Here is a 72,089-nt window from a genome sequence, read left to right as displayed (position 1 = left end):
ATTCAAACTATTACATTCAATACGACACAATTATAGGTTAACTTTGTGTGTGTCAGGTGATTTTTATGGTTCTTGTGAGTGGGGGGAGGAGGAAATTGTGGGCCTATAACAGGAGCAATATGATACTAGTGCCATAGAATTAATAATTGAAAAAGAATATGAGGAGGAAATGAACTGCAGTAGTTAGGGTGGGCCATGTTGCAGAGAATGTGCTGAAACTGAACCAGAAAAAAAACAGGAAGTGCTAGAGGAAAAAGAAATGTTTTTAATATACACTATTTGAGGAAAAGCCCATAAAAATTGAAAAGATCAAATCAAAATATGGCATGTATGAGTGTGACACAGTAAGCTATGACATTAAATAAACATTCTATACTGTGTTCTCATTGGCTAGTTCTGCCTGTGTTATAAAAGTGCATGGTTCTCATCTTTTTGGCAATAAATCAAATGATCTATTCCTTCATGAAGTAGTCATGGTAGCTTAGAGCACTAGTGCTTAATATTTTCAGAAATATTTAGGGGAGCCAGAGTTGAGTGATAAGCTGATGGGTCTCCTAGTGTATTTTCTTTGTACATGAGGCAAATCTGAAGGGCCTCTGAGGTCTTTCTTCCCCTCTCTTAATGCTTCCCAGGTAAAATAAGCTCAGTGAGCATTGCTCCAAGTTGGTCATGGCTTTCTTCCCTTCTGAACTAGAGAATATACTGACAGCATATTTCTGAAATTTGTGATCAACAGTTTGTAAGGAGACCAGATTTCTGTCTTCTGTCCAAGGTTCTCCTTAGGGGAATAATTATATCTAGTTCTCTTCCTCAGATGTCATCATGGATTTTATTTATTTTTAGCTGGAATCTGGACAAAGGAAGCAGCGAAGTTTAAAAAAAAAAAAAAAAAAGGCAAGCTCACATCCACAACTAAAACCCCTGCTGAAATGGAAAAGAAAGAATTTAAAAAATTCAAGAGGGCCATGAGGAAATGAAAAGAACAGGGTTTCAAAATTATCAAACTCTTCTTTGGAGGAAAGCAAGTTTTCAGTCTAAGGAGGGAGTCCCAAACCAGAAAAAGCAAGAGGGGAACTCTTTTCTCTGGACACGTTTGAAGTTCTGAGGGGAAAAACTGGCAGACAGTTCACATATAGCTAGCTGAAAGTTGTTTCAGATCTTTCAAGAAAGAGCTCCTGGAGATAACCTGCCCTCCAAAGTCAAATTAAAGTCACTTTTACCTCTTTCTTTTTCCTTTGACAGTGTACTAAATTCTGAATTGAACTTCCCAGAAAAAGCCAAATGGCTTAGCAGGCAAATTTATTTTATTGTGTACAAGATGAATTCTTATTTCCCAAAAATTAGAAATTGAAGTGTACACTATAAGCTAAGAAATATGGTAAAAGCAATTTCTGCTACCTGTGCCTCTGCCAGGGAAAAGCAAATGCAATACCGCACATGCTCTATAGGGAGGAGCATAATGATCACACTGGGCTCCCTAGCTGCTCCTACACAGATACGTATTGCTACTTACCAGTATTTTCAAGGAAACATCTTTTTTTTTTTCTTCATTGTGCCTTTCAAAAGCAAAGTGTGTATCTTATCTAGGGCCATGTTATATGCAAGATAATATGGTAATAGTTTGAGTAATCCTGAACCTCAAATATTCCACGTGCTACCCTCTCCTTCCTCCATACTCCACAAATTCCTGAAGTGAAAGCAGCCAGTTTGTGTAACTTTAATAAGATTATTTCTTCTAAGTGTTTTTATTCAAAGGATCCTGTCAGTGAAATCTTAAAAGATTTCTTTCGAAGAGACTGAATGACTAGTACCTGCAGTGAAAGTGGTTTTTTTCCATAGATGCTGCTAAAGCCACGACAGGTTGAAGGTATCACAAAGCAAGTACTTTAACATGAGAGAAATTTCTATTGTTGATGTTTGCTGGGACATCAGACCTGAGCCCTTCAGCACTAGACTGGCATTATGGCTGGCTTCTATGTTCTTCCAAATTCACTATTCCAAGGGCTACGCAAGAAACCTTTGGTTAAAAGTAATGGGACTAATACTAGCAAATCAGAACTTCTCCATGTCATTTGTAATGATGGCAGGGACTTTTAAGTGGGAACTAAAGTCACCAGATGTGTTGTATGGAGAGGGACAAAAGAAGGCAATGAAGTAGAGTAGAGATTCACTTGGTTTAGTACCTCAATTCGAGTGGTGCAGACCAAAACGTGGAAAGCTGCAAACTAGGCTTGTGCGAAGCAGCTAGTATTTGCTTTGGATTTGGATTTGGCTGATTCAGGGGACAGTGATTCAGTTTGGTGATTCAAATAGCTGTCCAGCATCAATTCGGAGATTTGGCCACTACCAAACTGGCCGAATCTCCGAATCGAACAGGTCCCATCCCCTGCCCACTCTCCCAGCCCCATCAATGGCTGCCCCTTGTCAATGGGCCCTCCCATGGTCCCCTCCCCTCTCTACCAGTGCCTCTCCCCCCCACTTACCAGCACACAGCCTGGGTCCAGCTCCCTGGGGCAGCGAGTGGGGACTGCCTGAATCTCCTTCAAATCTTTTCCAAATTGATTCAGAGGCTTCAAATTGATTCGGACCTTTTTATTGGTCTCCTGATTCAATTCGGATTCAGAGATTCAGCTGCCGAATCAGGCCAAATCTCCTCTGAATCCAATCAGCAACTGAAGCTTCACACAGCCCTACTGCAAACCATTATTTCTTCATATGGCAGGTGAAAGAGTGAAAGCAATATCTAACACGTTTCATTTTAAAAATCCCAACAGAGAAAAAAAATGCAAATCTTAATAAATTTGGGGCATACCAAGTAAAAAAAACATGAAGTATGAGACATAAATTTGTCACAAGAAGTCACACAGTAGGGGAAAATATAGACCAATATATGACTAAATTAAAACTGCCAGCACAAACTTGTGAATTTTGGAGGCTGTGTGAATCCCTCATTAGAAATCTTACCAGACCCACTGTATGCAAGGTTTTCAGGAGAGATTGACTTAACTCTTGGATGTGCTGTAGATATGGCAAGCAATGGAAATGATGGCAAAAAATTGAAAGGATTGGGTGAACCAGAAAAGTGTTCACTTTCCCAGATAAGCTCATATTTAATACTCAGTTGTAAAGTCAGGGACCAGTTGGTAACCTTTTGCCAATAGAAGCCTGAGACCAAAAGAAATGAAAATAGGTTAGAGGCACTAAAAGGTTGTTTTAAATGTGGCTATAGTCATGCTGGAAGAAACGGTCCTGAACATGGGCAAGGATGCCATAGATATGGCAAAAGTAATTGTTCTGTCAACATGTTCCCTACTAAAGGAAGCAGATTTTTATCCTTGAAGAGGCATAAGCAATCACATGAGCTGTATGTAGGTATGACAAGTGCTGAGCCTTCTGAAGAGTGGTAAGTAAATCTGTTTAACTGTTATAATATAGTGAGATTTAAAGTTGATAAGGGGGCTCAGACCAATGTGATGTCTCTAAAATTGTATAATGATTTAACAGCTGAGCTACCTTGCAGCTCAAGTATTTGGTTATTAATCAGCACAAGGGAAAAAATGCAAGTATGTGGTAAATTTAATTTATCCTCTGAGTATTGGAATAAAAGAGCATTCCTGGGAGTTTGGGTGGTAGTATTTGAAACAAGCCATACTGCACCTACTAGCTGTGGTAAGTTTGAATGTAATACAAAGAGTTGATGTAGTAAAGCAAGAAAAGATGATTGTATCATTCTTAGAAAATACAAAATATTTCAAGGTTTAGAGTGCTTGCCAGATAAACACACCATAAAGATAAACTCACAAGTGCCACTTGTAATACAGGCACCTTATAAAATTTCATAGCATTATTAGATACGGAAGAAAAAATACAAAAGAATTGTAATATATATAACTTTTTGTGAAAGTGCAAGCACCTATAGATATTGTGAGCAAACCAGGGAGACATGATATAAGCATGTTTGGATCCAAACAAAACAATAAGGAGAGAATGCTTTCAGTTGCTTAATGTAGAAGAAATCACAGGTAAGCAGAAGGTAGATTTTTCCCTGTCTTTGATGCTGGTAGTAGGTTTAGCAAGTACAGCTAGATGACAAAAGCTCTACACTTTGCACATTCAGTATGCCCTTCGACAGGTATAGGTTTACCTGGCTTCCTTTTGGTGTCTAGCTCTTGAAGCAGAGTCAGGAGTAATACAAGCGACATTTGACAGTCTGGTAAACATACCAGATGATATGCTTATGTAGGGACCATGAAGACAGAGTTTTGGTTAGATGTGAAAGGAATCGGGCTGAATAGGAACAAATACAAAGTGGCTCTGACTGAGAAAATATTTGAAGCATTACTTGTCAAAAGAATGTCCAACACCTGATTGTGCGGGCCGGGAGCAATCCGGGCCCTTTTTCGCACTGCGCGGGCTGTGGCCAGCAGCCCGGGCATGCTGGGTCGGAGAAAACAGGCGACACGCTAGAATTAGGCACGGACTCGCAATGGTTGATTTAAAGATTGTTTACTTACACCGAAGATGGTCACAGTGTAGGCTGGAAAACTTGCTTGAGTTACAGTTGCAGATAGAAAAGAAGAGAGGCGGACTAGAGTTCCTTCCCGTGAACATTCTTCTAGCCCATCCGGTTGGAGGCTCTAAACCGCGAGCCTGTCGTGCCAACCGAAGAAAGTACTCGAAGTAAAGAGCTCTGAATAGACTCACACAAAGTTTGCTAGGCTCGGTGGATCCTTTTTTGCGTGCAGGGAAGAGGGATATGTCGAGGATTGCGCTCGGTGACGGGGAGAGGCTAGAGGCTGATCAGACCCCTGTTGCCTGCTTGAAATACGCTGGGTCCAATAGGCTCCGCAGCTCTTAGAGATCTTCATGAGACGTGAAGTCTCCTCCTCCTGATGTTCGTGGAGTCCTCCAACTTGGGCGGAAACCACTCAAGCTTTTTATACGGCTAGCAAGCCAATCGCTAGCCGCCACGTGTGAATAATTTAGAACTAGCCAATGGTGGGGCACAAATCTGAATACGAATGGCAGGAACTCCTTGCAACGTGCATTTCTATGCTGCAACAAAGAAATGCACCCTGCAAAGAAAGCTACTGGTGGCGGGAATTCTTTTGCACCGGTGTTCTCCTCTGCAGCAGAAAACTCCACCATGCAAAGAAGCTGCAATTTAGCGGGAACAATTTAGCAGTGCCGAAGCACTCACAAAACAAAAATCACACCCTTGGGTTGTGACACTGATAACTCAAAAATTGCTGCAACAATGGTCACAGAACCTGCAAGACTGAATTGCAAAGACTGGTTACTTTTTTGGGTAAAGAATAGATAACTTAGCAGGGTAAATTTATTCCACATGCATCTACAGTAACAGCTAATTTAACACAATAGTAGGCAAGAACTGGTGAACTGGCCTGGATGCCAAAGCATGAGATGGCATACAGACTTCTTGAAGGAACTGCTTACGGCACCCCCAGTGATGAAGTGCTTTAATATGTTAAAAAATGAAAAAAGAGTTACTGTGTTGGTGGATGCCTATTGGTTTTGCAGAGAGGAATTAAGTTTACAAAATTAACTTGTCCTTAAAATTGAAAATCATAGTGCCAGAGAGCCTCAGAAGGGAGATCTTAGCTACTATTCATCAAAGCAATTTAGGAGCACAGCTATGTAAAAAAGAGATCCTGAGATGCCATTTACTGGCCAGGCAGGGACGGACAGTATGTATGCATTTATAAATGAAGATATGGTCCAGTCCAGTGAGGTGTGCTAAGCTACAGAAATAAAAATTAAGAAAGAACCACTACAACACTTTGAGGTCCTTAATAAACTTTGGCAGGAACTAGACATGGAAAACTAAAAAGGTGATTAAGTACCATACAACTACCAAATCTTATATTGTGGGGACCAAGGAAGGAGTTGTTTTATAGAGCAAACAGAAACTATCTGATGAATATTGAAAGAACTGTCCATGAGGGGAATGATGAGAGAGGAAAAAAAAATCATCTGGAGTCAACATCCCGATCAGAAATGCAAGAAGTATCATCCCAGTTTACTGAACTTCCAGTATCAAATGGAAAAATTAAAAGTAAAAAGTGGGCAATGGTATTCTGGTATCACCTCTGAAGGCAAAGTGAGGGGAAAACATGCTAGATACAAAGACTCTGACTTTGCTGAAGAGTCAAATGGCCATTATAAAAATGAAGAAGGCAAGCTGTAATGTTGGTTGTGGGGACTGAAGTCACTAGAATCTGTTTTATGGGGTGACAGGAGAATCGTAGAAGTAGGGTCGGAAGGGACCTTGTAGATCTTCAAGTCCGACCCCCTGCCTTGGCAGGAGGAAAACTGGGCTCAATTGACCCCAGTCAGGTAGGCATCAAGCTGCTTCTTAAAGACCCCCAGGGTAGGAGCCAGCACCACTTCCCTTGGAAGTTGGTTCCAGATCCTAGCCACCCTGACTGTGAAGTAGCTCTTACGGATGTCTAATCTAAACCTACTCTCCAACAACTTGTGGCTGTTATTCCTTGTTATCCTGGGGGGCGCTAGGGGAAACAAGGTCTCCCCCAAACCCTTCTGGTTCCCCCTAGTGAGTTTATAGATGGTCACAAGGTCCCCCATCAGTCTTCTCTTGTGAAGGCTGAACAGGTTCAGGTCCCGTAGCCTCTCATTGTAGGGTCTGCCCTGCTGTCCCTGGATCATGCAGGTGGCCCTCCCCTGGACCCTCTCAATGTTGTCCACATCCCTCTTGAAGTGGGGTGCCCAGAACCGGACAGAGTACTCCAGCTGTGGCCTGACCAGTGTCGCATAGAGGGGGAGGGTCACCTCCTTGGCCCTACTTGAGAAGGCAGTGTTGTGGAACGAGCACACACTTGGGCTAGGAAAGTAGGCAATGTAGCCACTTATAGATTTATATAGTTGAAATTACAAGTTAAGTAAAGAGCCTGATGTTAATTTAAAATGTCAATTTTTTTAGTTGGTATATATATTATACATATTATAGCCTCTGCATAAAGCCAAAAATTAATTTACTTTTGTTCTAGTGATCATTCTACTGATCAAACAGTCCTTGAGGGCCCAGCCACAGAACCCCCCCCCCCCCCCGCCCCCCTCCCCGAACAAAGTGCAACCAGAACTAGATAAAATCATCTGGCTGCAATGTCTCAGTCTTTCACATGCTTTTAGAGAAGATGGTCAGATCTGGGACTTCCTGTTCAATATCTTCTTGCTGTGGCAGGACCTCATGACAGACAAGTAGGTCTGAGAAATATGCTAACCCTTCTGCTGTCAGTTGCCTCAGAGGCTGCCATGGAAACGTAGAAAAAAGGCAGGTGGTTTCCATGCAGCCTCCCACAATAGCAGATATGTGTCTGCATTTGAGAACAGAGAGCATTTGGAGTTGTACAGCTTCCCCTGTCATCCCTATCTCTGCCCATGTATCCTCTGTATTAGCTAGTGCCCACTTCCATTGTCCACCCTTGTCCATCTGGCTTGTAAACTAGTTCAGAAGAAATCCACCTGGTGAAATCTTTCGGAAACATGGGTGTTGGAATATGATGTCCTATTCAGAAACTCTGCTCACAATTTATAGTTGCATTGATGATGGCCTTGGTGATTCTCTGCAGTTTTGGTTTTTATATTTCCCTAGCATCCCTCTGTCTTCGATTCAGTGTTAACAGTGAGAGTACTCTGTTGGTTTCCGTTTCCTGGTACCTTTTTGGACAATTCAACCTTAGACAGAGGCTCTCATCTTTATTACATAAAAGCAACAAGCTAAGCATAGAAACACTTCTTTCTCCATACCCTTTCTGATGAAGACATACAAAGAAACTATTTATCTTCTGGGCATTGTTCCTATTCTTCACTGTGATGATGATTCAGTAGATGCAATAACTTACCTTTCATGTTTTGTCTATCTGATATGCTGAAATAAGAATTTACATTTATTTCTGGCCATTTCATCTTTAAGTTTCTTCTTAAACAGAAAACATAATCTACTAATTTTCACTTTAACTTTCCACATTATCTGTTGTCCTTTCTCCTCCTTTCTGTTGGCTCTACTAGGACTGAATATCCATTTTCTGAAGGTGACATAACTGATGCAAATAACTCCACTGACCCTTGCTTGCTCTGGGATTTTCTTTTAGCCTTCCTGCTCCAGGGATGGGAGTACCTTCTCTGACTCCCTTATGCTGTGCTTCAAGTTCATCCCTGCTAAGTTGGGGTGAAAGGGAAAGGTTAAGCTACCCTACCCTACCAAAAGTGGTTCCAAAGTCTCTTAATGAGAAGGATATTAAAATATTCAGGTGTGAATAGCTGAACCCAACATTTCAAGTTCAAGAAAGCTGAGCATGGTAAGCTTTTCCAAATTCCCACAAGGAAAAACTAGCTTTCTTAAAATAAAGCAAGTATACAGACTGAGGGCAGGGGGTGCAGCCTGTAAAAGGTAAATTCATTTAAATTCAATTTCTGGAATTTACACAGCATCTGTTTACAGCATTAATTAATTTAGGCTGTAATCACAAAGCTAGCATCTGATTGGTTGGGGTCAAGAAAAGCAATAGCATGATGGAAGAAAAGAGCTTCCTATGACTGCATTTTAGTGTATGCAGAATATTTTAACCCTGCAAAAGAGGAAAAAAAAATATCTTGTCTGTAGTGCTGTTCATCTGTGTTACCTTAATATAAAATAGTTTTGAGCTTTATGTTTTTCCAGAAAGGGTCATTGAGTTTCATTGGACCTAATATTCTACCATATCATATTCTAAAAGGTAATATAACTTACTAGAGTACAAAAATAAATATGTATTTTTTTTTTAATTCCTGGGAGTCTTTTAAAATGTTTAAGTTATTTTGTCTACCAAAGTTTTCACTGTTTTATTCAAATTTTTAATAATATTTTAATTGATGGACTTTTTAAATATTCTCCTGCTCCTAGAATTTAAAATAGCTGCAGCTTATAAAGTTATATCCATCTACTGCTGTGAATGATGAATGGGAGTCCTTATTAGAATTCTGCCGTCTGTGTTCTGCTTCTCATCAGACTCTCTCTCCAGGGGAGTTTCTGTGAACTGCTACCTCTGGAGCAGGGGAATATATTTCAGGGCACCAGGAGGTATAATTTGGCTTCAGTACTTCTTTCTCTCTTTGGAAGCTAAATCATGCTATTTGCCACTTACATTCTTTGAAATTTGTACCAAGTCATGTTGCACATGTATGGAGCCATGTGGCTTTGGGGAGTATTGAACAGGAATCTAGAATTAGACAATTAAATGATTTATCTTCTATGAATCTTCCATTATTTTGGAATCTTTCTTGCCACCCATTTTGTTTTGTCTTCATCAAGCCCTTTAGTCAACCTAGGTTTCCCAAACTTTAAAGCTCCCTTTCTGGCAGTACGATGTGGGAAGTTTAACACCAGTTGCCCTTCTATGAGTGAGCATTTGAGCTGATAGATAATTGGTCTCTTGGGGTTTGGGCAACTGTCCTATCCCCTTCCCAACTTGCTGCAGAGATTTTCACTTTGAAATGTGATAGTTGATACAGTTTACTGTATTTAATGGATTTTTGTCCCCTTTAAATAACAATGTAACATTTCTAATTGTCATTGTCATCAATCCCTCAGTTTTAGCTAGGATTCTGCCAAGGCATGAAGGGCCTCTCAATCTAGTCTTCTTACCAGATGGAGACATCCATTGGAGAATTCTCTGTGATGTGATGACTTCATATATGAGTAATTAGACCAATTTATGACAAAAGGCCATATTTCATGTAATGCCCTCTATAGTCCTAGGGCAGGTGAGCAGTCTATGATTTATGCTGCTGTTGCTGAAACCTAGCATGTTTTTCTTGCAGATAAGTGCTGCGTTGTTGCTTAAAGAGGTCACAGCCCTTTTGATCCTTACATGCCCTGGCTTTCTCCATGCAGCCAGCAATTCCCAGTAGTCATGGTTGTCTTACTGTGCACAAAATGGAACTTCAGTAGGACAACTTCAACTTTGGCTGGCTTCACTTTTGCTAGCCACATGCAGCTAGTTCTGCATACTCCAGCTTCATGCAGCGTAGCCAGCCCAATAGAACAATGCCTCCATTATCAATGGTTCAGCTCTAACAACCAGCCCATTGCAGAACCTCAACATAGGATACTCAGTCACACCATTCCATCCTCATGAGGGAGTGACATGAACAATGGTGGATTTTCTGCAGCTGCTGGAATTGTCATCTGTATAATATCTAGGTTCACACCCAAAAAGTAAAATAATAAGTGACTTTAAAAATCCTCTAATGGAGACTTTGGTTCCTTGTTGCCTCCAAACTTGCTTGGTCAGTTTGCCAAAGGCTGCATTTACTTGCAGGATACAGGAAACAAGCTCTTCATCAATACCAAGTCTGCACACTGCCCAGGTACCAGAAATCATGGGTACAGGAAGTCACTAAGGTGCAGTGTAGGCAGCACCTAACTAGTGGTGGGTGCCAGCTAATAGATGGCCCCTGTCTTGTTAAACTATAAGCCTGAAATGGTCAAAGTCAGCCATCACCTGCAAGTCCTGTTTGGAATGTGCTCATAACTAAAACACAGTTATCTGCATAGAGCAGTTATTCTAACATAAACACATTTCAAATAGGAACCCATGGTATCAAAACCATTCTGATTTGTTGTGATCTTTCTGAGTTCTTTGCAACATGAAAAATTGCTCTGTTCTTTTTCTTTGGTCAAAAAAGGATGAGTGAAAACTAAGAGCTGGCATTTTCCAAAGGGAGGCTTTGGGTCTGGAAAGGTTGAGAACAACTGGCATAGGGCAACTATATGAGCATTTCAATAGGGAGTTTTTAGTCTGCTCAAAGTCTTGCACAATTGAATAGTGACCCAGAGAAGTGGAATCTTAACATCACATCAACCAAAATGTCATTAACCACCTGCTTCACAAGTGCTACATAGACCAAATTGAACAATATTGGTCCAAGCTTACAACCTTGTTTCGCTCCATTGGAGTTGGAGAAAGGCTCAGATAGATCAATACAAATCCTTACTCTGTTGCACATTTTTCATGGAGTTCTAATTAAACTCCATTACATATTTTCAGGACACCTGAGCCTGTCCAGCTGGCTCCAGAGGTAAGACTAACAGATGTTATTGTCAGGGCCGAGGGGCTGTGGCCAGCAGCCCGGGCACGTGAGCCGGGGAAAAGGGTCGGCACGGTGAACTAGAATTAGGCACTGACGCGTAGAGGTTGATTAAAGATTATTCTACTTACACCGTAGGTGGTCGCGGTGCAGGCAGGAAAAACTTTCTTGAGTTGCAGTTACAAAATGAAAACAAAACTCGAACAAGACCCGCAGAAAACTCGAGCCTCTTGAAACAACCTGGACAGAGCTCTGGATACACACACACGAAGTTTGCTAGGCTCCGTGGACCAACCGAAAGCGCGCAGGGTGGGGTACGTCGAGGGATTAGGCGGCAATGGGGAGAGGCTAGAGGTTGATCAGGCCCCTGTATCCTCTTTTAAGGCACACGCGGAGTTTGTTAGGCTCCACAGCGCGCTTAGAGTTCTTCATGAGATGGATGTGAAGTTCTCCTCCTCCAACTTGGGCGGAAACCGCTCAAGCCTCTTATACGGCTAGCAAGCCAATCGCTAGCCGCCACGTGGGAATAATTTAGAAACAGCCAATAGTGGGAAACAAATTTACATACGGGTGGCGGGAACTCCTTTGCACCGGGGTTTTCTCTATGCAACTGAGAATTGCACCATGCAAAGAAAGCTCCATGTGGCGGGAAATAATTCTGCAGTGCCAAAGCGCGCGCACACAATCATACCCTTTGGGTCATGACAGTTATCACATACCTTCTTGAAGTCAGTGAATACCATACAGAGATTGCAGATGCATTTGTGATATTTCTGTTGAATATCTTACACAACCAGAGTCATGTCCATTGCCCCAATTCATTCTAAATCCACACCTAAAGCTCTGGGAGCTTTCAATCCACATGTATAGAAAGAGGCAGTTGAGTATGAGTGCCAATATTTTACCAGCAGTCACAAACAGTGAGATCCCTCAGGACTGAACTACATGCAGCTAAATCTCCATCTTCATTGTACATATTACTTATGGTTGCATCTCTGAACTCTGGAGGGAAAACTCCATCCTCCCAAATTTGGCAGAAGAAGCTCTCAGGTAGGGTTATACACCCAAAGACTTTAACTGGAATATCATCAGGCCTGTTTTCTTGTCCAGCTTCCAACATCTGCATGACATTTAGGACTTCCAAGCATAGATGCACGGTCTCAGACATCAGTACATCTTGCCATATGTTGAGTTGCATATCATCAGCATTAGACCAAGTATCCAACAAGTGGGAAGTGTCTGGCAGATGGTATGATTGATTGCAGGCACCCTGGAAAGACTGGAAAAGGGAAGAAACCCTGGTCTCCAGAGCAGCCACACCTGAGAGCCAGACAGGCACCCGCATCTTCTGTCCAGACGACGGCATCGCCACCCCTCTTCTGAGGCAGAGCAAGCACAGCTCTACTTCGCTGCGCGCAGAGTGGTTCTGTGGGGTTCTGGCTGATTAAGTTTATATACCTGTTATAAGTTGCCTGAGTGTTAAAGTTGATAATAAATTTGTTTTTTGCTATATGCTAAGTATTTGCTCTATCTGCTGGTATAGATTATTTTTGAGCTCATTGAAAATTGTTTGTTATTGATGGGATGTTGAATTTGTTGCTCTCTCAGTTATAATTGTAAATAATAAATTATTGTAAATATTTATTTAGTGTGTGATCTGGTGCGGGGAGGCCCATGGGAGAGCACTCCACTGAGTGGTGGCTCCCAGCCTGTAGTTGGAGTGGGAGTAGACCAAGACCTATTAGCACCCCAAGACCCTGGAAATATGGATGTGGCTGCAGGTAGCACTTCCATCAGGGTTACACACCAGTTGTTCTACAGTTGATCAAGCAGGACATGAACCTCATAACAAACCTCTGTAATTCTATTGACAGACAAGGAAATCGGGAGTCGAGACATTATTGATGAAATGTCCCCTGTTTATCTAACAGCTTTTCAATTACATCAGTATTTGCATCAAATCAGTCCTGATGGTCCTGGGTCAGAAATCCAACCATTTGCTTAGACAGACAAGAGTCCCAGATGTTACTCTGTGTCATATCAACAGGTACCATGCTATGACCAGACAAAGTAGGGGTCAGAGTTTTGAGTAACTCCATGTGAACCTGTTTGTATTTCACTGGATCCACAAAACCTATTTGTATTTTATTGGATCCATATTCAACCTTTGTGGAAAAATAACTGCAATGATGTGCCATTTCAGATGAAATTTTTGGAGTCATCTGTGAACAAGTCATCCAATAATCTGTGCATCAGTCAGCCTCTTGCATGACTTTGTTGACCCTGACATCATTAAGATCTCTCTGCTGCATGACATCTTCAATTAGATGCCACTGGCAGGATCACAGAGGTGTCTGTCTTTTGCCTGCTTGCTGAAAAAATGTGTTTTTAAGGGCCAGCTCAAGATTTGAGACAACTGCAGAAGTATGTGACCACAGGCAATGGCAGATCCAATGCTATGCCTGCCTAATTCATGATGCCAGCTATTTAAAAAATTCCTTCCATGTGGCTTGAAGTCCTAGGACAATCAGTGTGTCTGATTTGGGAGTTGCAGAGAGAAGTCAGGTCCTGATGAATTTTTCCTCCTCCTCTTCTACACTAAGCAGCTTCAGAGCATTCTCTTTAATCATTGTAGCATGTATGGCTCCTAGATTAATGGGATACACACCTATGTCAGTCCATTGCCGATGCCTGTTGGGAGGCATTGTAGCTTCCTAACGGGTTCAGACCAAATAGCAAACCCAATTCCTTAGAGGCATGGTTCTTTAACTGTTCAACCTCTCTCTCTACAAAAAAAATCTAACCTGCTGCAGTCCCACCCACTAGCCTGGTATCAGTCAGAGCAGCAATATTGAATATTATGGCAATCCATTTCCCTGGTGACAAGTGCTGCTGGATAGCTCTGTAGGGCTATCCAGCAATGTGCAGGCATTCCACAAAGCTATGGAGAGGGAGATGGTAATATGACTGGTGTGAGGGCTGTGATATATGCTGGTGATTACAGAATGCTTTTGAAAGACTTTCCCAAAGATGTTTTTGGTGGTTGGTGACAAAGAGAGCGACCTACCAGACATAGCTGTCTGGTCAGGTCAGTGAGGAGCATGGGTTCCCCACCCCCATTTTTTAGGGCAACTTTGCTAAAGCCTGCATTTATGGCAAGCAGTACTGGCCCTAAAAAAACCACCCAGAAGCCTAACAGAAGATACTATCATCCTTCACTTCAGATATCCTCTGGGACATCTACATGCTAGTTTGCTTCTGTGGCTTCCCATGTCACCATCACGTCACCACTTAAAGTTATTTGTGCTGCCACTGTCCTCTCTTGTCCCTGCATCCTTTAAGTTCAGCAGAAGAGCAAATCTGCTCTGACTGGAAAGGGCTGGTGATTTAATCTAAAGATGCATTATCACAAACAGTGATAAAAGTTAGAAGTATCATCCCTGGACAGGACATTCGATCTGGTTGCTGTACATGGTAGCAGAGTTCTTCCAACAGCTGCTCCCTCTCCATTCCTATCCCTCAGCATTACTTTCATCATATACAAATTCATTCTGGATTTGGTCAATGGAAAGAATGCCAGGTATTTAACTTTTTTTCTTTTTAAGGGTACCCAACCTATGGAAACTTGAAAGGGCCAATAAGCTAAGCTCTGTGACAGTGTGTTTCAGTTGAATTTGCTTTGTGCTCATCAGATACACAAAAAAAATAGCTGTGCCAGAGGCTCTGGCCCAGCAAAAGAATCTCTAATTGTTCCTAGTGGCTTGATAACTTTTCAGAGAACTTAAAAGTGTAGAAAAAGCACCTTTTATAATCTATCACTAGAGAGAAAAAACTGACATGCTTGTATCATTTTGAAAGGAAAAAAATCATAAACCTGACATGACTGACAGGGTCCTTTTAGAAGATGTAATGCACTGAACTTTGCGCAACATCTGTGGACAGTTGTGTAAGTAGTAATCTTTCTATAGAACTGGAGCAAATAAACAATGTGAGGCAAGGGCTGTAACTACAGAGATTGAGTAGTACTGTAGATTGTAAAACCTGTCTAACTTGTTCTGTTTAAAGCAACAAGACACATTCCCCCTGGGAGCATGCAGGCGTATTCATTTTCTGTTTTAAACAATTGAAGATCTGCTCTTTCTAAATTCAGAGTTGAGGTTGGTGCTCTATTTAATTCACACAGGAAAGAAAGTTAACCCCTATGACACAGACTGACTAATTCTGAGGAGTTTAAGCCTTCAGTGTTGACTTGTTCTGAAGGACTTCAGAGGATTCACCTACCCAGCAGTTGCAATGGGTCCTGGCAGGGACAAGGTTGAGCAGCACACCTAACCCACCTGGGCCCACTAACCCACTCCAAACTGAGAAGTTCACCAGAGATGCTGATTCCCCCCCCCCCCCCCCATGGTTCTTTTAAATAGACCAAGAGCTCAAGAATGGGCACAGAGGGCTGAGCCTGGAACAGCCTCACTGGTGTATATCCAGGTTTGGAACATGCCTGAGGATGCAATGGGGCGGGGGTGGGGAGAGACATACTCAACTCTGTCCCGTCCTTCCAGGGACTCACTAACCCTATTGCCATGGTATAAATGAGCCAAGACAGGCCTACAAAAAGTGCTAGGAGGGGGAGGCATAACTAGCTTGGCTTTGCTTGAGAGCTAATCCCGTATCATCTGACTAATTTTATGACTCTGACTAGCCCCCATATGCCTCACCTAACGGTTACTGTGGTAATTAAAAGCAGCTTGCTGTATCTCAGGAGTTCTGGCAGCAAAGGCAGCCGCAAACAGTAAAGTGTATAGCTGATGGGGGCTAAATTCTCTTGGAATAAACATTCCCTCAGCACCACTTAAAGATAGATGGAGAAAGAAATACTTCCTCAGATTCTGCGCAATAAACAGAGGGGAAAAAACAGTAAGAAAAATTAAAGAATAAGAACAAAGTGTCTTTTTCTCAGCAACAAATATTTCCACTGTCTCTTTACCTTTTACAGCATTCCATTAACATATTTCCCCAGGATTTCTTCTTTCCTCATTTGTCCACCACCATACAGGAGGTCTTCTCTTCTCAACTATGAAAAGATTGGGCTAGGGCTTGATGGACTGAGTGCTCTTCTCACGCCATGACTGAGAGCGATAGTACCTTAACCAGGGAGCTAACCCTTCCGGGCTGTTTTGCAGTTGTCTTTTTACCTTTTCTAAATCATAATATCCTAGACATTGGGTTCTGAGCAGAAGCAATCATTGAGGGTGATGATTTTCATCCAGTTCTTCTCTCTGAAATGTGTGTGTGTGGGGTAGGGGGCTGCTATAGGAATCCCCAAAATTTTTGGATTAGGTAACTAAGGCTACAGAAATAGCAAGATTTCACTGACTAATCTAATTTCTGCATCCTGGTGAACAGATTCACAATGCAGTTGCTGGCACTTGTGATTTTTATGACAAGACTCATGACATTTGATATTTTTCTGAAAGCCCCGGGTTTTAGGTTCATGTGATATGATACTTTTTTTTAAAGAGAAATTAAGGGCGAGAAGAGGAGGTTCTTCATCCCCTGCATGTTGGGAGTATTTTGACAATATGACCCAGGTATGTCCAAAAGGTAAAACACCAGAAGACAAATACAAAATATTTACAATTTATTACTGGCTGAGCTTATGAAGGCATTGTGCTCACCTTGATGGCATTCCTGTGTCTGCCTACACATGAAACACAATTACTTTTGAACATCATATCTGATCAATTTTAGACATGCAGGTACTGCTTGATGTGATGAGGCAGGACAGTATTGACTTGGGGGGCATCAGTAAGTCCTAAAAAGATCAAAATGAGAGGCACGTGAAGCCCCTGCCATCTGTTGAGCACAGCCAAAGCTTGAAGCACCTCTGCAATGTCCTGTAGATCAAACAGTGGTTGATAGTACCTGCTGATGCTGCCCAGGATACAGTTAATGTACTACCATATTTAATCAAATATAAGATGAGGTGTGTCCTGTCTCCCCCAGTCAGCATGGGGAAAAAACCTCTCAGTATATTCACGTACAAAGCAGAGGGGGAAGTAGGTGGCTTCTGCGGCTTTGACTCTGACTCTGAGCCTGGGTCAGGGCCAGTCAGAGTCACAGCAGCCTTTGGCTTCCTGCTGTGCTTCCCCTCTGCAGCTTCCGCCCCATGCCTCCACTGCACCATTGCCTCCCATCACCTTCCCACCCAGCTCCAGCTTCGGCTAGAGTCTCTCAGGCATGGAGTATATGGAAACTCCTTCCCCTGCTCAGCCAAGCAGCAGTGCTGACACTGCTGCCTGGCCAGGCAAAAGCTGAGCTTCCATGTGCTGTTCCCCAGGACGACAGCCTCAACGAGCAGTGTCTGATGGCAACAATCAGTGTCTGATGGCAAGGGGAGGAGGGAAGATGCAGAGACTGGGGGGGTTGTTGGGGGAAGGGGCACAGTCTGGGAGGGAGAGGCAGAGACTGGGAGGGAGTCGGGAGGGGCATTGGCTTTGGGGAGCTGGGGGTGGGAGAAGGCATGAGGGCCGCAGGGGGAAGAAGTGGGTGGGACAGAGGGCAAGGGGGCTGCCTGATACCCCCAGCCCAGCCACGTCTTTCCCTGCTGTAGCAGTGCAGTAGGGGAGTTGGGATTCAGGACAATCCTCCAATACTTAGATTCTGTACTTGGAAAATTATAACAAATTTATAATTTTTCCATAGACTCTAATTACTGTGGGGGGGGGTTGTCTTATATCCAGGTAAATATGGTAATAGCCTGGCACCTTTACTGACGTGCGTCTCAGAGGCAGTGGGGACGCGAACACAACCTGCGCCATAGGAAGAGAATAGGAGAGATAGTGATGGTGGTCACAGAGAATCCCTGGTGGTGGAAGAAACTGGAAGACCATGGTATGACAGTAGGGATGCACAGAGGGGGATGGGAATATGCATACAGCCCCTGGCATGGCAGGGAATGAGGGAAATAAAAGTAGGCAGAACACTTAGCAGAAGGAGGCTGGATGAGGATGCAGGACATTTCTGCAATAGCACGGTATGGGAGGGTGTGTACACAGGGAACTCCTTAGGAGAGGGCAATGGAGGGAGCCCCAGGTACGTGCCAAGTGATGGAAGTCACTGTGTTATTCCCACTAGCTTTAAAAATCTCATACTCTTTTGAAGTCTGACTCATGATCTTTAAACTTCTGGGCCTGGCAATACTGAGAATGCCCCACTCTGCAGAGAACTCTCTCTCGCTTTCTTATGACATCAGATATCAACTTCTAAATCTGTGAGACGCTGTCTGGTATTATCGCTCAATGTGCAGAGTCCATCTGCACAGTCTGGGAATTTGTAAAGATTGCAGCTTTTGATTAAGTGCTGTGCTGGTTGCTGGACACCACGTTAACATAGTGGGCTGTCCAAGATGTTCATTTTGTGAAGTGTTGTTCTGAAGCGTCCATATTCAGATCTCAGTCTCTTCAGCTTGACTCTTGCTTCTCTGTCAGGGTTGTGCCCAACAGGGGACTTGTTTGGAGTTGGTACAAAACACTTTAGGAGTAGGCCTGACCCAGGGGTGGGCCAAATGTGGCCCACCAGGCCATTCTATCCGGCCTGTTGGGGCCCTAAAAAATTTTGAAAATTAATATTTATCTGCCCCTGGCTGCCTGTTATGCGGCCCTTAGTGGCTTGCCAAAACTCAGTAAGCGGCCCTCTGCCCAAAATAATTGCCCACTTCCGGTGACCTTTCCCAGTGATCAGCCCTCCCCATTGCTGCCCATAGGTTTGGTTCAGCATTCCCAATCTCTTCCAGGAGCTTGTGGACTTCATGTACAAATGGAAGTATATGTGTATAAATCCAGAGAATTGTATGTCATGAACTGGGGGTTTGTGAGGTGTCTTGCACAGTTTCCTGAATGCATTACATGAATATGTTCCGGGGGTGTTGGTTAGAGTTGTGTTGGTCTAAGGACATAAGCAAACAAAGTTTTTTGGGTAAATGTGATATTTTTTATTAGACCACATCAGCAGACTCTTCCTATGCCTGAAGAAGGGTGCTTGTGCCCAAAAGCTTTAAAAAAAATGATATTTCCAACTCTTTAGTTGGTCGAATAAAAGATATCACATTAACCCAAGGAACCTTGTCTGTTTTGCTAATATGGCATGTGCAGTGTCTACGTATAGGAAACATGAAGCTGTGAGCAGCCTTATGGTTCTTATGTCTGTATAGATTGTGATATTTGATATAAATGTAATTTTGATGTATCTTTACATTATAACCACAGTTGTTTTAGTGAAGCTGTGATTAACTTAGGTGGACTTCTCCCTTTTCATACTTAGAATTAGCATTTGACAGGGGTTTATTGATTCCTCGCTCTTGTTACCTGTGGTGAGGCACAGGGGCCAGGCTATGACCAGACAATGGTGAATTTATATTTTAAAAGGAAAAAGTCAAGCATGACCTTGAAACAGAGAGAACATTTCCCACTGAAGGAAATTAGGAGAGAGAGGGTGTATTGGGTTAGGGAATCTTCATGTCTGAATGGATGCAGCTATTATCTTGGTCTTAAAACCAAAAACAGGAAAATCCTGTAGTCTGGAAGACATTCACCTTGGGGGCTGGGTGGAAGCAGGTAATTACTGGCATAGTGTGATTTCCCCCCTTAGAATCTAGTGGGTGACATGCATGAGATTAGGCAGCTACACTTAAGCCTGCCTCAAAAGCATGGGTGGGTCTTCAGTTTATTCCTGGGGTTAGGGAAACACTGGAGTCCCCCAGCTGGTAAGGTTGGGTGGATGTTGCATTCTTGGATTTAAAATGCAGTGTAAGAACAGGTTATTGTTCTGATATCTTTTTTTTTGTTTATTCATGTATCTCTGGCTATATCTCAGCATATATTTATTGATTATTTCTTATGCGTGTTCTTGGTTTTTTAAATCATATTCCCCTTTTTAAAAACCTTTTTACAAACCACTTGTCAGCAATGCTTGTGATTCCAGAGTATTTGACCATACAGGCTTGCCCATTTTACAGAAAGGAGGATCCATTTTTTTTCTGAATAATTGACTGGACAAGGGTATGATCCTTCTAGCCTGCAAAAATCTACTCTACTAAGGGTTGGCAAGGCCCATGTGAAACAGGTAGGGTTGAAGCACCACAGGCCAAAAAGCTGGCTTCTGCCACATGTCAGCTGGTTCTCAGGGGTCAAGCAGCACATGGCAGGGGAGGGGTTTACAGCAGAAAAACACCCCAAAGCATGGAAGCACCAGGGAGCATGCTGCAAAGGCACACCCAAGATTGCATCCAGGGCTGGGGCATGTCACTCTGTGTTTAGCTGAAAATGTGTTTTAAGAAATGCTTTTGATGTGGGCATGGTTTTCTTTTGAATTTGAAAGGCAACTTTTGTTTCCCAGGACAGTTATGACTGAGGGAACAAGCTGGGTTATGGCTTGCATTATGGAAAAACCAGAACGGTCTATAAAGTGAGGTAAAGTAGTTGCTCATATCTGAAAAGTGAATCTGGTATGGGAACAGGATGTGGTAGAAGCTTCAAAAGGTTGTTAAACTTTATTTTTGTCTGTCCGTGTGTTACATTTCTGATCACTCCTTGAGAGAGACAGAAATGGAATTTACAAGTTAAAAGTGTTTATATTTTTAAACAGTGTTTATAGTTTTAAATAATTTGAGAAATGTTCTTGCATGTTGGCAACTTGAAAATGAATTCTGTTTTAAGAGAACTGGTCATGACAAGTGTTTTATTACTAAATAAGTACCAGTTGCTTTGCTTATTTTAGATTAGTAAAGTTTACTTGAAAATGTAACAAATTTGTACATACCCTAAAGCATTAAAATTATTGCTTTCCTGAAGAAAGGGAACATTTGTTTTAATACTAGCAACCTCATGCTTTTCAGCTGCAAAACATCTCCTACAGATCATGTAGCTTTAAGAAAAACCCATCAGTTAAAATCATTGATGCTTAGCTATTATTGGGGCACCTTGTCACCTCCAAATGGGAGAACCTAGGTGCTGCCATCTGAAAGAGTAACTAAGCTGAGACAGCAGTTTATAAAAAAAAAAACAAAAAAAACTCCAGTGGCTATCCATGCCACCTTGGTTGTGGTGGAATCATCCATCTACTCAAACCTCCCAGCTTGTCCTTGAGACATAACTGATATACATAGGAGTCCAACAATACATATATTTCAAATGCCTTTGCAAGCATAAAGGACACAGAGCATGCTTGGCAAGAAGAATTTGTCAATGCTGGCAAGTATTGTCTAGAACTAAGCTTTATGAACCCCACAGTATTTGTAGTACCTGAAAAACATCAACCCCATAAATCGATTTTAGAAAACTATCTTGATGTCATTTATTAAGTGGAGAGTTCGGGGATGGCAAAACCAAACTGATTTCAGACCTCTGGAGCAGCAGTTATGAATAAATAAATAACTCTGTATCTATCTGATAGAAATGTGTCAGTGGTTCTTTCTGTACATTCTTGGCCTGGTTTTCCCCCCATGTGTATTATTGTGTGTTTTGAGTACTGAATGATGAAGATTCCAGAAATAATTGCACACACATTTCATTGTTTTAAATTATAGAATCAGAAAACATTACTTCAAAAGGCCATTACTCTTTATTTTACTCTTAACCTGTTTCCATTCTTCTTTCCATCCAGGACGTGCAATTAGAAGTAGATGCTATTGCCAGAACAATTTTACTTCTGGAAAATACCTTTCACTGGTGACTGATATTCTTGCTGTTGGACTAGCAATCTGTCACATTGCTCAGAAGAGGTATTCCTATCTTCTTTAACACAATGAACAAATACATTAAAGTACTTTGTATTTCTGTATTTAAACAAATATAAGATGACACCCCCACCCCCAATAATTAGAATCTATACATAGGAAAGTTAGAAATCTGATTAACATTTTGCAGGTATAGAATCTAATTATTGGAGGTTTATCCTGAATTTGTCCCCCCCGCCTCTCCTCCCCCCTCCCCCCCCACTATAGTAGGGAAAATAAATCTTTAGGTCAGATAGCCCCTTTGCCCTCCCCAACTTTTCCCCCTGCAGCTCCTTACCCTCACCTTACTGTTAGACCCTGCTCTCCCTGAGCACATGGAAGCGAGGAGTAAATTAAAAAAAAAATGACTGAGATAAACATAGCTATAGTAATTTGCATATAGACTTGATTGATGACCAGAATTGATGCATTTTACCTTTTTTGAAACTTCTGCACGTCTGAGCACAGGTAGTCCATTACCACACTTTTATGCAGCACTTTGACACCTATTTATATATAATACAAACTTTTAAAAAATTAATATATTTTATGTTCCAGGTCAAATCAGCTAAATCAGTTCCAAATCACATTGATTGAACAGAACTCAACCATTCCATATCAAATGAGCAGACAGAACTCAATCATTCTAAACACCATGTATGGTTGTGGAACCGGCAAGCATCCTGTGTCTCAGGCTCTCACCCTGGGACTTCAGATAGTCCTGAATCCTATTGCCAGGCATCCTATATGCAGGCCCAAGTCTGGAGGTTTTAGGATTTGGATGCCCCCACACTTGATTTGAGCCAAAAAATCAATAATGCAAACTATGCACATTAGTCCAATGCCAAAAAGCTCATGATTCACCATATAGTTCACTGGGCTGGGACCTACCAGAGTCAACAGCATTACAAGCCATGGTGACCCTAGAGCTCAGCACTTCTCAATGTATGTGTATACTCAAGATACACCCCTAGCAAAGGATGTATGTGCTAATTAGTCCCCCACTTGTGTCTTCAACTGGGTGTTCTTTTCATGACTCCTGGGATCTTCCAAAAATGTATATGCAAATGAGGCATGTGGCAACCTGGTCCAACTTCGCCGCACGAAGGGTAGGGCTCTGCAATAGTCATATGTGATAGGCTGAGACAGGGGCTGATAGAAAGATTCTGAGTGATGAATTGGGGCCCAGTTTGGTGGTTTGCCAGACATTTAAGGCTGGTAAACAAAAAGGAATGATTAGAAATGGGAAAGAGAGGTACAGCTCAGCTATGGGAGTGAAAAGGAAGTTGAAATGTACTCAGAGTAGTGGCTCACCATGACCAGAAAAAGAGTAGGTGCTCAGGGGGACTGTCTTTAATGGGTACTACCATACATTTTATTTGGATGGGTTGTACTAATCTATTCTTGTGGTAGGTTCAAGTAGACAGGGAGAATGAAGAGAACAGAGATGCAACTGGACCTGGAGACAGCGAGAAGGACTACAACAGGATCAGCAGCAGTGGAAGTGACAGCGACAAGGACAGTAAATGAACTGAGAATATAAACCCCCAATTGGGACTTGGACAAAGGGATTGTGTTTGGGTTAGGAGAGGGTGGATGTGTCTATTGTAATGGGAATCATGGGTTGCTTAATGTGGTTTAAGATGTGTGATGGAAAGTTTACAATAGCAGGTGTATATATATAACTCTCTCTCTCTCTCTCTCTCTCTCTCTCTCTCTCTCTCTCTCTCTCTATATATATATATATATATATATATATATATATATATAAATATATTTTACTTTAAAAAAAAAAAAGGTTCCCATCAGCATATTTGCACAATATGGTCCATGTATTTTATAGTCATGTTCAGTGTTGGTTACATTTAATCAACTTTACAGTTGGTTTCCATTACTGAGCACATACTGTTTCTAGCAGCAGTTTGAAGATAGACAATGTATGCTGTAAGGTTTCCTTGTATGCAGAATGTAAGATGAGGGTCTTGGGCTTTTCTCTCCATACTGGTTGGGAGGAAAAAGGCTTATCTTATATTTGAGTAAATACAGTAGAATATGTTTTGCAGAAGAATTCACATAACAAATGGTGTGCTTTCAATAAGAAAATAATGTATTAAAGACCACTGTGTGTCAGTGGTTGGGACAGTGCCCTGGTATCTGTCTTTAGTTCAAAGAGAGCTTGAAGATTGTATGGGTAAAAAAGATAATTGAAAATGGGTGAAGGAACTGACTAGGATTGAAACTTAGAAAATCAAGGATTTAGGACAGCAGCAGAGCAAAATGACAACCAAAGGTGGATTAAAAGAGGAATATCACTCATCAATGGCTGCTATATTCAGCTCCTGTCCCAGGGAGACTTGAGCCTATTAGAATATGCCATTAACTAAGATTCTGCAGGAAAGATGTACGACTACTGTAGGTTCCCTTGCTATAAGTCTTGAAAATACCTAGGACAAAAGGACAATACGAGAAGCTCCTGTAAAGAAGAGAAATAAAAAGGCTGCTGCAAAACTTTGGAATCTATGAATAATGGAAGCACAATAAATTGCAGCAAAACTTGTGTCGTATTTCAATCTGGAGACCACAGTAGCTTCTTATAGGACAAAACACATTTTAAACTAGTGTCAGGAACAATTTGTAAAGACTAGCACAAACCCACTATAAAAAATAACTCAACATTGAGGAAAAAAAATCACTGGAGAGAGAGCTCTTGGGAGAGGTTTGGTTTAAAATAATTGCCATTTATAAATGAATATCACAACCTTTTGGAGCCTGTCTTACTAGTATTTCTAGGCCTGATTGAAATAGTTTCTAAAGGGACAGACAGGGTGGGCAGCGATTCCATGATCTGACTGCCAAAAAAAATTGGCAATGTCCAAAAAAACAAAAAAGAAAAAAATAAAGAAACACAGCTTGGAGATCTGAGATTCAGCATAGGACAATGATTGCTCTTCAAGCCATAAATTAATTCTGTGGCTGACGCATCACAGACCTATTCTTATGTGACTCCAATCTTCCAAGCCACACTTGAAGAAAGACTGGGAACACAGCTCCAATTACTTTTTTTTCATCAACTGCTTTGTTACATTTTTAGTCTATATTAAGTAAAGTCAAGCAAAGCCTGAATCAAAGCCATTGAAGTCAATGGAAAAACTCCTATTGACTTCAGTGGATTTGGAACAAGCCCTATTAGAACAGATGCTGTATGCCTTAAAACTTCTTTTCCCTACAGCTTCAGTTGTGAATTTGACAATATAAGGTGATTTCTGTCCTTTTATTTCTTTTATCTTGTCTTGTGTTTCAGGATACTGATGAACCCAGAGTAACAAATAGGAAGCTTATCCTGCACCCACTGAAGTAAAAGGTAAAGCTCCCCATGATTTTAATGGATGCAAGATTGACCCTGAAAGGTACAGATTTCCTTTTTGTGGTTCTCCAGACTGTGCACACTGGTATATGCTTGCAATATGACTGGTTTGAGGGCTTGGAGTTATACTTGGTGATCACAAATCACTTTTGAAAGGCTTGCCCAAATCTATGCAATAAACCAGTCGCTTGCCTTAGAGAAATTTGCATGGATTAAAAAAGTACAATGAAGTGGTACAAGCAAACTAGGAGCCCATCGCTGCTGCAGCTACTGGCTGTTGTTTGAGACCAGGTCAAATAATTGTCAGGTCAGAAAGAGAATATGCAAATATAGTGCTGCTGACCACAGGCTGGAGTAGTCAGTTCAAGCCACAGAGTGACTTTACAAGGCGCTTTTCATCATCTTATGATTTGGAAATTATATCTGGTTGAGTGTGTCTGATCTAACCAAAAGGAATCAAAACTCATGGCAGAGGTGAAATCTTTTATTAGACCAGCTAGATATTTGCAAGAAAAGCCTTTATTTGCAAGATTTCAGGCACAGGCACCCTGCATCAGGGTGAACTAACCAAGAACTTTGTCTGAGCTCTTCCTTTATATAGTGTAGCTTGCTGTACTTTAGTCTATTTGAAATGTCCTGAACAGGGTTTAGTGCCATTGGTAGTTGGGTACCAGGTTACTAGCGACCTGGCGTTATCTCCACTGGTAGCAACTAAGTGTTTCTGGTAAAACTTTAAAAAGATTTTACTTCTCTTTTTAAATGTTCTGTCCCCCTGAGTAGAGGATGACAAGGCAAGTACTTGCCCTAACCTAGCACAAGAGAGATTTTTATTGATGCTCGGGGAGGGGGAAAGTACTGAATATGATGTCTGATTTTCATGTGAAATTATAGACTGCAAAATGGGTTGAAGACAAACTGTTGGAAACAGATTGCTCATCAGTCTTACAGATTTAGGCAAACAGCACTTTCTTCTTACTGGAACACAGCCATAGGGTAGAAATAGATTGAAATCATAAAAGAGAGCTGCAACAATAGCTTATACTGTATATTTAAACATTTCTGCTGAGACACCATCTGGGCCCACAGCTAAATTTGCCTTCCAATTATTTTTAAATGTTTCCACTTCTTGAGAGGTGAAAAGTGCACTTGATAGTTTGAGCCATTTGTGATTGTAAGAAATTGAAATAAAAATCCCAGTTCTGATTTTCACAGGATGAAATATGTAATTTGCAAGCCTAACCCATGTCTATAATATGATACTTTGCTCCACACTTGTGGCAATCTACACACACAAATGAAGTTATACACACTTCATACATGCTCACTTGCAGACACAAATGTCTGATCTGCCTGCATACTTACAATAACCTGCCTTGTAATTTAAATGCACAAATGCAGTCGCTTCTTTTTGTGAACATGTACATGCCTGATCTTTTTCAAACCACAGCTAGGGAAGGATGGTCTTTTGGTGAAAAATCCTTACCTGGACTCAGAAAAAATCTAGGTTCAGTTCTTTACTTCAGTTCACACTTCTTGTGTGACCTCAGGTAAGTCATTTATTCTCTGTGGTCCACATCCTCAACAGGACTTGTGTGGAGATGCTCAGTATCACTACACCTAACTTGTAAGTGCATGGTCCCTGGCTTTGGATTCACAATCCTGAGTTAGGCAGCAAAGAGTTAGATGCCTCAGAATAGGATTTACGCTAGGCTATATGCTTTGCTGGGGGCTAGAGGGGTTGACTAAGCAGCTAATAGGGATTGCCAGAGACAGAGAGATGTTTAAAACTTTGCTTCTATTCTGGACTAATTTGCTTCTTTGGGCACAGATGATTGACTTGCCTTCCTTTGTGAAGGTAGCTATAGAAAGAGGTGCTACCACTCATGCTTGTGGGGACCCTTTACCTAATAGCCAAGTGGCTAGGGCAGTCACCCAGGAAATGGATTTCCCTCCTGCATGAAGGGACACAAGCTTACATCATCCACCTCCCAGAAGAGTGCCCTAACTTGCCTGGAGACCTTGATTCCACTCCATGCCCAACATACTGCTCATGCATTTTGCATTTAAGAATCATTGGACAAAAATATGGAACAGGGACCAGAATCCAGTTCTTTCTAACCCAATCAGTCTTATATTTGTGGCTCATGGTAGCAGAGTTTCAACAGAAGAGGTGAAGAATGGCTCCATCCCAGCCTTAACTAATGATTAAGCCACCTCTGGGAAGTGGGAGGAGGGGTTTGGACACCTTCAGGGGCCTAAGGACCCAGGTCTCCCACTTCCTCTATGACTGGCCTACCCACTAGGCTATTATATACATTTCTTTTCTCCTTCAGCCATATTACTAATGGAAGTGGCCAGGACTCCTGTGCTGAGAGCTGTTGATGTATCTTAGGCATGGTCAGCTTAGTTCCTGAGATATCTATTTTGTGAATCCCAAACAGGCTTCAGTGCGAGATGGGTGATGAGCAGCCGACCTCAGCCAATATTTCAGGGCCTGAGCAGCATTACTGTAGGTGCCTGTGGACCTTCAGGGGCTTAAGAGGTTAGGTGAGATCTTATGTAGATCATGCTCTTAGATTTAAGTGGCTAAATTATATCCAAGGCCCCCTTCTGGTGCCTAAGTGCTTTTGTGGATTAAGTCCTGTGTGCGCCTGTTCATCTTCAATAGAGATAGGGTAGTACCACTTCACAGGGGTATGGTGAGGACGAATCAGTTGCCTGTCAATGCTTCTGCCAAGGTATGCATTCATTAAGTTAAACCAGGGGTTGGCAACATTTTGCTGGCATGGCCTGCCCTTTGTCACCCAACCCCAGCCATGGGCTACATGTTTCTAAGCCCCTGGAGCAACCAGGTTCCTGTGCTTACCCTCACTGCTGATCCCCACCCCTTCTGGAGCAAGGTAAGTACAGATATTGTAGAGCAGCAGGCTCCATGGCAGAGGGGAGTGCTGTGGAGGGGATGGGTACCAGGGTATATAGTTCATGTCACAGATTCTCTCTCTCCCCCCTCTCCTATCCACCCCTATTTTGCTGGATTGGACCTTTGTGGGCAAGTCTGGTCCCTGGGCCATCGGATGCTGACCCCTGAGTTAAACCATAGTTTCCATAAGAAAAGCAATTTTGCACAAAAAGGTGAGGTTTTTAAGCAAAAAGAGACCAATATGAACCTAGGTGGTCCTCAGAATAGTTCAAGCTTCATCCTAAAACCAGTGAGGCTATTTTGTCCTCACTGCATCTAATGGAAAGCTGATTCACAGTGTCTCTTATCTACTGTTTTTATATATATATATATATATATATATATATATAAAAACAGTAGATACAAACGTGTATGTATATATATGTGTATGTATATATATGAATGATTATTATGATATAATATAATTGTGAATGTTTTATGTAACTGTAGTGAGAGAAAAATGAAAATATTCATTGGGTGAATCAGCGCTACTGTTTGTTTGGTTTTTTAAACGGAGAATATCTGTTCAATTCCCATTATTGTTTCCCAATCTATTGAAGATTAAAAGCAATGATACTGGGGATTATAGAAGTTACATCTGAAGAAACAGGGACTTTCATTTTTTTAAATTCCATCTATTATTTATTTCCAACCCACATAAGATTAAAGTTGTGAAATTTAAAAAAATTCGAAGGTTGGTTATGATTGTTAATGGTAGTAAACTGATCAGACATGATTTTTAATGGCACAAAATCTCTGCAAGGAAAGTCTTAAAAGTTTCTATCCCCCTTGTATCAAGTGTCTACCCCCCTTGGATCACTCAGCTTGACCAGAGGGATGTAATCTGCAATAAACCTATTCCATCTAGTAATAACCCAGATGCCTTTGTATTTAATTTTTTTATGACTGCCATGGAAAATTCCTTTAGGAACAAAACGTGTGAACAAATTTTATTAATCGTTTAACCCCCATCATATACAATGATGTTTTAACACTTAGGCCTTTGGATCACACCAAATATACAAATGTCATAAACATGCCATCTTCGAGTTCAGCTGTAAACCCCAGGCATGTTATCTTTCATCTTTCTCTGTCACATAGGAAGCCTTGGCTTTTATGAATCCTTTCAGCTGCCTAATGAAACTCTTTCACTCTTTGAGACAGCCAAGTTGTGACACACTACTCCGGTCTTTCCAGTAGGAGCTTCCTGTCAGCAGCTAATATTTGTCATTGTACTTGCAGTCAGGGTAGCGATAGGCAAAACGGGAATCACAAGATCGCAAAGGTCTCAAGAACTCCGCCAACTTTGTAGCTGCATCATTGACTTCTTGGCTGTCCAGGAAGCTGTTTGCACAAAGCCTTAGGAAGCTGTCTATTTTCTCCTGAACAGGTTGAAGGAATTTTCCCTTCAGGAGTTTAGGCAGAATTTCCTGACATACCATAATGAAATTCTGGTTCTCTCTGACTGTTTTACAGGACAGAAATGTAGACTGGCAGTCTGAAGCCAAACAGCTAAATATGTCTCTATATTCCTGTTGGCCATCGGTCAGTTGGCTACCTAATAAAGAAAATTAAAATATTTGTTAGAAACACCCATGCAAATCTTTCATAATCATGAACATTTGTAACTTGGTTAGAAAATGTCACTTAAAATCATGGTATGCTGCTTATTTATGCCAACATAACCTAGGTTAAATCAGCACATTTCATCCCAAAGTAGGGTGGACTATTTCTCTCACTTCTGATATGCATATGCTCTTGATAAATAAAGAAGTACTCCATATTACCCCAGAATTCTACTTTGCAGATAGGAAGGATCAAGTAATGAAATAGCAAAGGAATTTAGTTGGGCAGAATATAAATACTGAGCTGAAGTGTGATGTTACTATAAAAACCACAACAAATAGTTGAAACCTCAATTTTCCACCTAATAAAAAATCATTAAGATATAATCAATGATTTTGCACTAGTGGAAAAAATGGCAAGTGTAAGATTTTTTTACGCAAATAATATCAAGTTATGAATATTTGGGAATTATTCAGCTGGCTACAGAAGCAGAGTGACTTTTAAAAAATGGAGTATTTATTTAAAAAACAAAATTATTAACTTAATTGGTTTACTACTCTTGGACCAGTTCTTGTTCCACTGGTATCTTACTGAATACTTTGTGTGATGAAAAATGGAGCTTAAAATAAGAACAAATGGCAAAAATGGTGTTTTCTTTGTTAATATATATATATTTAAAAGTAAAAGTGATAAAGTGGCTTAAAATCAAAACAATTTGCTTACATTTCTACCTGCTAGCTAACTTTTTTGTGACACCTACTACATTTCAAGCCAAAAAAATGACCAAGGGACTGTTAAATATTAGTATGAAAATACTGCTGTGTTGTCTACTGTGGCCAGTCATGGAAATGGCCAAATAAATGTGAAACTACCCGTGTGGTTCTGTGCAGGCTGCTTTGGATGCATTTTAAAATACAGTGTAGTCACAGCACCATCACCCTTAACTGCACAAGTAAAACTTGTGTATTATTCCAGAAGCAGAGTTAGGCATGGTAGGACCTGGTTATGTTTTTGCTGTCACCTCTCAAAGTTTTTATGACCTAATTTATGAAACATTTCTTGCGGTTAAAAAAAAAAAAAAAAAAGGCAAACCAAACCCAAAACAAAAATATACCAGCATAACAGGTGAAAGATTCCCCCTCCCTCCCTCCACCTATCTTGCTGTGGCCTGTGACAGATGCTTATTCATTCAACATGCTGAGTACCTTCCTGCTTGTCAATGATTCCCAGTGTGCTGGCATCCCGGATGAACAGATGTCCATTGTTAAAAATGCCAAATGTGCCAGCATCAACACGGACAAAATAAAATAAGTAGTTCAAGTCATTGTTCCCCATAGAATTGACAACAGAGAGGAGCTGGAAGGCCAGGTCTGCTGCCACGTCGGGAGAAGAGCTGTAGAACTCCGTCAAGGGCCTGGTGCTGGCACTGACAATCAGCCGGCCACAGGATCCCAGATACCTTGGAAACGGCCACCCCTCCACGTCTGGGAAAATCTGTGGGGAAAAAAGGAATATGATAGATACTTTGGTATTTTCAGTGATGGCGTGTCTATGTGATTATATGCAGGTGCAGAGTGTCTCTGTGTGTACGTGCAGTACGAGCCAGGGATGTTGTATCGGTTTTCCCCTCCTCCCCTGCCTAGGTTGCAGGTGGGTGGATATAGTTTGAGAAAGTTGTTGAAGGGGAACTGTAAGCATTCTAGGGAGTGGTGCTGCCTGTTGCCAGCTCTCAATTAGCAGGCTCTGCTGGTTAGGCTCTGACTGCATGACAGAATTGTTGGATTTTTTTAAGGGGCTGTGTTGCTAACTCCTATGCTTTGATGACAAGTCTTGCAATTTTGTTTTTTAAACACCCACCCTGGGTAGAATTATGTTATTACTTGAAAGCTGAGGTTCTTGCTTTAAAAAAAAAAAAAAAAAGGGGGGGGGGGGCCTTCTAGCTCTCATGGCTCCAGAGGAATCTAGAAAATATGACCCCTCAAGACAAATGAAAATCAACCCTCTGCTTATAGTTTTCTAAATCCCATGGCTATATGATCCTGCATCTCCAATTCTGAAGGATGAGGGTTGGCAATACAGTGGTCTAGCCTCCTTCCTTCAACCACACCCAGTGCTGTAAGGGTCTGTGAATACCACACATCTAATCAGCATCAGCATATTCTTTTAAAGCCCTAGGTTCTGAAATTGTGGAATAGGTATGAATCTTTGCTTGCTTGCTTTTTATTTTTTCTTTTTAATAACGACTTCCATTCCTCATGGTTTTATACAGGAGCATGAAAAAGTGATACCAGTGTACTTTTAAGGACTTAAAAACTCTGAAGAAAAATAAAAGGAACCAAAGTATCAAAGATTTTTGAGCCAAACTCATGAATTTGGGGGCCCATCTTATGATTTTTGAATGTTTGGGTTTGGACTGGAACTTTTAGACATACCAGATACTACAATGTCTGCTCTCCTTAAGCGTGCATGTGTACACACATAACTCTGAGAGAAATCTTTATCACAGGACCATTTAATAGTAGAAGCACGTGATATCATTATCATACACTTTTGGCCATTTCACTTCCCCTTTGCCCACTTTATCCGTGTACCCAACTTTCAGGATTCCAGAGCCCTGAAATGTTTCCAAGAGATGCTTGTGTCTTTTAAAATTAACCTGCCACAAAAAATATTTTTTTGTTCATTATCCCTTAGGGAGTTACTTTTCTAAAATTTCCTTGAAGTGAGGCACAGCATAGTAGATAATACTCATTTTTGGATGAGCTATGTTTTTTTTTTATAATGAATCCATTGTCTGCTATCTCTAGAGTTTAACATTTTAAATTCATAAGAAAGGGAGACTCAAAACTCACTGAAAAGGCCAAGATAATAATAGACTTTAAAGTCATAAAATTTTTAGGCCTAGAGAAAGCTCATTTTAGGTTATTTATGGAGGTTTTGATGACTCCTCCTGAGTCCCATACAGTTGAAGTCATGGTGACTTGGGTAGAGTGGGGCTGGAGGGAAGAAATCGTTTCAGTAATTTAAAAAAACAAACAAACCTCTGAACCATTTATAAAATACTTTCCTGTTGCAGAGAGAGAGCAACACAGGGCTGTGTGATAAAGCATCAAAATTCTACCTTTGCGCCTTAGACTTCATTTAATGCAGTTATCCCATATGTGTTCACATCACATCAATTTAAGAATCTCATTCTCTCGTGAACTCTCAGAAAAGAAATATTTTAGTTAGATTGTTACTCTTTCCACTCTATTTTAACTTATTTTTGTCTCCCTAATGCACTCAAAAACAAGTACTGGAGAAAGACTTCAGCTTTTAATGGAATGGCTGTCCTAGTATTCCAGTTCTGTGTGGTTAACCATAGCAAAACAGGGCTGGAAGCACCCTCAACAAGTCATCTAGTTCAACTCCCTATCTAAACAACTCCAAGGTAAATATTTGTCTTACCCGCTCTTAAAATCTACCAAGGCTGGAGTTCTACCACCTCCCCAGGTAATCTGTTCCAGTGCTTAAGCATCACATCTATGACGGCTGTTATCAACGCCCCCCCCCCCCCCCCCCCCGTCCCCCCGCCAGTGTTTTCTTCTCCAAACTGAATAACCCTAGTTCTTCAAACCTATTCTCATTAGTCCTATTTCTTAATAAGTTTTTGTTGATGTCCACTGGACTTTGTCCAATCTTTTCACTTCTTTCTTGAAATATGGTATTCAAAACTGGACACAGTACTCCAGGTGAGGCCTTGGCAGTACTTGCTTAAGGCTTTGGTTAATCTTTTCTACAAAGACATTTAAGGCATTTAAAAGAATCCAGAAAATATTTTTTTTTCTTTTGTAAAGTGAGACTTTGTAGTTCTAAAAATATCAAGTGGATCAAGAAGCTTTGCCAAGGTAGAAGCTTATTCTTGTAGTGATTCTTTGTTTATACCATCTAGTGCAGTAACAGGACCTGACCAATGTCACATAGGCTACCAGACCAAGGAAGAAGGAATAATAGAAGCTTGAGGTGGCCATTTTTTCAACAAAGCTCAACATCCATCAAATAGTCCCCAGGTAGGCTCCTACAAGAAGTAATCAGATCTTCAAAAAATGCAATGTGCACTCAAAGAAATTCCCTCGGAGAACATGACAAATGGCTGGGTACTGCATGTATTTGCAAATCTGGACCTGGAAATGATCTCCATCCTGTAATCTTCCCTTATTATGGAGATTACTGCTGAGTGGGGCTGGAGGATAAGGAACATCCTGGGAGAAATGAGTCTGTAAGAGGCTGCAAAGTATTCCAGAGAACAGGTTGGAGGAGAAAGACAATGGAAAGGCTAGTATGAATTTGCCAAGATGAGTAGAAGTGGACAGTGCTATGGAGGGGTATTAAATATTCTCTCTGTGAAATGGCTTTTAGTAAGAGGAGAGGATAATACCAATCCCATCATACCAAAGTTGACATAAGGGGAGATTTGCAGTTCCCAGGAAATACTGGATTAGGTTTTGCCTGTAGTTCAACCAAATATCTATGCAAAACTAAACCTTGGCACAGTTCTAACTTATTTGTTGCATAGCTAAAAAGAAGGCTCAGGCAGCACTAAGGGTGGAGAAGTCAAGCACTAGTGTAGCAGGAGTGCACCACCATAACTCTGCCCCATTTTTGCATGGCCTGTCTCATTAAATCATTACAAGCAATTTGTGACTGAATGCAACATATTCACAATGCAATCAAAACATAATGCACACTGGACCTGTGCACAAGCTCTGCAGATGCTAAGTTACGCAAGCTCTGATTCTCTGAGCTCGTGACTTTTGCTGGCTTCAGAGGGTGCAGTGAGTACTCAGCATCTCCAGATTGCAGGTCTGAAACTTCAGTCTTGGCATAATTTTTAAGCCTCAATGATCAACCAGGTATAAAAGAGCATGCCACCCCATAATGCCAAGCCTAACTGTGACAAACCCTTTGCGGCTCCTTAACACCTGGAGATTGCCACATTCATCATTCCTGGGTTATCTTGATGTGGGTTTCAGGAGAATATCCCACCCCCAGGAGAGGCTCTATACCTGTAACAGGATGGGATGTGTGTTCACAGACAGTGTGTAGAGGAGGCGCAGCTTGTCTCGGTCTGTGAGGTGATCCATATAGATGCTGCCGGCATCTGGTACTTCAGCATAACGTCTCACTATTCTGTCCAGGAGTCTCTGTGAGGGACAGCGCAGCATTGGACTGGGCAGACCCTGGAAAGGAGAAAGATGCTTGCGATGATGCCACTTTACAGCTGGAAGAGCAGAGTGAAGTACTATAATGTGCTCCATACAGGCCTACGCTATATTTGATAAGTCTAACAGCAGGTCCTTATATCAGATAGCCACTCCGCCCTAACAGGTACTTTTAGAAAGGGCTCTTCTGTATTACTAGTTATATGGATCAGTGAAGGGATGTTCTATGTTAGGCTCTTCATTTAAACCCTGAACCTGCCTTGACCACAGTCTCATCTTCCAATCTTTACCTATAGCTTGTTGTCATGCAGGTTTTCAAGAAGGTGTGTTGTGAGCAGTCCCTCAATATGCGGGTGGCAGGCTTCCAATAAACAGGGAAGTCATTGATGAGTCCACAGATGACTGAGGAGGCTGGATAAAGATCAAGACAAATCATTCTGAGATGAAGGAGAAGATCCTGGTGATGTCAGGTCACAGCTCTTTCCTTTTATCTTTCTCATTTATCTGCTTCCATAGTGAGGTGACTTTGCTTTAAACAATTTATGATTTTCTATGAAGAACCAGGGGTATAGGTTGTAGCCGTGTTGGTCTAGGGACATAAGCAGACAAGGTTCTTTGGTCGAATATGATATCTTTTATTAGACCAACTTAAAAGGATTTTTAAATCCAAAAGCTTGCTAAGAACATTTTTTTCCAACTATTTAAGTTGATCTAATAAAAGATATCAGATTCACCCGAAGAACTTTGTCTGCTTATGAAGAACCAGGCATGTCAGTAAGCCTGCTCCTTTCTACCCCTGCCACCACACTAAACTTGGTCTGCTTCTATGGTCAGCATCCCTCCACACAACTGTTTTTGGAGCACTGCCTTTTAAGTCATTGAGTCTCTCTCTTCTTTTAATTAACATTTTCCAAGCATTTCCTGTCCACTTTAGCCTGTGACCCAGTTCTTCTATAAGGCTATTTATTAGAGATGCTAGATAAAATTTAAAAACTTGTGTATACGTGTTGTATGCAAGTATGCGCATAGGATAAATGATCTTTCTGATAAACCTCTTTATATAAATTATCAACAAGAAACCTTAATATCCTGCTTATTGATTCTTGTAAATAACATCAGCAACCGAATCTTAGGACTATATAAATTCATCAGTTGCTGTGTTCTTCTTTTTAAATGTGAATGTTTGAATTGTTAAAGTATATACAAACATCCACCACTGGTATAAATGGCAATGCTTATTTACCCTAATGAATATTACCATAGATTTATTTTTAAACAGCTGAATCTTTTTCTAAATCATAGAGGAAAAAATATGTAGAAATTTCACTCTCTTGTAGTGTATAAAAGGTACAAGTAGGCCATACAAATAATAGGAGGGTTTTTTTGGTTTGGCAAGTGAATAAAACTAATTAGCTTAGATTAAATCAAATTAGTTTGGGTTGGTTGTTTGACAGTTAGGATTTCACCTGGGACATCTGAGGCCACAGTTCAGATCCACTCTCCACCTAATCAGAGCAAAACTGCATCAAAAGTTTCCCACATCTCAGAAGGTATCCAGGTTGTAGCTGTATTGGTCTAGAGGAAAAGGTAATCAGAACTCATAGTAGAGATGATATCTTTTACTAGACCAACAGGATTTTTGCAAAAAAAATTCTTTAATTGCAAGCTTTCGGACACAATCACCTTCATCACGCATTGGAGAAAAGATTGTAACAAGATTACAACTGTAGTCTTTTAATTGTAAAAGATTACAATCTTAAAATTGTAAAATTAAATTAATTATTTAATAACAATTATTTAATAAATTAAAATTAATTTATTCTTAAAATTTTAGAATTACAATCTTAAAATTGTAAAAGATTACCGTCTTTTCTCCAATGCCTGATGAAGGGTGTTTGTGCCCGAAAGCTGGCAATTAAAGGATTTTTTTTTTTTTTTTTTTTTGCAAAAATTTTGTTGGTCTAATAAAAGATAACATCCCAGAAGGGCATCCTATTTGTGGAGATTCTGCCTCAAACCCTTCTTTTGGAGCTATTCACTTTATCTGAAACACTGAATGGTCACTGAGCCAGCACACAAGAAAATGATGCCTGGCCTTGTGGTTAGCACACTTTATTGACAGGAAAAAGATACAGATTCAAATCCCCTCAGTCAAAAAAGGGAATTCAGCACCAGTTTCTCACCTTTTGGGTGGATCCCCTTAACCAGTAAACTATTGGATGGAAGTGGAACCCTCCTGCTTTAGTAGTTTAATAAATATAGCCATTTTTGTGTGTTTGTTTTTTAACAGCAAAGACTAAGTAAACCAGAAATTGCAAATCATTCAGAAATGACAGAAACTATTTTCCAGCAAATAAGTAATTTACCAAGAATGCTTCACCTTGTTCAAGTTACAATTCCTTATACATTTCTGCCTTCTGGAACAGCCTTAGCAAGAAAATAAATAAATATATTTTTGTCTAACATAAAATTATTAAGGAAGAAATGGAAGTTTTGTCTTACAGTTCTCTCTGATGTGTTATTGCTGACTTTTTTGTCACTTTTCCTTTGGAAGAGAAGTGAGAAAAAAATGAACAGAGGAGAACTGTGTTAAATGAGAGATAAATGGTAGAGAAATTCACTTATAGCTGAGAGCATATGCAAATATTTGCAGACAAAGTTAGAAAGCACTGCTGCCTACAAGTGTATGTGATTCAAATGCTGAGACCCTTAACTAAATAGAGTAGCAGCAGAAATGGCAATACTGTAATGCAATCAAAAAGTATAATTAACAAATGTTCTAACTCCAGAGCTTGTCCTATTGCCTGACCTTGTTCATATACTGTAATGATCACGACCGCTCATTTCCGAAAGAACTATTTTTGATTTTTCCTAATTAAAACTATGACTGACACTTAGCTCAAGCTCTTATTCTTCCTTTTCCCCAGTACAAAAAAATCAGAATCATCCTGTATAGTGACTTGATTCAGATTGTGCAGCATGGAGCTGATAAGTGAATTTGAAGTATTCGGTATAAGTTCAACAATTACTCCATAGGCAGAACACATTCAGTTGCAATCAAATAACCTTCAGACTGCACATTCATATTCACTGACTTGCAACCAAATGATAGTTATGGTACGGAATCAAAAACATTGAATGAGTACCACTGGAAGGTTCTGGAGGTTTTGGTTGTAGCTGTGTTGGTCCAAGGACATAGGTAGGCAAGGTTCTTTGGGTAGATGTGATATCTTTTATTAGACAATCTGAGTAGTTGGAAAAATGTTCTTTGCAAGCTTTTGGGCACAAGTGTCCTTTTTCGGGCATAAGAGGCATTTATACACATACATTTGTCTGCTCTGACATGCTGGAGTGTCAGAGTAGACTCAATTAATCGATTCTGCTCTGCACATGAGCTGACATGCCTGGCACTGTGGTGAATGCATTTGTATTAATGGTGAAATGCATGTCAGTGCTGAGAAAATGGCGGCAGTGCACTTTTGAACTAAAACACCTTCAATACTGACGCACATTTCACCATTTATACAAATGCATGTACTTCAAGTATGTGTACAAATGCCCAGGGAGTGTCTGGTGTTGTTCTGAGATCTCTAAGGAATGAAAGAAGCTAAAAGCGTATCAGGGGATTAGTGAGAATGTAAATAGGTAGAAATTAGGAAAGCAAAGGGTAGAGAAGAGAGGGGAGGGCAGGAAATGAGGGGGAAATAATGCCAAAGGTAAGCAAGGGAGACTCTGCTGTAGTTGAGTTCTCCAAGGTAGAAAAGAGGCAGTCTGTGAAAAGGTAAATAGCTGGGAATTAAGAAGACAAAGAGTAGAGAAGGAAGGAAGGCGGGGGGAAGTGTGAATGGTAGGGCCAGGGGTAAATCAGATGTCAGGCAGGTTGTAATATGTCATGCATCCAATGTCTATATTGAGTCTATGATCTTTTGTATCCAGTAGATTTATCAAGTAAAGTTCGTAGGCTCATCTGCAAAAGGTATTTTGTAAATTCCCTTTGAGGATTGGAACTGAGAGGTCAGAGCGGGAATGATTGTCTTGTAAGAAGTGGGCACCCACAGGTAATTGGATATTTTTTTCTTTGATGGATTTTTGGTGTGTGTTCATGCCAGTGTACAGTTGTTGTTTGGTTTCTCCTACATATTTTCCATCAGGGCATTTGGTGCACTAGATGAGAGAGAACATTTCTGGTGGTGCAGGTGTAAGATCCAGGAATGGTGATGGTTCTGTTGTGTGGTGTGGTTACTTTGGGAGTGGTGGAGGTGTGTTGGCAGATTTTGCATTTCTTGTCCTGGCATGGTCTGGATCCATTTGGACCCAAACCACACCAGTTGGTCTAATAAAAGATATCATATCTACCCAAAGAACCTTGCCTACTGGAAGTTTCTTACATCAACAATTAATCCAAGTTCTTGGAATTTTAATTACTTAATAAAGCCCCAGTTCAGCAAAGCTCTATGCATTGTAGATATTCCAGTATTAAAGGCTTTAATAATACTGCTTGGGTATTTAAGGTTTAGCATTTGGATAAGTGTTTCACTGGTCTGGGACCTAATGCTGCCTTTACACGGGGAGGAGGAAGGAGGAGGGCCATTTTAATTAGAGCAGTTCTTGGACAGCCGCTCTACTTAAAATGCCTCACCTTGTGTATTAAGCCCCTGCACATTTAAAAATGGCTGTGGGATGCTTCATCTAAACCTCATTCAATGAGGTTTAGATAAAGCACCCCCACAGGCATTTAAAAAAATGCAGGGGCTTAATGCATGATGCTGCAGTGACACTGGACAGTTCTAATTAGAATGCAGAGCAGACTCGATTAATTGAGTCTACTCCAATGCATTCCCGTTAGAATACCAACAAGCATGCGTATAGGCCTCCTACATTTTTAGGGGAAATGAAGAGGGATTCTGGCTTTTCTGCTACTGAAAACAAACCTGTAGTTGTCAGCTTCACTAAAAATTGTCTGGGGAGGGAAAAACTGTTTTCTGTACAAAAATCCCAAACTGTTGCAATTCAGAGGGCTGGAAATAATACTTTATCAATGTAAGATCTTAAGTATTTTATCTATACAGACAAAGGTATGATGACTAAGCTGTCAGCATAATTAGTTCCCGGTCAGTTGCATGATTAGCCAGCAAAATGTGTCTATACTCTACTGCAATCCTCTTTTCAAGGCATGACTTGCAGTGACATATCAACTGGCCTCTCTGGGTATTTATGTAACACACTCGGAGTTTACCCCGACACAGAGGAGTTCTACGAAAGTCAGTCTTCCTGACTAGACTCTACAATCAAAATCCTACCAACAGATAAGGAAAGGATACATTCAATTCAGAAATTCTGCCATCTGCTGTTCATACTGAAGCTGTACTGTATGATATATTTTGTGAATAAATCCTTTAAAATGGGGGGTGGCCAACCTACAGCACGCATGGTACAAGTAGCACAGGCAGCTTCTGTGGGTGGCATGTGGCAGATCAGGGAAAAGACAAGCAGCACAGCAGCAAGATAGGGCAGAGAGTAAAAAGCAGAGCAAGAGTTTGGGCAGGGAGCACAGGGCAAGGAACAGAAAGCTGAGCAGCAGATTGGGCAGGGGGAGGAGATTGGGGTGGCAATCAGGAAGGTGCAAGCTTAATTTGTGCACACCTGCCAAAAAGATTGGCTCCCCTACTGCAATGAAAGATGAATTCAGGGTGCAAACACAAGGTCTAGATTTCTAACCACACCTAGTTTTTTGAGTCTGGAGGGAGGAGTGGGCATTTTTCATCCCATTACAGAGGCCTACTGCAAAAGTTACGGTCTCTCCTCATTTTTAAATTCCATCACTTTCCTCATCCACTTGAAGTTGGTGTTCAGACTTAGAGGTCTGCTTCAAGCATATCTCTAATGACATAGAATCACTTCTCAGTCTGGGCACTGTCTAAGGGCAATGGCAAAACAATTCTCTGGTCCTTCCCTGGAAAGGTCCAGTCATTAGATTAATGAATCACATGTTTATACTGATTTAGCCAGGTGAGGCTATACAGATTGTGCCTCAGGGGCTAAATAGGTTATAGCTCCTTTCATGTGATCAGAGTGGACTGGTACTGATCAGTGGCTTCAAGCTTGAACTTAATTGTACAGAAGAACACACTGCAAAAATGGAGATTTCTGAAAGCACCTTGACATTGAGTTTGTCTTTCTCTCTCCAGCCCCTTCTTGGCTGCTCTTCATTGTTAAGATTTAGAAATAGACCCTGCGGGAGATTGCTGAAGCTACCCTCCATCCTGTTGTTGCAGTTCACCCCAACCAGGAAAAATAAGCAACATGGTTTTAAGCAATGAACTTCAGTGTTCAAAATGCAGGCACAGCAGTAGGCAGCTATTACTACAATGCAGGATAATCCAGTGCTTATTCACAAACATGGAGTTAAATCCAGGTTGTCTCTGGGGCAAGCTAGATTTTAGTATCAAACTATTTGTAGCTTGCAATAAAACTTTTCTTTGTGGCAGATGAAATAATCACAGTGGCAGGCAGCTCAATTGATAGCTCGGTCAGGGAGGCCAGGCAGTGCAAAGTGAAAAACATTATTTCATGGTCTGTCATTTTGATTCAAGTATGTTAAGGTTTGTCATAACTCTCTGTTCTATAGCATAAAATTACTTGAGTCCAGTAGCTTTACCAGGTCTTCGATATACCTTAAGCTACAAGGAAGGACAGTGCAGACAGTAACTGAGTGACCATGGGATGTACAGTTACCCTGAGGGCATCAGTGAAACTGAATGTTACAAGAATAATGCCAATTACTTCTGCCAAGTGGTTGCTGTTGCTTATTCAGAGTTGGAGGGGTGGGGGTTTCTTTCAGTCAGGCCATGCACAGGTACTAACATTTTTATCTTGTGCAGATACTATACCATTGAAATCACAGCTCAAGATGGCACACCTAAGGAGCCCTCTGTTTAAAACTAAGAAGGTAAGTGGGAGAGATCTCCAGCTGCATGAAACTGAACAGGTGAGAGGAACACTCAAAAAAATCTCCTGTGAATCATTTTACAGTGGTCTATGTCAGAAAACTTGGATCTGAATTTAATCTCATCCCCCTCCTCCCTTCCCCCTCACCCACAACACCAGTATAGGGATATTTGGATTCCAGCTTTAGATTCCAATCACCATAAGAAGAGTGGCTATTATGTAAAACTTGTGTCCTTTTGGGCATTTTTTGATCACCTCCAGATATGAGGCTGGAATCTGGTGGTTTGATATGATTTAGAAGTGAAAGGAAACAGAGCTGTGCTCTTAAATTTGTCCAGTTTAGATTCCATTAATATTAATTTATATCCCATCCATGTATGGGATATGATATATAACATGTATGGGATATATATGCAAGTATAAGATGCAGTGTATGAGGGTTTGTTTTGTTGACTGCAGTGCACTGTGCCTGCTGTGATGGAAAGACCATGAAGATTTGTTAAGTGGTTGAAATTTACCCAGTGAATTTGTCCCTGAGTTTGAATGCTCTTCCCTCCCCCAGTGCAGAGACCAGTAATTTGCCTTGCAATTGCACAGCAGCCAACATGAATTCAGCAATGTCCTCTGCCTGCTCCCCCCTCACCCCCCCCACAACACCATGCTTCACAGAGGTGAAATCTGATCCTGTGGGAGAAATTGGAGAGGCTGAAATGCAAAGGGGTACTCAAATGGAGCTCACTGTGTGTTAGGATTTCGCCCTGCCTGTGATATTTGTATGTGACACAACCCAGCCCAGCTGAGATTGGGTTTCAGAAAAACTGAGAGTGTGGGAGGTGAGAAGGAGGTGTAATGTAGTGGCAGAGGGAGGAGAGTAGCACTTTTATAATTCAGTCTCTCTTCAGCAGATCTCTGGAAGAACAGAGTATTTCCCTACTTTGACATACATGAGCAGTTTCAGTAGATGGAAGTTTTATGCACTTCAGTGCTTGATTTAAAGTCATTTTACCCTTGTCTCTCAAGACGATGCAGTATTGAAACATACTCCTTGAGCAAAGCCTGCTTGCTAGGTGGGTTTCCCAAGCTTGCCCAGCTGTACTATTGTTTTTTCCCATGTCAGCACCAGTAAAGCACTCCACAGTGCCATCTCGTGGGGAGAGAACTGCCTCAGCATGCATGGGAAACAAGTTCACTGCAGTGTTTCAAAAAGAGGCATATTAGCACCTCAGAAGATAATGTGGATTTTAGGTAAAGAATATTCTTGTATAGGGGCTGGAAGCTCCAAGTCCCTTTCCTTCTTCTGTTTGATAAGATGATTAGACAAGGCACAAGGTGTTTTTGTGTGTGTTCAAGCTTCAAAGGAGTATTTCCAAAGGGACATTGTTGTCATCATTGGGTCCCATTCCTGTTTTGCCTTCTGCATCAGATGTGTGCTCCTGTCTGCCAGCCTTGCAAAGCTTCAGCTCTCAGATCCGGCTCTTTTGCCTCCTCGCCTCCTCACCACCCATCACGGTTCTGCTGGTCCAGATATGCTCTCAGTGGCACCAGGGTAGGGTTTGCCCAGGTGCACCTGGCAATGTGCTCAACAGCTGATGCCCACTCTGGGTCTTGTCACATATTCACTTGCAACAGTTGCAAAGCATTGGTATGTAGTGACCTGTTCAAGTCAGTAGCTTCGGGAGATAACCCTTGCCTGAAAGGGGACACCTTTGCAATGCCACAAGGGCACTTAGCATGTGCCACACCACTGAAATGTGCATCTGCTTGCCCTTTCACTGCACTTAGTGTTACATCAACTGTTTGACAGTACCCTCAGAGTCAGCCCTGCTGGCTTTGCAAGGCTAAAAGGAATAAAAAGCAGGCAAAACTCATTATTATCACGAAGACAGCAGAGGTGAATGAATGCACCCAGGGTGCAGTGCTGTGAAGGGAGAAGATACTATTTCTAAGAAGTTCCTATTCAAAGTAAATCCTCACTTTAAAGGGAAAATGCCACTTTTCAGGAAAAAAATATCCAAAGTCTTCCTCACAGGTTAGATTTTTTTTTTCATTTTAAATATGCAAGTACCAACCCTCTCTGATCCCCTCCTTGGCAATGGACATCGCAACACTTTGCCTCTGGTTCAGGGTGTGGGCAGGGTTTGTCTCTTGACTGAAAACCATACTCAGCTAAAGCCAGCATCCTATCCCCTGGCAGGAGAGGCAATATCTTGGTCAGTCAGGCATGCTGCAGCCATTGCTTAGAACTTGGTGCTTCTTCTGGGTAGGCTTGTTTTAAATCAGCTCCCTCCAGCTCTGCCTTTTCTGCTGCCTGGTTATCAGCTCACACCATATGCTTTTTCTCTCTCTCTCACTTTCCTCCCTCTCTCCAGGACCAGCAGCTGTCCAGCAGCTCCTCTGCAGCTGAGAGTGTGAGCGTGGCACATGTCTCCCTTTGCTCAGCCTTTGACACTTAAGGATTCCAATAAAAAGGCCAGCAAACTTCCTCTTGCATGACACATGTTGCTATAGATGACCTGGGGATTAAGAAATAGTAACCCTAGTTTGCTGGGCTTTCAAGCCTCAGGAACATGACCTGAGTTGCTCTGCGAGGAGGACTCCTGCCTTTTGCCTCAGAGGGAATCTTGGATGTTCCTCAATGCAGTGCTTCCACTGAGGCACCCACGTGCACACAGGCATCAGCTGAAGAGGCAGGTGCTCCCTTGCCCTTCGGGTGGCAGGAAAAGTCCCTGGTGGTGGCAGTAGAGAAGGGATCCAAGTAAAAAAAAAAATTAAAAAAAATGGTGCTACTGTCGCAAAGGTTTTGCTTCAGGGTAGAAAATCCCTGTCTAGGAATTTAGGGGTCAGGCTGCCCTTCCAGAGATGAAAACTACATGCATTTTTTTAAGTGACTTATTTAACAAGGGAAGAGGAGGACCAACACATCCTCTGGGTTCATTGCTGACACCTTCTCATTATTGCATCATTAGTCATGTGATAATCGCAAGGCTCCAGGTCCTAGAGTCACATGATCATGCAAGAATTTCAGTTTTCATTTTTACAAATAGGGATGTGGCTGCAGAATCTCAAACACCAGGCAACAAATTAAAAAAAAACTACACCCCCCACTGTTCAAGAAAATCAGTGCTTGGGGTTCTGGTTCATGATATTTGAATGTTTGAAGCTGGCTATACTGGAATATATATAACATAGCTCTGGCTAGAACACAGTTAGGATAAGTCAGAACTGGAATCTTTTTCTTCAATGGCTAAATGTGAATCCTGAACTCAAAACCCAGAGAACATTAGGAACATCCAGCTTTTCTGAGCCTTCATGGTTCAGTTATATTTGGACCAAGACTTTTGATTCCAGTTGATTCTATTTCTTAGGACCAAGTCATAACTTGGAAAATAAAGGGGGCTAATAAAATGAGGGTAAGGTCTGCCTCTCCTCCCTTATGGCTCAGTCTTGTTCTCTCCAGCCACTCTAAATCAACACCTCCTGACAACCAATTTTGGTGAGACACTTCCTGAAGGGCTGTAGACAGGTAGTGATCAGCCTAGGAGGTAGAATGGAGCTAAACAGGTTCTATAAAAAAACACCTAGTTCTCCACTTGTTGAAAGTTAAAATAGGCTGATTTTAATGTTAACCTGATTTCGTTTTCTGTCCTGCCTGGCAATAATTCATGTGGCACTGAAGAGCTGAGAGAGCACTTTTGTCCTATCCTTGTGTCTCTTTTCACAGTCATAGTTCTTGGGGAGCTTCATTAGCTTAGAGTAAGCTAATGTGAAGGTAGATAAGTATAGCAAACCACACCAGTTGTGTGTTTATTTTTAAAAAAATAGCAGCTATAATGATATCCCAGTCTCTGCTAAGCGAGGTAAGTAACAGGGAAGTGGCTGCCAACGGCTCTGCTCTACATTAACAGTATGTTTTTTGGAACTTGCTTACTAACCTGGATGAGGTCCGGGGTGAGGCGCTTTGCTTTCAGCCACTTCTGGAATCTCTCTGTCTTCCTCAAGACGCGCTCAATACTGCAGGCTTTTGTATTGGAAACGGAAGTACAAATTCTCTTGTCAGCCTGGTCATGCTGGTATTTGGTGGTTAACCTGGTGATGTCAACCAGTCGCCAGCTTTTGGCATCATCAGTGTAGTTCCCGGAATAACTGAGAAGGTAGCTGGGAGGCAGTTTCAAGCGAGGAGAGAGCCAGCTATCAAACCTGCCAAACCAAAACAAGGTCCCAATGGAGAGCATGTTAATCAGCCACATTGAAATAGGATAACCTGGGCACCACTTTCAGCTTTTGTGTTTAACTCTACAGGCGAGAGAGAGCATTTCATCACTTTGAAAATGTTTTAAATTATGGAGGGCAATAGTGAAAAAGAGATCAGCAAGTTTTGGAGGTTTCAAAATTGATTTCTCGGTAAGCTTCTTTCCCTGCTCCTTGGACCTCCTTGTAAACCTTGTAAATGCCTGTAGGTATGCTTAGCAACCCATGATGTGGCTATTTAACAACAACACCTCTGTGCCAGTAGCCTGGTACTTCTGAGTGACCCTATGAGATACAAAATGATGCACTTTAGTAGAGGAAAGACTTGGTAACCAACTAAGTTTCATTTTAGGTTCATGAGCCTGTACTTATAAGCAGTGGGGGGGAGAGGGAGACAAGTCCTGTCCGGTATACAACATGTAGCAACCCCTTAAAAAGTCTGGAGGCATGCCAGTGGGCCTCTATCGTCTGCTGCAGAAGCCACCGGAGCTCCAACACAGAAGTGTGTATACACAGCCAGCCCTTGAACAATGTTATATATGTTCAGATATATATGTTTCCTAACAATATAGAAACAATTTAGAAAACAGCTGTGTCCATGTGGTTTCCTAAGATATTTAATATTATGTAGACAGCACGGACAAATGGTTATAAATGACTAAAGATTTAAGTAATCAATGTGAATACATTGTACAAAGATGAATGGTGTACTAGGGAGAAAAAGAGGGAGAAATAAGATTCTTTAAGTGTTTCTGCAAGATCATCCAGGTCTGTAAATCTGGGTCAGTCATAATGGCAATGGTTCTGTTCTAAAATCACCTTTTTACAATTAATGTAATATACCCAGGGACTGCCGTACAGATCATAGAAGTCATTACTGGTAAATATAGCCAGTATAACAAAGCTGAGGTCCAAAAGTAGTTCTTGTTTAACTGGGAAAAGATTAACTGTAATTCTGTGAAGGAGTTTTCCTATTTAACGTCTCACAAAACATTTCATAAAACAAAAAGTTAAATCCTGTCAATGGCATGACTATGAGAGGCAAAGCAATGACACGGATAGCAATGCTTAGGATATGTTGTTTGTGAATGTGACCACTTGTCCAGGAAACAATTCAATATTTCTTTATAAACTTCCCAGAGAGATGTCACTGTGTTACCAAATGTCTTGCTGTTGTCTTATCACAATGTCAACTAGTGGAGTATCAGCCGTCACTGCTGATAGTAAGCATGAATCTTTTCCAGGTCTATTCCAGGTATTCTTTTGATGTGGTGTGATTACATTAGCCATACTGCATGTTATGGGGATTCTGTAAAGAGAATGAATACCCACTGATGTCCAAGCTGCCATTTTTCTACCTACAAGGCTAGCATATTAAACAGTACTGATCAGTGCCTCTATCAGTTGCTATTTGATTGTCTTTGCACCCTGCCCCTCCGGTTTCTTCCTAATACACTGTAATATAGCATGTAAAACTGATCCAGCAATTATACTCCAGGCTGCATAGGGTGGAACAAACCAGTCCCTTCAGAAAATACTGTGATGGAGCCACATGAATAGAGATATTGACCATGAAGGAAATTCTGACATTTTGGTATTTCCTTTCTCCTAAAAAAATAATGCAGTATCCTGTGAAGCACACTCCTACAAATGTTGGGTTGGAATGATGGAGTTATCAAGCTGATCTCAGTGAAACATCTTGTTTCAAGAAGGTTAAAATGCTTAATTTTGACATATATTGTATTATATATTAGTCAAAATGATGATGTTGAAACTAAGGCCCTTGAAAATGTTTTTCATGGAAAATTTCTATGAAATCAAAACATTTCTATGGAACCCTTGAGTCCACTGAATCAGCATTTTCCAGCAGAGAATTGTTATGCAGGAAAAGTCAACCTGCTCTAGTACACAAGATAAATCCTTGTGTTTGGTCGCCTTATTTTTTTCCTAAGCCCTTGCCCAACAAATTTTAATATGGGTAGTTCAAGGGGGAGGAGGCAGGCTATAAGGCTCTCTTCTCAATCCTCAGCTATTGAAATCAGAGGTCTGTCTGAGCCCATTATGGCCTATTAGGCTAGTGAACCTAAGACATGATGGCTTCTATAGTCAACATTATATGAAGGAATGAGATGACCACTATCGTGTCAGGCCACCTTCGATCCCCAGCCTAAATGACCAAGGACAAGTTGACTGGAGGCAATGCTGTAGTAAGGCTCAAAGTTGCACTTCCAGTCACCCTAAGATGCTTAACCAAGCCTTTCAAGTGAGTTGGTGGGCTTAGGATGACTTATGACCTTGACCTTTTTGTGGACCATTACTGCGATCTGCATAGTTAAGGATCATAGCTGGGGTCTGGCAGCTAGCAACAGCATGGCTCCTTACTCAGCTGTGCCCTCATGGCAAGGGGTGGAGGTGGCATAGGAATGCTAAGGGGTAGCCTTCTGCATAGCTTAAAATTGTAGTAGTATCTAAGGTGAGGGGGTGTTTGAACTGCCCAGTTCTCTGGGGAGAGGAAAACAGAAGGGGCAATTGCTTCCGATACACAACTCTATTGTAGCTATGGAGATATTGTGCTGATCTGTGCCTCTCCACACAGTATTGCATAGGAGGAGAACATACGGGCTGTGCAATTACATGCTGAAGAATTTTCTTGTTTTATCAGCCCCCTCAGCCATGCCCACACATGTATTTAATATATAATAATATAAGGGCACAGATGAGTATTTTGTAAGTAAATCTGTAACACACGCAAATAATATGACTTGAACTCTAACTTTCTGTAGCATCATGTCAAACATCCAATGCCAATAAAGTTTCTGAATTAGGAAATCCTTTCCTATGCACTGAGGAAAGATTTATAATTAGATCTCATCATAAATTAAAGTTAATAATTCAAAAGCCAAAGTAGGATTGGCAAGAGCTTGGGTGGATACAATTAGATGAAAAGGCATTACCAAAATAAAGTAAGTTTGAAAATTGAAGCTGAAAAGTTTTTGATCCTGAGTAAGGCAAATAGTGCAAAGGAACTTTGAGAGATACTGTGTGGAGAAGCATGGATCAGTGCAATATCTCCACAGTTACAGCAGAGTTGTACAAGAGAAGCAATTTCCCGTTCTTTTTCCTCACTCCACAAAATTGGGGAGTTCAATTCCCTAACACCCATCACCCTAGATGTTTATTTAGATTTCTTCTGTTCAGAAATTCAGCTTTAAGTGTTAATATGTTTAATCTATCCCTGCTTTGCATTATCAGTTGATGATTTCTAGAGCTAAGTGAATCATTTGCAGCAAATAAATTACACCGCAAATTACCCAACTGTGGAATGGTGCAGTTTCCTCATTTTAGTTATATAATGTAATGCTCCTCTCCATAACCCAAAGTAGAAAGAGTTTGCTATGGCACCAGCTCTCACAAGAACTTGGCAGATTCATTCCCTATAGCAAAGGTTTGAAGTTGTGCACATTGCCACCACATTGTCTTGGAAACCTACCAACCACCACAGCTACTTTCATACTACCAGCTTTCATCCTAAGCACACTACTAGAGCCATTGACTACAGTCAAACTCTGTTACAACCGGCTCTGCTCTGACCCCACTGACCAGGATGAATACCTTAAGGACTTGGAGAAAGGATTCTTGCAGTTACAATGCATCCCAAAACTGTAGCCATTCAGATTAACAAAGCTAGACTCAGATATTGCTCGGACCTGCTACAATAGCAATCCTGGGACAAGGACAACAGAATCCTTCTGATTGTCACCTGTGTGCCCCAACTTGAACACCTAAGACAAAACATTAATGACCTCCAACCCCTCGTGGAAAAGGATGATTGTTTCAAGAAAGCTTTTGGGGACAGACCTGTCTTGGCTTACAGACAGCTTCCCAACCTTAAACTGTTTCTCAGAGTACTAATGAACATCCATTCTCCCTGAGGCTCCAGGCCTTGAAATGGACCCAGATGCCTGATCTGTCCCCAGACCACAGCATCACTGGACCTAATAACACCATTCAAGATTAATTCACCTACAATTCTACCAATGCTATATACACCATCACCTGCTTACAATGCCCTTCTGCTGTCTACATCAGACAAACAGGGTGATCTCTATGTGTAAGAATGAATGAACACTGTTCTGATGTCAGCTGCAGAAAGACACAAATACCCATGGCAGAACACCTTAACTTCCCTGGACACCCCATTAATGACTTCAGGATTGCTGTTCTCAGGCAAAATAAATAAATAAATAAATAAAAATAAAAAAATAAAAAAATTAAAATCCAGTTTTAACAGGAAACAGCAGAACCAGAATCTGTCCACAAACGGGACTGTGTTAAGTATGGTTTAAATAGGGACTGTGGATTCTTATTTCAGTACCTGGATTAGTTTTTGTGACCCCCTTTGTTCCTGTGGCTTTACTGCTCATTTGTTTTTCTCTCCTAGGACTGCCACCCTCTCCCTGTCCCTGCTTCTGTTCCCCGCCTCTTGTCTTTTGTATTCTAATTCCTCTCTCCTTTTATACTCAGCTTCCTGCATGTTCCTTCACAGCATCTGATGAAGTGAACTTGGGTCCACAAAAGCTTGTACTCTCCATATATATCCTATTTAGTTAGTTTATTAAGGTGCATATCTACCCTGCCTTCATGGTATTTATCATCAACCTGAGACTTCTTTTCTGTAGAAAAGTTAGGGTAGGATTTTTAAAATAAAGAACAATAATGCTTATTTATTATTGTGGTTTGATTTGCATGTTACTTTCTTAAGTCTCTAATCAGTAAGCAGCCTGCTGTGCTGGGCATTGTATGTTGCACAACTGGAAGTAATTTTTAAAAATGTTTGAGCATAGGTAGGCTTTATGATTTGAATAATTCAAATGTGCATATACATTGGAGCCTTGGGCCAAACATGCAGATGGATAAATGCAAATTGTTGCTTCTTACACAGAGCCATATACAGATTCATGAAAAGTAATTCTGACTGCTGGTTTGAGAAAGAATGACATGATTTCTTCAGCAGAACTTAAGGCATAGTAACACCACCATCCTCACAATGCTTCTGTTTGGCATTGTGTATAGCAGAGACTTTGATGGCATGACATACTCTCCAGGTACAAAATTCATCCTTGCATGGTGCCACAATAATAAATTACTTGTATCAAATCTTACAGTTGGGGGTCTGCAATTGCTTGGCCAACACTAATTGATTAAGGTTCTAAGCTGCCTTCATAATTAATGTTTTTATTTCAAAGCATTTTTCATGGTGATAAACCCAAAATGAAAAATTGGAACTCCCACCCCCACTTTCATTATGAGTCAAATTGAATATATTGTTTGACCCAAAATAAAATATTTTAATTTGGAGTGGGGTTTTCAATTATTAAAATGAAATTTAGGTAACTTTGCACCTGAATGTCCTTGCAAAAAAAAAAAAAAAATAGAACAGTTCATTTAAAAATTGTCAACATGAAGCATTTCACCACTTTCAGCTGCTTCTTCCAGTTGCTTGTATTTGTGGCTGGATTTATTTAACTGAATTTGACACAAAGTCATTGAAAGTTTTTTGTCAACCCCATTCTACTTTTTTCAGTGATTAGGAAATTGAGTGGAGCTGGGGGGAGTGATGATACTAACCACTTTAGAGAAAATGTTCAAATAAGCTTATCAGTCTGCTAGAGATCTGTTTTGAGTTGTTTGTTTTTCTTAAATTGCTGGCAACATAAATGTGCCTTATTACTAATTAATTTACATCATTTGACTGTGCAAGGTGTAAACATCACAGATAATTAATAATTATTGCACTTTTAGTAAGGCAAAAGCTTAGATTGGATGGCAGAAGCAATCTTCTCCTTTAAGGGATATGTACTCCACTGTTTACAGTATTCCTATAAGGTCATAGGAGAAGCTCTTGGACATTAGGAAGCTCTTACACATTACTGAAGGCAAATTTAGATACAGAAACAGCCAGTTCAAAAGTCTGCCCAGGTCCCTGTTCTGCACAGGGCTCTGTTGCTTAGAAGATAGTCTTTTCCTCCTATCACTATGCAACACCCAAAGGACACAAGCAAATCGGCAGATGGAAGAACTTATTTACAGTAAGGGGGACCAGTATCTGGAATAGACTTTCCCAAGGAGGTGGTACAGTCCCCAGCCTTGGAAGTCTTTAAGAGGAGACTGGGCAGACATCTAGCTGGGATCATTTGGTCTCAGCTGTATTCCGGCCCAGAGCAGGGGAGTTGGACTTGATGATCTTTTGAGGTCCCTTCCAGCCCTTCATTTCTATGATTCTCTGATCTTCCAGTGAAGAAGCTGTCTTCCTTGCTGAAGCATCTTGTGCTCAGGTGACTACTGACAAGCATAAAATATGTAGAGTCTATGCTTGCTTAACCTGCTGTAAGACATGCTGGTCTTAATAGGAGAGCAGAGAAACTGATCCTGGCACCTTACATGAGTGTTCTTTGCTCCCCAGGGTTGTAGAGGGGGAGTTACTAGTACCACTACCCCAATGGCTATGGAGTGCTAATGCTGTTACCAGTGCACATGGAGAAGGTAGAGCAGCCCCATACAGTGATGACAGAGTAACCAAATCTGTATACCTGTAGGTGATGGCACCCTGAGTACATTATCAGACTTATTGTCACTATATATAATTCATTTATATTGCAGTAGGTCTTAAAATCCCCAGTCTGAGCTTAGGTATTCAAAGTCAGTGGTGCTATGTTGATTAACAGAGGTGGTGGATCTACCTCTAGTGTATGGACTGCAAATTCACTCTGCTTTTTCAGAGCATGGGCTGTATCTCACTTGCAAAGCATCTAGCACATGGCATCTGTGCATTGTTGCAAGACAAATACTTGACAACAGAAGAGAACTCCTCATAAGTAGTAATGTGTACTAGCTACTCTGCTTTTATTCTGACCGGCTTTCATGCTTGATATAAGAATGCCAGTACCGTGAGGATCACAAGCTCCACAGGCCAGAGATCATCTTTCCTCTATGGTCTTGTGGAGTACCTAGCACTGTGAAGCCCTGAGTCACCATTGTAATAAAAATAATAACAACAGAATTGATGATTCTATAGTAGTACTGAATCAGTCTCAGAAAAAAAATGTTATGGTTTTACTGAGGTACATTTTATGCGATGATGTAGAGATACAAAATGTAATGTGTCTAATATTACTGTAGTTGCATTCCTGTACAAAAAATATACTTTTACTACAGTCCTTTCCCCCTTAGGTTCCTAGATCTATAAAAGAGTGTGTCCAGAGCTCTATAAATCACTTTAGAAACAATAAACCTTTCCCCTGTAAAGCTTCTCCTTTTCTTTCTTCTCGGCTACAACAAGAGTTCTGCTTTTGAGCCTGAAATTGGCTGGATCAGTCTGCAAGTGACTTAGATACAAGTTTAATTCATCTAGAAGCATGTGCAATTTTCACAAGTGTCTTTATGTTTGTAGTGAAAACTCCTAAAAGCATAATAATGTTTTAGCCTTATCTGCAATTAGGCCAGTGTATCTAATTTGTAAAAGTGTGTGTGCGCGTGCAAGCGTGCACAGACTTATATATACATTGAACTTAACTAGCATGTGCACATTTTGTGATGCAGTTAGTACTAACTTAAGAAAAACCTGTATGGCTCTTAGTGTTTATGCTGTGCCTAGAGCGACTTTATACAGGCTATGAGGAGCTTTACTCCTCAAATGTACCTTCCCTTTGGTCAGCTACTTATTAGAAAATAATTCCACAGACATTTAAGCAAATAGGTGTACAGTTTTTCCCCCAGTGCTGTTTCAAATTGGTTCAGAGCCATTCTATAAACAAAAAGTTATGAAGTTTAGCTGACTTCATATTTACTTTTAAAAGCATGACTCAGGACTGAAATGTGATGATTTCTTTTTAAAAAACCCATACCGTAGACATTAATTATAAAAACTTGATGTGGTAATGGAAACCCAGTGATAAATTGCTTTTCCAGTAGTTTCTTCCTAAAGTACTTGGAAATGTTAAGGCATCTTTCACATTACTATGCAGAACATTTTCAAAATGATTGTGCTGAGTTTTCTGACCTTATTTCTTCTTTAAATAATTTCTTGCAAATCGACGTCCCAATGCAGGCATTGCACTTATCAAGTCCCAGAAAAGTCCGTCCAAAACTGTAGCCGGGTTTGACGTGGGGCACAGTAGGAGAGGTTGTTGCTTCTGAGAGAGGGCTGCGGCTCAGAGTCAAGAACTGAAGCAATGGAAACAGACCTACAACATTGCTGGAAAGGTAGTAGATCCAGCACCCCATCTACAGTACCTGCAAGCACTGCCTTTTGGAAGCTGCTTAATTCTATATTCTTTGCACCTTTTGATGATTGCTGTCTGCGGTTGTTGGCCTCTCGATGCGGTGTGAGGAACTTGGTCCAGGAGAGGCATAAACCATCCCCATCCTGCCAGCTGGTTGGTGGGTCTATAGATTTGAGTTCTTGATGAGAAAGAATATGGTGCATGGTGGGAGGTGAGGAAACGTATGGAGGATGCAGATAACTTGGGTTGCCATAGTTACCTTTCCTCTACTTGGTGCAGCTGTTTCAGCCCCTGTTGACCCCACCCATCACCAGCTTGGAAAACAACAACAAGAAATGCTCATCTGCACTTTATGCAGACAAATGAAGGATATCCTGTTGCTGTAGCCCAGGGCATACAAAGGAGTCTGTATAGAAGTTACCCCAGATATGACAATGACATGGCAGAAGCACAAAGTTTAACATAAGCAAAAAGTTGAAAACTTGTCTTATTATTTGCATTACTATATATATAGAAAAGGCACAGGGCCTTGGCCTTTGCATAGCCCAAGATTGCTTTGTTTCTTATATATCCCCTTGGCTCACATTTCCCCTTATAACAGTGAAGATCTAAAGATTGCCAGGGGGGTGATTGCTGTTCTGTTTCTTGATAATTGTGTAGTTTAAAGGTTATCATGTTGCAGACTTTCAAATTGTCTTAGATGCACATATAATGCAGTATAAAACTTTCAAAAGCAACTAAGTGACTTAAAAGTGACTGATGGACTGACATACCTAAATTTCCACAGATTTCAGCAAGACTTCGACATTTTTCTCCAGGATTCCTCCACTTTGGGAGGGACTTGGTAAAATATTCAAATATGCCTAAGAAGGTAGTAGTTTTAAAAGGCAATAACAATTACTATTGCAGACAAAAGACTGCTAAAATAATGTTATTTCTAGGGTGTGAAATCAGACACTCAAAAGTTTAGGAAGTGCTAGAATTAAGATTGCCACTAAAACCTTAATTAGGTCTCCTTGTGTATTTGCATTATGATATAGTTCATTAGCAGCATGATTACATGCTATTTTCTCCTCATGACCACTGCCTCATTTAGTGCATAGGATGCTGTTGTTCAGGGAAAGAAAGAAGGTTACGTGGTGAATGAGACTTGTCAGTAGAATCCCATCCCATGCTAAGAAGGAAGATCTACTGAGAGTCAAGATACGTAGTTCATTTACCAACTCAGCCACAGACCTTGGGCAAATGATTCCCCGGTATTTTTAAAGAATCAAGAATATAATGCATTTTACTATACATGTCTGTAACAATCCTTCCATCACACACCATCATGGCTCAGCCCTTGATCCTTCAGCAGTGCAGCATATACTGCTATATACAAAAGCTGTCCTACCAGCCAGAAAGAAAAGCCAGTTATTTCAGAGTGGGGAATGAGCTGGCTAGGAACAGGTCTAGGGTCCAGGGACCTGGCCAGATTTTGTTGCTTTTTTCTTCTTTCCAAAGCTGAGAAATAGAAAGTCTCAGTCCCGCCTGGCTTCCTTGGGGAGGAGGCATGAGCTCCTGGGGCCATGTGCTGTGTCTGCGGGGAGTACTTTACTGGGAAGACATTCACCACACAGTCTTTTCCAACATCTCTGAGAAGATCTCTGACCCCAGGATTCTACCTGTGTCTGGTGACACCCGAGGTGCTAAACTTCTGGGGGAGAGGGCAGGGTGCAGCTCCTTAAAATGCTCCTCTTGATTTACATTGGCATTTGTGAGAGAGCCGTTCTATCCACTGCACTGGCACCGCAGCTAACCTCCGTGACCCCAGGGCAATCTCTTCATCACCCTGCACTTCAACTTTCCCTATGTGAAACAGAAATAACGACAGTTACACACCTCTCTAAAGCTGGCTGGAATCTACTCATAATAAGAGTCAGAAATTAGTATTCATTGTGTGTCCCACACAAGGTCTGTTCACTTTGGGAGGGGGTTAGTCAAATATTCAACTGCAGTGCCTATGTCTTGTTGACAATCTGTGGGACACAGGTACTGCAGCTCCTAAGTCGCCAGTAGGCTGGTCAGTGGAAATTGGGCGCAGCAGAGAATCTGCCCGAAAAAGTCATTGACCTGCTGTCACTGGATAAGATATGACTAAAACATGCTGTAGATTGAATGCTTTTAGGTACCCTTCAGCAGCGACAACTTCCGTTTGGTTTCAGGGATGTGCCCAGTCTAGAACTGCTGTTGCAAAATATTTAAACAATGGGAGTTTGATGACAGAGCATGAATGAGGGTGACGAGAGTTCCTTTTTTCCCTTCCTGTACAGTTTCACCTCAGAGCCAGGCATGTGTCTGAACTGCATTCATTTCAGAGCAGACTGGGGGGGCACAGGCAGCATGAACTGGTGTCCATCCTTTCTTCAAATGGACCATCTGTTATTGCCGCATATTGCAGCACTGATGCTGTGATGTCATCTGGCACTACTGAAAGCAGTTGTTGGAGTATATAGATGTTTATCTGGGAAAGAAGACAAGTTAACTATATGTTATCTCCCATTTTACAGAGGGAGAAAACTGAGGCACAGGTGGTAGAAAGGGTCAGTGTTTGAGCTGGCAGTAAAAGGTAAGAATTCACGGGTTCCAGATTCATGCACATCTTACTATTTCTACTTGTTTATTCATTGCAAAAAAGATGCATATTCAAGAGGTTTCAGCTCCTTGCCCAATGTTCTACACAGCTGCTCTATAATGGTCTATGGCTGTTGCTGGTCATCGCTGCTCCATATGTCTGTCCTGTTCTCCCCAGACCAGTCCGCACTGGTCAGGCGGATGATCAAAGAATGTGACATGCGCAGACTTGTCCTTGAACCTCTCCTCCTTCTTGAAGAGAGACTGCATGGATTTTCATTGGCAGTGGTCAACTGCAGTCTCATCCAAAACTGTGCACTTGCAAGATTACGTGATTTCATCACCTTGTCTCAGTTTTCTCCTGCAAAATGGGAATACTATATAATAATTACTTATCTTCTACAGGTATTAAGAGGATACATTAGATGCACCAAGATCATGCTCTTTGTATTTAGAATGGACAGAATTGCAGTGCTTAGCCCTGTTTCCTTCATATTGCTTAGCAGCAATTTAAAATGGCATTAGCTAACGTGAGGCAAATAAATGATGGGTTATAATCACATTCTTTGATCATGGGGGCTTGACTAGGCATCCCACAATTTCACTAAGAGTTGCTAGGCATCCCACCTTCTAGAGTAAAAAGCACCCAAAATGTAGAGAGCCTAGGAACAGCAGTTTGTACATGGACATACCTGTCTACAGTGCAGTGTGCTTATTATTGATATGGTACTGTGTTGTGGAGATGGAGCACTTTGGAAGGAAAAGTAGCTTAAACAGCATGGGGTTACACTTAAATTACATTGATATGCTTTTACCAATACATGCCATATTAGTGCAACTTTCCCATATAGACAAGGCCTAAGATGCACATCTTATTTGACACAGTTCAGACTAGGGCTGTGCGAAGCTTCGATCGCTGATTTGATTCAGAGGAGATTCAGCCTGATTCAACAGCCAAATCTCTGAATCTGAATCAAATCAGGAGACCCGTTAATCTCTCCGAATCAGAAGCCTCCGATTTGATTTGAAGAGATTCGACGATTTGGACATAGATACAGCTTTATATGTTTTTCTACATACCTCAAGGTAACAGGGGGTTTGTGAATGCTGAGATGGTGGGGCATACGAAGTGTCCTATGAGAGCGTGGGGGGGCCCCAGCGTACTAGGCGGCAGACCTGGAAGTGGACCAGAAGCACTTCTGGTCCACTTCTGGGTATGCCGCGGAACATGTGCCCCCCTCCCCCCCCCCCGACTCAGTGACTGGTGCCTCCTGCCAACGGCCAATCACTGAGCCAGTGGGGCACAGGAGGGGTCCCCCGTGCACTTGGCGGCAGACCCAGAAGTGGACCAGAAGTACTTCCGGTCCACTTCTGGGTCCGCCATTGAGCACACAGCCCCCCCCTCCCCCCAACTCCGTGTTCCTGTGGGACGCTCCATCTGCCCCACCATCTCAGCGTTCACGAGCTGCGCGTGGTACCTCGAGGTATGTAGAAAAAACATATAAAGCTGTGTCTATGGCCAAATTGCTGATTTGCCGAATCAAAATCAAATCTTCAGATTTGGATTCAGATGAATCGAATTGGGACAGTGATCTGAATCGGCAAATCGAATCACTGTCCCCGAATTAGGCCAAATCCAAATTGAATATGCCCCACCTCACATACCACTAGCTCAGACATCTTCAGCCAAGGGAATATCTTGGGGGAGAGAAGGAGGTTCAATGGTGGAGTTCCATTCTACTTCGATTTCTGCTCCTCTCAAGCTTTAAAACCAACTTTCTGTGAAGGGCAGTGGCATTTCTATTCAGGCAGTGCTGAGAGAGTTAACTGACATTGGCTCATTATCTCCCTGATTTTTGCTAAGTTCTCTCCACTCTACAAGTGTTATCAACACTTACTTTTTTAAACGTCTTGATGTTCCACTATTTAAACTGTCCTTTTTTCTGTAATTTTGATGACTGTTAGCCATTCTTGGTAATGTCTCTCTTTGTTTCACAGCCCTGTAGATTGTTTCTAGGACTAGCTGAAAACCTTAACGCAAGTGTGATAATATTAACTCAGATACAAAAATAACTGATAGTGAAGTATTGGAGGCACTGTCAAGATGCTCAAGAAGGCAAGATTTTGTTTTATGAATCTGAATAAGAGGCATAGTAGTCATCATAGATTTAACTATGATGACTACAGGACTAATAACGCAATATCTTTTGATTATTCTGACTATTTCTGCTTAGTTTGTTGTGTTTTTTGAAACTTTATCTATATCTAGCAAATTAATGCACATTCCAATAGCTATATTTGTTTTTGCATTGATCTTAAAATGAATAATATAGTGCTAGCTCTGTAGCATATTAGTAAAGCATCTAGTTTCTCTTTCACGGAGAAAAATGTGTTGTGCGGTGCTATATGTGATGAGGTGTCACACCATCTGCAGCCCCCTTTTCAAAATCCTAGATCTGCCCATGCCTTCACACCACAACAAAACCAGCTAGGAACTAGTCTTCCAGACTCCTTCCACTTCAGACCCTATCCTAATACCTCATCTTTCCCATAAGCTAAAAAAGCAAAGGAGCCCTGCATAGTTTTCTGAGGCTCAGCAGATTCATGCTATTCTGAATCAAGAAACAGAGTGGGTTTTTCTGTTGCATCAAAGTGGTGCTGGTTTGAGCACTGTTGAGCTTGCTGATTTCCACAGCTTGAGGTCTGTGCCAGATAAATGTTCCTTATTTAATTTGGGATTGGAAATGGATGTGCATAGCAGGAATTAGAAGCATTTGCTTCCTTTACCTTTATTCTTTCCTGGTTTAAAAGACAAGATGAATTAAACAGGCCCAGAGAAAAGAAGGATGTTGCCTTCTCATACCACAGTCACTCTTCCATCCAAACAAGACCATGCTCTGCATGTTTTTATTGAATGAATCTACTATATTTGTAGGAAGCCTGAGGCTGAGCTTCTCAGTGCCAAATGTTTTGAAAGCCAGATCATTTGATTTTATCCAAGGCTCAAACTTGCTACAACCATGCTGCAATATCAGGAGATGACTGGGCTGCTGGGCAACAAGATGTTCGCCAGGTAGGCTCACAGATTCTCACGCCCATATAGAGGGTTGCTGTTGGGTGATGAGATACTGTTTTTGTCCTACTGATCCTGTTTAAACCTCCCGCGGCTTTGGCTATGCTCCCTAAATGGCCGTGGTAAGGCCTTGGGAGATGATGGAAGGGCTGACTTATTCCCCAGGTTATAAATCAGGTTAGGGTTTGGTATATAACCAGAACTAAGATAATAATTAAACTATAACCAGATAACCAGAACAGACTGCATCTCATATTGTTATCTTGTAATCCTCTGAGGGTTAATACTGGAATTGCTTAATAATTTTTCAACATTTTGATGAAAAGTAGCTTTTAAAATGCGATGAAAATTTTGAAAGGTATGAAAATATCTATTTCCTTTTTTTTCCCTGTCAACATGATTGTAAGTGAAAAATGTATTTGGAAGTAATCTATAGCAGAAAAAAATGGTCTGGTTCAAATGGGAATGAAAAATGTTTACTTTATATTTTTTGTTACCCTTCGATGTCTTCCTTTTTTTTTTTTCCTTGGAAAAAATGAAGGGCTAAAAACAACCCAGAAAGAAAGAAAGAAAAAAAAGAAGACTAAAAAAGAGTGGCGATAGGGAAGGAAACCCAAAATGATTTCAATTCCCTTCAAATTATTTTGAATCAATTTATCAGGAAAAAAAAAAATAACAACATTCAAAGTAAACAAAAATTCTTCATGTTTCTGTGTGAAAATAATTCTTATTGTTTGACTAGACCCCAAAATAATTTGTCAATGGAACAATAGCCAGAATGAAACAATGGCAATTGTTGCTTTTCCACATCTTCTAAGAATTTAACACGCCCACAGCCTTTCTTTGTTTCTTTGGTTTATCCTGACACCCCAGCTGCTGCAGCTGAAGAGAAAACCTGCTGTTCTGAAATCCTCTGACTCTCTTTATTCTGGAAAGCAGCTAAATGAAAAAGTCATATTCTGTAGGGGTATTGCAGCCAAAAAAAAAAAAAAGGCCAATTTTAGTCTTCAAGAAACTGAAACGCTGATACAAAAGGCCACCAAATACTATCAGCTACTGTTTTGGCTGCAACAGTTGAAGGAGACACTGCCAAGAAGCTTAAAGCATGGAACAGGATCCTGCACTTTAGTACGTCAATGCTCATAGGGACTAAAAGTGGGATAGAGGGATCTCAAGCCCAAAGAGAAGGGGAAAAATGATAATGAAAAGAAAGTTGGCAGAGCATCAGACATCTGTCCAAGCAAGTGTTTGGGAGTTATTGCAACCACTCCTTTTCATAGACCTGGGCTTGCTAGTTACTAGCACTCCCTACACAAGCCATACAAGCTAACAGGCAGAGAGATATGATATCTTAAAAGGAAAAAAAAAACATAGCTTAACATCAAGGAAAATTTGCAATACCAGTTGGCAGTTGACTGCTCACAAATGCCAACTGCATGTAGTCTCATGAACCATTCATTCAACAAAGCAGCTATTTATTCGTAATCATAATTATAGGCATCTCGTAAGTACACATGACCGCAATTGAAACAACAACTGCGTACAAATGGCTGAATTCATTTGACAATGTTGGGGCACAGCAGCAAATTGCTGGCTCCATCCCAAGCAAAAATATGTTTAAAGAAAAAAAATCTTCCTTCAAAATAAAACAAGAAGCACTTTCACTGCATAATGTTCCAAAGGAAAAAGATGTTCCCACAGTATTTTTCTTGGAGTTGTGAGATCATTTGTGTGTCCAAACAGTTCAAAGGATTAAAAAAAAAATTGTAACTTACTTTTTTGGCATCAGAATGTCAGATTTTATTTCAAATGCATGATGAAAGCAGAAGTGGGAGAAACCAGATGCACCCATCTAATGTGAAAATAGCACAGTGGGGAGGAACTCTGAAAAGCAGGTCAGTTAATGGGAAAGAACTGTTAAACGGTTAAGAGAGCTGTTAAAACAGGAAGGCAAATCATCTCAAAGATAATATGTATGCAGAAATAAAAGGAAGCTTGTTCGACCAATTACCTGTTAAAGAAATAAATGCTTATAACAATGCAATAAAAAATACAATATGACACCTTGTGGCAGGGACAGAAGTTTGTCATACTGTTTGGGCTCCAGCAATTCTAATCGGAAAGGAAAGGTCTGCCACTTTGGAAAACTCTGCCTAGTTTTTTTTGAGAGGAAGTACGCTTACCCACATTGCTCAATGGTTTTTATTGAACTTCCTGAGTGAATGCAAGAAGCCTAGTGGGGTGTGAGGTGGCAGCAAAGGACTAGATAGAAGGCTGCTATAATTTCTCCCAGGGAACTGGGATGACTCATTAAACCCAGGGCTGGGGGAGATCAAAACCAAGTTTTATGCTACATTTGCACTCCAGACAGTACTATGAGCTCTTCACTATTAAAAAAAAAGAAAAGTCAGGCCCTGTGTTTCTGGATGTTGGTAGTACGTGACTGATATTTCCAGGTAACAGCAAAGACAACATTTTTCTGGAGGTGATGGCTATTCTTGATGTTCTGTTATGGGCTCCACCAGTGCAGAATCTAGTTGATATATACCTGATGCTAATGTTTCTGGTGGGAATATAAATTTAATCCCGCAGTTTGACCTATTTTAACATGCTGTACCTGCATGGGGAAATTCATGAAGATATTAAATGCATCCATGTTCTTTGTATATGTCACTTTTTTTAAACACTGAGGTCTGTTCTCCCTAATTATTTCTTATAGCCACTGAAACAGCTGCATTTTCAGATGGCCAAGTTCCCTCATGTAAGTTAAGGTTGCCTTCACTCTAGCCCATTTCTTACCATAGGCACCACCAGGCTTCTTCTGGCAGTTGCTGAGTACAATAAAATCAGCGAAAATGTGGATTTAACACACTCCTTGGGGGAAAAAAAATGAATGGGAATATACAGTCTGGCAGACTGTTTCTACCAGTTTTTAACAGCCAGGTGTTAGTGCCCTCATTCAAGAAACTATTTAAGCATGTGCTTAAAGATAAACATATGTGTAAGTTCCCTTGACTTCAGAGTGCTCAAGTGCTTTGCTGATTTGTGGCCAAAATATCTAAGTCAAGATGTTCAAAAATAGGCATATAACATTAGGATCCATAATCTCTAGTTATGTACCTAAAAAAGGCTAATTTTCAAAAGCAATAATCATCCCTTGATATCAGTTTCTACTACCTATTTTCTCGTAAGAAAATCAGTTCCCTAAACTGGCAGAAGGTTATCTTTGGAGGGAAAGGAAATGTTCATATACTTTTTATAGTGTAAATCTTGGATCAAGTTCTGTCATGAGTAGGGACCCACTTAATTCACGGTTTTGCAGATTTCCTGGAAATGACAAAATCTGGGATTGTCTGCAAAAACCCGCCAAATAAACAAAAAAAACTTAATAAAAATAAAATGCTGGCTCCCCAGGTGCTGGCTGGCAGAGTTGCGCAAAGGGCAGCAGACAAGATGGTGGCTGCCCTCTTGTCCCTCCTTCCCCCAGGCCTCTCCGCCAATCTGTGCCAAGGGGCGGGGCTGCTACAAAATGCCCATGAAATTGGCTCTGCACACTGCAAGCAGGCTGCGAAAAACCCTTTCTCACTGCAATTTACATAGGTCCCTAGTCATGAGACTTCAGTCAAACTAAAAAAAAAAAAAAAAGAAAAGATTGGGATTTGGGATTTCAGTGAATTCTCTCTTATCTGAACCTTTATTTCAGTACATCCCAGCTGCTAGAGGTGAACTGCTCTGAGTATTCAAGTAATCTACAAGTATTCTAGATAATAGCTTGTGCATGGAGTGTGAAACCATCCTTGATTTCCATCCAGTCAGTGCAGATTTCACCTCCAGGATCCTAGCCCAATGTTGTATAATGCTATGTGAAATACCTAAGGGCATCTCTGTCTGTCTCTCTTATTTGTTGTTTCATTTTGTCATTTCATTTATTCTGTCTGTCTGTCTCATTCTTTCCACAGCTTACCAGCTATCTATATCCTGTTCAACTTTTCCTCAGGTGACAAATACTCGCTTGTGTTTTTCAATGGAAGGAAAAATAAGGTTTGGAGAATGTACAATGGAGGTTTAAAAAATTCTAACTGTGGTCAGAAGGCATTTTGGGGAAATGGGAAGTGATTTAGGTGGCAATGAGGAACCTGCTGAAGAGTGCCTCATCTCAAGCTGCAGAAGAGCTTTTTTTTTTTTTTAATTAGAATTTTAAACATTTTTATTATAATTCATTTCTTTTCTTCCCTATGTTAGGTTGCCTTACCATTTCTCATGCCTGCTGTAACCACAAAATCTACTTAGCTTCATCATGACTCATGGTAACTAAGGCTGCCTGACTTTGCAGTCAAGAGCCATGACAAATAGTACAAGTAAAATAATAATAAAATAACTGCTTAGTTTTTTCCCCCCCTATCCTGGCTTTCCTGTAAGATGTAGCATAAACAGAATATGAGGCTGTATACTGCAGTAAAGTCTTTCTACTGGTTGTTGTTTGGACTGATTTGCATAGCTCTCGGTTCCACTGGTCCATTAGTAATGTTGTGTTCTGCCAATATAAACTTTATATCATGCCTTAACTGGTTTCCCATGTACTAAACACTGTAAGTAATGAAGACCGGGGGCAGGTCAGTACAGGTCAGTCTAAATCAGTAAATCAGAAAAACTAAGCAGGTCTGAAGGTTTACAGCCAAATTTTGACTGATGTTGGACTTTGACCAAGTCATTTTCCAAACACCTATTACAAACCGAATAGGAAGAGGTGGATTTCCTGCCATTGAGCTACTTTAGCACGACCAACTTTCTCGTTATTTTTGTCTTCATTCTCATAGTTCTAGTAATTCATAACAGAGGAAAAACAGCCTTCCCTTTCTCCCTCACTCATTTATTTCTGCTTCCTTCTACTACAACTTTACTTCTGCTGCTGCTACTTCCATTCTCCTCCTTTCTGCCAGGAAGTGCAATCAAAACACAACGGCCTTCACTCCAGTAAGCTAAAATGGGACTCAGCATGGATGTAGGGGTTTACTGCATGACTGGGTCTTGGGTGAGGTACATGACTGAAGAGCTCCAAAACACAATAGACTCTTATGTCCTGGATCCCAGTGGTAAAGTGTATTACAAAACTCTAGTTGAAAGCAGCCGTGCCAAGGCAGTGATGTAACCCTCTCTGTTCTTTTCCAACTCTTTTCTGAACTTCCATATGCATTATTTATTTTTCTATGTGTTTTGTAATTCTGAATTGTTTACTGTGAAAATATTTTGCTTGTGCAAGGCAGAACTTGCCTTTATTTTCATCCTCAGTGGCTGGATTTTTGCTGTTACTTGAAGGAAAGAACTGGAAGGTGAAACTAAAATAAGGGTTAATTAAAAAAAATTAAAACCTTTGCCTTGTTTTTGCTGATCTTATATCAGTTTCCATGGAAATGGAAGCAGAACAAGCCAAGAGCAGGGTAGCCAATTTCAGCTGTTGGCTTTCAGTTCTTGCTTCTGTTTCCATGGAAATAGATGCCAAATCAGCAAAAAATAAGGTAACTGTTTTAAAATACTACATTTTTTAAAAGCTTGTCCTTATTTAACCTCCATCAGAAAGAGTGCTGTAGGAGCAGACAGGCAGCAACTGAGAGTGAAAACTTGCACAGTTTTCAACTGTAGGTTGCCTACTGAAATAAGCTAGGAGCAAATTTCCAAGCCTAGGGTAGATTTTAGGAGCTTGTTGTAACATTCTTTTTTGGAAGAAGGTGGGAATATGAGTAGTTTTATTCATCTGAATGGAGTGTATTTTTATTTATCTAAATCACACAAGAATTGTGCCTCGCCTCAGCCACTTCAGAAGCCTTTTTTCCTGAAGCTTTAACATATAAACTTACAGCTGATTGAAAAATGAGGGAGGGGAAGAAGATTCGGGATCATTTAAAAAATACTTTTTCTGTTTTCCCATTAATTTGGTCTTAAAAGCTTCATCAAAATTTAAGAAATATATAGCAGTTCAACAAAGAAATATGCAGAAACAAAGGGGAAAATGTAACAAAAATGCTCATTTTTTAAAAATCTGGAACTATGACATTTCAAAGATCTGAAAATTATTGACCAATTCTAATAGGGTTCTATTTTAAAGATAGTTGCCCTTAAACATAAGAAGGACATTAATTGGGGCCATTACTATGAGGGTATGGCAGCAGGGATTTTAAGGTGATGTGCTGTGTCTCCAGAAGCTTGAGTTTGAGCTGTGCTCCAGACTTGGGTCAAAGTTTACTTCCTTTTTACTCAGCTGTAAATAGGGTCCAGGGCATTTGGGCTGGGGTGGCAAAGGCAGCTAGCTGTGATGCCAGCCACATTGCTGCCTTCTGTACTCTTGGCTGCAAAATCAGGCATACCTCTGAGTTCAAGTAGCACAGGGGAAAGAAGGAGCATTATTTTGTGTGAACAGAAATGACCCCCCCAACGTTGTTTTTCTTCTTGAGTTGGCTGGAGGTTGGTCTGTTCCCAAAGTCCCAATCTGTGCCCCCTCAGCTCTACTCTAACTGGCTACAATGCCTGATCCAGAACAGAAGATCATGCCATAGGTCTGATGCAGACTGTTCTCTAGCAATAACTTAGCTCTGGAAACCAGAAGCACCAGATATTGAAAAGAAAAGAAAAATAATTGCTGGCATTTGCAGTGAAAATAAATTACATGTTAATAAGTTTTAAAACATCATTTCTTCACTTGCAGTATACTGACTTGCTTTTGAATTATATAAACTTTGATCTTGCAAAGACCTATGCTCATCCTTAACTTTTTGTGTTCACCTCAGGGGGATTACTCACAGTGCAATAAACTTAAGCACATATATCATCCTTTTCAGGATCAGGGCCATGATGATGTTCAACTAAGGTGTTGTAAAAAGAAATTTTCTGATGGCTTTTTGTTGGCATTTTTTAACAACTGCTTCCCTCCTCCAGATGATAATCTTTAGAAAAAGGCCAAAAAAAGGATGGCTTTTTTTTAAAGGCTCCTTTGAAAGCACTGCGGCATGTGGTGATTGCTTTGTTGCATGTGACTGCATTAGAATTCAAGAACCTCGAGCCTTTGGCATTAGCTTTTGATTAACTCATAGAGGGAACTAAAGAGGAGTTATCTGCCAGGCATTGCTAAAATAGCTCTGAGCACTATGGCACTACTCAAGGGATTGTGATTGCAAACTGTGTGAACAATGAGTGATGCAACCAAAAGGCATTTATGGCAAGGTCTGACTTGCGGTCCTTGTAGCAAAATCACAAGCCTGCACTTGCCGCAAGTTTCTCAACATTTGCAAAATAACCTAAAAGCTTTTGCTTCATCAGGGCATTCACTGGAGTGCTGGCAGCACGGCCCTTCTCCTTGTTAACTTATGGCCATACTGTGCTCTGGATCTTCTCTGTGGCCACTGACATCAATGACTTGTGAATAAGCACATGGTATAGTCTGTGTAAGGTGACAGCTGGATTCAAACTTAACCTTTCCTTTAAATCAAAATGAGCACTATTCACGCAAATACCTACTTTCTAACCTTCTGCTGTAAGCAGTCCTAAAACCATGTTCCTCGGTGGTGTTTAGGGATCTCTGGTGTGATAGGCTTGTCCGTTCAAAACTTCTTGTACTCCAAGGCCCTCCTGGTAAAGGGGCATAAAAGGAGAAGGAGGTGTGGTCAAGCTGGAGCCAGAAGACTGAGCTTATAATGTTCTTGGCTCTGTTCCTGCTGCACCATGTGGCTGTGGACAAGTCCATTCACATTTTTGTTCCTCGCTTAACCCAGCATGTGGTCGCAACACAATGGAACCTCAACCTTAATGCTAGTGTTATACAAACAATAATAAAAGAAATCTGACTGAGGAGGCCGTGTGAACCTTATGCTTCAAAATCAGCCTCGACAGAAATGTCAGTTTTGTCCGAGGCTTATTACAATTTACCCTGACAACTTGCCTGTCGAATTCTGTTCTCGTGATTCTTCTCTCTCTTGATGCCTGCAAGATTTCCAGGCTATGACTGAGATGTATTTTGTTTTTTAATCTGTTTCATAGCGGTAATCACAAGATAAAAATATCACGTGGGTTTTGTCTTGACTCTCTGACTGGCCAAGGCTATGCTGTGTGCGCCTGCTGCCAGCCACCTGCTGAACACTCGATCACTTTAGTATAGGCAATAAGGAATTTCATTCTGTATATTTCTCCTTTAAAGACCTGAGTCCTATATTTTTCATAGCACCCATGGGAATTTGAAGCACTGTCATTACAGAACAGGATATGCCTTTTGCATTTGGGTCAATACGACGATTTCTAGGAAGATGTTCCATGCATTATTTAGCATTTACAAAGCAAAAGATAAATAGAAAATAAGCAAAGGAGGTTTTATTCCTGTAATTAGTTTCAAAGGGGAAGTTCCCTAGTGTTTTTTCTGCTCAGAAGTGACAAGGTACGAGATATAATAACAATGATCTATCTTCATCATAAATCAGTACCAAGGAGAAAATTGGAATTTGTGTTTTCTACTGGCTTGTGAAGCAAGATGTTTTACTCAAAAGCTAATGTGTATTCTGACTGTACTTTAAGAAAATGCAATTATAAAAGGTACTGGCACATTTACATGAGAAGGAGTGGGATGTATCTGAACTTGGTTTCCAGGGAGATGGGCATTCAGAGCTGGCCGTAGGGAAAATGGCACCTTGGATGAACTTATATATTGATGCCCCCCTGCCCCCTCAAAGTCAGCAGCATTGCTGCAGGCAGAGGCAGGCAGGCAGGGGCACAGAGCACAGTCCAATCTGGCAGGCAGCCGGAGCAGCATGGTGCACCAGGCAGGCAGATGAGCAGGCATTGTTGCTGCTGGAGCAGTGCCACCCTGCCCACACATGCCCTACCCGGCTCCTCCTGAGTAGCAGCTGGAGGTGGGGGGCAGGCTGGGCTGGGCACTGCTCTTTCAGGGGTCTGCATCAGGCATTTGATTGATATTCAACTACTTTCTTTTCTGTGTTTGTATTGGCAGCTTTGCAGTATATAATATACTTTTAATCAGTATTGAATTAGTATTGTTGACTCTGTCCTATACACAATGCTGGTTCGGTATACGGTTCATAAAGGTGATCGTGATTATCTTTCACCATACCACACAGGGAAGTTTCACAATCATTTACAATTTGTATTTGCCAACATTCTCAAGAGACTGACTCATGCACAATAATCCTGCAGGTTACTTTGTGATATGGATACGGTATGTTTATAACTGCTTGTACAGCAAAGTTTTGTGCACACCTTCTCAGATTTTTAATCACCATCCTCACCTTCATGCTAGCCTTCGGGACTGGATTCTAAGGGTGTTAGTACACTTGACAGGGTTTTAGTCCTTAGGGTTGGGTTCTATACCCCCTAAATTGAAATAATGAGTTTTTAATTGAAATGGTGGGTTTTATTTTTCCGTTACTGTGTATATGTTGTTGTCCTGGTGGCAGCAGGTGCCTGTTGAGGGCGGAAGCAGTGAGGGGTCCTATCCATTTTTTTATGGCGGAGCCTGCCCATCTCTCCCATGCCCAGCGGGTCATTAATCTGTGCCATTAATCAGTCAGCTCAGTCCCCAGCTGCAGGAGAGGTGGGCAGACTCTGTAGAAAAAAAAGGATCAGGCCCCTTGCTGCTTCTGCCTTCAGCAGGCTCCTGCAGCCAGCAGGACACCTGGGGCCCCCCAGGAATGGGCTGGCTTGCTCCTGGGGCAGTGCAGGGAAGCGACAGGATGGTGGATGGATGTGCTCGTGGCTGGAGAAGGTGGCAGGGACAGTGCATGAGGCACTGAAAGCCCGGGTGGACTAGAGGAAGCTAGCAGCCCGCCTGGGTGGCCCACACCTTGTGCACCATCCCCGCTGCCTTCTCTGGCCACCAGCACACAGAGCTGCCCTCCTGCTGCCTCCCTGCACTGCCCCAGGAGCAAGCCAGCCCGTTCCCGGGCAGCCCCAGGTGTCTTGCCAGCTCCAGGAGCCTGCTGAAGGCAGAATGCAGAGCCCGCTCACCTCTCCTGCGGCCAGGGGATGAGCTGATTAATAATGGCTGCAATGTTCCAAGTTGCAATGGTGCAAACTCATTGAAAACCCCCAAAACTCACGTACATGTAATGTGTGATGCCATTAAGCCACACAAAGGGAATTTTTTGTCACATGTACATTGTGACATCATCATGTGTACAAGTGTCCTAAACTTTTTTACAGGTGAATTTAGCATCTTGTTTTGTGGTAGGATAGGAAGAGTTAAGGATAAGGTTTCATATAGCTCTTTTCAGAGATGATCTTTAATTAATTTATTAATGATCATTAATTAACCAGTTCTAGATCCAATTTTGAATTCTCTTGGCTTTTATGGAAACAATTCATATATAACTCTACTGAAGAATTATATATGATAATTCCAAACACACTGTTAGTATTTACTGATCGTAATGGCACCCCTTCCTATTGATGTAGGCTTTCTAGAGAGGAGGAGGTAGGAACATCTCTTCCTACATGGATGTAGGTTTTCTAGGCAGGAGCTTATTATCTAGATCAGGGATGTCAAGTGCATCTGGCCCTGTGAACCAGATGAGCTTTGTGGGGGTCAGTTTGCGGGCTGGATCAGGTCCACAGGCCCCCTGCTGTCCCCTGCCCTCCCCACAAACTTAATGGTGGTTCTGCCACGTGCAGAGCCTCCTCTGGGATGCTCCAGAATCCTCACTTCCCACTCCAGCTGCTCTGAGACCCATGCTGCATGTGGCATTGCAGGTACAATGTACAGCATGGGGCCTGGACTGGCTGGAGCAGGTGTCACTTGTGGTGCAGGTGTCACTTGTGGTGCAGATTCTAGAGCAGCTGGGGCCTGGCTGACATGTGGCATGTGGGACAGCTCAGACCCAGGGCCAGCACCGGGAGCTAAGTGGCAGGACTCTGCAAGCCAGTTCCAGACCTGATCCAGGTCAAGGTTTTTTTGCATGTCCTTTAGTACTGTATTCTTGAGACTATTGCTGCTATATAAAGTCTTCTGGTGATCTCTTAGTTATGAGTGAATGAAAATAATTTGAGTGAATTTCTTGAAGGAACATCCCATACAAAGGATAATGATATTTTTAATCTTACCTTGTAAATATATTGGAACATTATAAGGAATATAGTGTTCCTTATTAGAATTATATAATGAGTATTCTTGTATGTATCAAATTATTTGAGTGACGGTTTGACTCAAGAAGGATAAAACGTTCTTTGTCAAACAGCGAGATGATTCTTTCCTGGTGTGCATCTGCTTCATACTTGTGTCTTTATACCTCAGTTGAGAAAGCCATTACTCATTGTAACATGTTAATCTGTTACCCAGTATTTGATCATTGAGGTGTGTTGCATTGTGTTAAACAATGAATGATTCAAAGAAAGTGACAAAGAAACACTGGCTCTGTACCACAAATAGTCCTAAGCCACCAGCTAAGAATATAATTGAGGTTTGTCTGTTTCTTCTAGCTGGGAAGGGACACTGAACCAAAGGGCATAAAGAAGCAAGATTCATGGATTTACAATAAATAAATAATTAAAAAAAATTCATTGGGTTTGTGCAACATTAAAGTGTCTTCCTCCTGCCCCCCAAATTCTAGTAAGCATTTTTGATAGCATCCTTTCCACTTTCTCCACAGTTAATGCCTGTTGGAACTTAGCTCTGTTTTCTTCTCAGTGCCTTTTTTTCTTATTTTTATTCGTGCCTTGTATCTTATCCTTAATGGGCCCTTACTTCTGAGTTTTAATTATCCTGGAGCCAGCTTGTGAAATTAGTTTATTTTTTTGTCATGTTTTGTACATATACTTCTTCATTGATTGCTGCTGTATAACCTGGATAGAGAAGGGGTTCTTCATTTTAAATGCAATATGTGTGTGTATGTGTTTATATTGTATATAATATTATATATATAATTATATTAGCACTAACCACCATAGGAATAATCAAGTATATTC

General features: G+C 41.1%; 1 protein-coding gene across 1 annotated transcript; it reads right to left on the bottom strand.

Moving 5' to 3' along the window:
* Positions 1–29,126: 29,126 nt before the first annotated feature.
* DIPK2B (divergent protein kinase domain 2B) lies at positions 29,127–54,618 on the bottom strand. Its single transcript, XM_006267115.4, has 5 exons — positions 54,226–54,618; positions 45,851–46,115; positions 34,815–34,988; positions 30,975–31,263; positions 29,127–29,761 (listed from the first exon to the last, which is right to left on the bottom strand). The coding sequence occupies exons 1-5, from the start codon at positions 54,447–54,449 to the stop codon at positions 29,421–29,423; spliced, it is 1,293 nt and encodes a 430-aa protein (XP_006267177.2). The 5' UTR covers positions 54,450–54,618; the 3' UTR covers positions 29,127–29,420.
* Positions 54,619–72,089: the final 17,471 nt, after the last annotated feature.

This window comes from Alligator mississippiensis, chromosome 1 (assembly GCF_030867095.1).
Source record: "Alligator mississippiensis isolate rAllMis1 chromosome 1, rAllMis1, whole genome shotgun sequence".
NCBI classification, from domain to species: Eukaryota; Metazoa; Chordata; order Crocodylia; family Alligatoridae; genus Alligator; species Alligator mississippiensis.
Note: the sequence above shows the minus strand (reverse complement) of the source record. Positions and strands in the feature narration are given on the sequence as shown.

Excerpts from the sequence above, each read along its gene's own strand:
- DIPK2B (XM_006267115.4), bottom strand. The coding sequence starts at position 54,449 with ATGGGGTGCTGGATCTACTACCTTTCCAGCAATGTTGTAGGTCTGTTT. Across the intron at positions 34,989-45,850 it reads TCACCCCGGACCTCATCCAG|GGTCTGCCCAGTCCAATGCT; the intron begins GTTAGTAAGCAA and ends TCTCCTTTCCAG. Across the intron at positions 29,762-30,974 it reads AATCATTGACAAGCAGGAAG|GTAGCCAACTGACCGATGGC; the intron begins GTACTCAGCATG and ends TTTCTTTATTAG.